General features: G+C 35.3%; 1 protein-coding gene across 3 annotated transcripts; it reads right to left on the bottom strand.

Moving 5' to 3' along the window:
- Window positions 1-16,147: 16,147 nt before the first annotated feature.
- On the bottom strand, window positions 16,148-46,052 carry CFAP300 (cilia and flagella associated protein 300). Of its 3 annotated transcripts, none has more exons than XM_079102011.1 (8): window positions 45,903-46,052; window positions 45,580-45,661; window positions 36,453-36,528; window positions 30,441-30,607; window positions 27,450-27,485; window positions 26,127-26,299; window positions 18,084-18,150; window positions 16,148-17,271 (listed from the first exon to the last, which is right to left on the bottom strand). In XM_079102011.1, exons 1-8 carry the CDS (start codon window positions 46,010-46,012, stop codon window positions 17,143-17,145), a joined length of 840 nt encoding a protein of 279 aa, XP_078958137.1. In that variant the 5' UTR covers window positions 46,013-46,052; the 3' UTR covers window positions 16,148-17,142. The 3 variants fall into 3 exon arrangements, with proteins under 3 accessions (XP_078958137.1, XP_078958139.1, XP_078958138.1); XM_079102013.1 differs by having other exon boundaries at window positions 45,969-46,038; XM_079102012.1 differs by lacking the exon at window positions 27,450-27,485.
- Window positions 46,053-59,783: the final 13,731 nt, after the last annotated feature.

Below are 59,783 nucleotides of genomic sequence, written 5' to 3'. Positions count from 1 at the left end.
TGGTCACCACCCCACAGTAGTCAAGAGACTTCCTCTCTGGGCCCTAAAAGAATGGGGCCATTGCCTTCATCATGGCATCTACCATTTTATTGTAATTACTTATATATGTGTCTGGTTCCCCACCATTTCTGAGTGCTTCTGCAACAGTGTCTCCCATCTCTATGTCCCCATGATGGCAATGCTTAACAAATAATATGTGCCAAAAAATGTGGAAAAGTAGAAGAGAAATTAAGGAGAAATCACAGAGCCCAAAAGTGAAGGAAGGTATGGGTTTGAATTTTAAGCAACTTCTTGCTACTATGATTCTAATTTTGAGACTTTAATCTCCACAGCCTAGACAGATGTTTACTATACCAGATATCTGAAAGACTTTACAATATTTACTAAACACTAATGAATTTTGCCTGAAATTTAAAAAAAAAAAAAAAAATGTTTTTCGGTGCTGGGAATTGAACCCAGGATCTCATACATGCTAGACAAAGCACTCTACAACTGAGTTACACACTCCCAGCCCTCAAATATTTTTGATGAAATAAAAGTAACAAGGTTGGAGTTGTAGCTCAGTGGTAGAGTGCTTGCCTAGCATGTGTGAGGCACTGGGTTAGATCCTCAGCACTGTATATAAATAAATAAGTAAGTAAAAGGTCCATCCACAACTAAAAAAAAAAAAAAATTTTTTTAAAGTAACAATTAATATTGTGCTAGACACTTTGCTAAGTGCTTTAAATGGAGTATCTCATTTAATACTCTTAAAAATTAAAAATCAAAATTTAAAACAAGCTGTTATAATGAGGAAACTGGGGTACAGATGTTGAATATTTGCCCCCAAATTGTACTGGTAGAATATGACAAAGTCGAGTTTGAACCTACATTTCTGATTCCAGAGCTCAAACACTCCATCCATAGTGTGTTTAATTTCATGCATTGCAAAATGGTTATCAATAAATGTATGCATATAGAAGGATAAGGGAGTATAGGAAACCTGTAATTCAAGGAGTAGAGTTTTATTTATTTCTGTAGATCAATGATGTTGGTTTAAGGTTATATAATCTTAAACATTAAGAACAAGGCTGGGTTGATCTCTGGGAAGTCAGAATGAATGAGTGAAGAGACAAAAATCTTTCTTCCAAATAAGATAGTGTTTAGAAAAAATTACTGGAAAATACAAATTTTGGGAGTTTTCATACTGCAGATATAGATGACCTCAGTTAATGAAGATCAACTTAAGAATTCATAATAAGAAGGCTGGAGTGGTAGCTCAGCGGTAGAGCACTTACCTAGCACATGTGAAGCACTGGGTTCGTCTCAGCACCCCAAAAAAATAAATAAATAAAGGTCCATCAACAACTAAAAAATATTTTAAAAAATAATTCATAGGAAGAAGGGGAAAAAGAGTCCTAGCAACTATAGCTCTGTCTCATGGAGCTCTAAGTATATTGGAGATGGTTTATAATCCCTCTGAATCTGTCCCTCTCTGTTTGTGAATTCCCCTATCATGATGAACCACAACAGGGACTCTGTCTTCCTTTTTGCTAAGACTGAAGAACCCTGCTTCCTTTCCTCTCTTTCTTGTGATTTGTTTATTCGTGGCTTTAAAAGTTCATGATGCTTATTCCCTTGTTTCTGGGTCTTCCTACTATTTGCTAACTACTTATCTGGCATTGGGTGAATGAAATTAATGTGAAACATTTGTTAAAAGCACTTTTAGAGTGCTGATTTTGTGCCAGACATTGGTAGGTAGTAATTGTTATAATGATTCCTATTTCACAGCATAATAATGAGGACTGAATAAGAAATTTGAACAAGTTTTAATTATTATCATACAGATAGATTAAGGATACCCAAGATTTAATTGATTTAGAATAATTACATGAAGAGAAACTATAAGGAACAACTTGCTGAAGAAATTTCCACTTGACCTGATAAGATTTGATTATTTAACTCAGGGACATTATTTCAGAATCCTCCACTTTTATGTTTATATTTTTATTTTTTTTTTAAATTTTTTGGTGGTACTGGGGATTGAAACCAGGGGTGCTTAACCACTAATCCACATCCCTTGTTCTTTTCTCTCTCTCTCTCTCTTTTTTTTTTTTTTTTTTTGAGACAGGGTATTGTAGGTTGCTTTGGGCCTTGCTAAGTTGCTGAGGCTGGCTTCAAACTTGTGATCCTCCTGCCTCAGCCTCTGAGTTACTGGAATCACAGGACTGCACCGCCACACATGGCTTAGAAGGTATTTTGTGTGTTTGTGAATTAATGTAGTCCTGAAGTTATTTATTCTTTCATTCTAACTCATATTCTAGATTCTCAAATATAAAATGTTTATAATTACAGCTTTCCTTGTTATGCTCGTTATACTTTAGATGCTAATCAATAATTATGAAATAGATTTCTATTTGAAAGGGATACACCTGCAAAGAGTTAGAGACAACTGTGAACAATAAATGCATGTGTTGATGACCAGGAGCCTTGCTGATTTTGAACACTGTTTTTCAGTCTGTAAACAGTTCCTGGCATAAGATGATCCAACTTACAATTTTTTGACTTTATGATATTGTAAAAGGGATGCATATTCAGTAGTAAGAATGCTTCAAATTCTGAATTTTCATCTTGCCTTATGTAGTATGATATTCTAGAGATGCTGTGCAGCAGCAGTGAGCTATGGTCCCCAGACAGCCCTGAACTCACTAGAAGAAACCATATACTCTATAGTGCACTATGTTGCTAAATGATGTTGTTCAGCAGATTAGATGTTTTCAGTATAGTTTTGGCTTATATTACTTTCAAATTTCAATGGATTTATTGGGATATAACTCCATCATAAGTCAAGGAACATCTGTAGTTGTGAGTAGAAGGGAATCCTAAATCTCATAATTCTACCTAATAAACTACATATTCTTTAAAAAGGGGTAAAAAAGCTCCTACGGCTGGGCATGGTGTCACACACCTGTAATCCCAGGAGCTCTGGAGACTGAGGCAGGAGGATCAAAGCCAGCCTCAACAGCAGTGAGGCGCTAAGAAACTTAGTGAGACCCTGTCTCAAAATAAAATGAAAAAAGGGCTGGGGATGTGCCTTGGTGGTTAAGCGCCTGAGTTCAATCCTTGGCACGCACACACTAAAACAAAAAAACAATAAAACTCGTAGAAATTACTGATCTTATAAATTAACAGATAGGACAGTTGGAAAAGGAATTTTTCACACAGACAGAAGTTTAAAGATAGACTGACCACAAAGCTACTGACCTAAAAGGGTATGTGTTAACTAAGAACCATGACTTTAGTATCTGTCACAATAATAAGTGATGTTATTCTGAGGTTTTTACCTTGGTTATAATAATCTATGATATGCCTAAGCAAATAAAAATAGACAAAGTTATTTCATTTTCAGTTTTAGAGAACAATTCAAAAGCAACTTACTTTTAAACATTATTGTATTTTTTTATACCTTCATTTTATTTATTTTTAGGTGGTACCGAGGAGCGAACCCAGTGCCTCCCACATGCTCGGCAAGCACTTTGCCATTGAGCTACAACCACAACTCCTTGAAGGTATTTTAAAAATGGATTTTATATGCAAGTAAATATTTTTAAAACTATAGCCATGTTCACTCGTGTTTAGTTATTCAGTATCAGTTGGTGTATGGCTTTTGGGTTAGAAAAAATGTGAACCACAGTATATGACAATAATATTCCTTCTTAAAGAAAAAAAACTATAGTGCCAGCATTTCACTTATAAATTGGCTTCCCTGACACTGATTTGTAGGTGAGTTAATTGGCTTCGTTCTATTCTTTTGTATGTTAGAGATGTTATAAGAAAGCCCACTTCCTTCAAATATATATTATTTTTATATTATTCCATCTCTGTGCATTTTGGTTAATAGACTTATAAAATATAAAGTCATATATACTGCAATAACAAACAATTTTCAATTATAGTTTTTATCTCTAAAATTCAGCTGCAGTTGTCCGTATGGGAGAAATTAAAAGTTTGGTCAAACAGTTGGGGGTGAGGAATTTTGTAGTACAGGCTCTTCAGGGTTAGGACAGAACTGAGTGGGGCATGTACCAAATAGGTTCCCAAATAACCTCTCCAGTGCTAATGTAGGTTATCAAATGCAGGCTTGTGCTTTCCATATTCAGGCTTGAACATAAAGGTTAGTAGATCTCACTATTTACTAAATTATACTAAAAATGAGAAGGTGTTTTCTGAAAACTAAAATGTTATTCTCTACCAGTGATTCTCAAGGTGTGGTACCCAAAACAACAGCAACAGCATCACTGAAAACTTGATATTGTTAATGTAAATTCTTGGGCTATAACCCAGATAAACTAACTCAAGGACTCTGTATGTTGGTGGACACATCAGTAATGTGGGTTTGAATGCGCTCTCTGGGTGACTTTGAAACATGTTAATATTTGAGAACTGCTACTTTAGATTCTGCATTCTGTTTGTTCTAATGTCATTTTTGTAAGCATTATGCAAAAAGTAAATACTTTTATTTTATTAATCCTTTAATTTCATTTATTCCAGAAATACCCATATCTGGTACATAATATGTATTTAGTTGACAATTGAAAATGTCTACTTGATAACATGTTTGTGTTATAAAGGATCTTTAAAAGTGATGTCTTGAATCTTATCTGAGAGTTGACAATCCTATTTTTAAAGATTCCTAATCAGTGATTTCAATTTATATGTATTTTTTTTGTTTTGTTTTGTTAAATTTTTTTAAAAGAAGGGGTCTCACTATGTTGCCCCAGATGGACCTGAATTCCTGACCTCAAGTGATCCTCCTGAATAACTGGAGACAATAGGTGGCTGGCACCCTGCTTGACTGTTGTTTCAACATCTGTGATTCCTGTTTTGACACAAGCATACCCTCAGCATGACATGTGACATAAAAATGTATTTGAAAACATTAAATTAAAAACTAAATTTCTTTTGAGAATTTAATGTACCAAATTCTCTGGAAGTCTTTTACTACCTAACTCATTTCCTAGTGTTCTATTAAATGGAAAACAGCTGGATATCATTTCTGTCTAATAACCTCTCATATGTTTGAATGTAATTCTTAAATCTTCCCTTAGTCTTTTTTTCTAAACAACCTTGGTTCCTTAACCTTTACTCAGTCTTATTTCTCAATTCTTTAATCATCTTCTTGCAGTCCTTTGAATCCTCTCCAAGTACTCCATGTTCTTCTTCAGCTTTTTTGTCACAATATATGCTATAGACAGTTCAAAACATCATTTATATTTATAGTTAATTAAAATGTGTCAAGATTTCCTATATGTAAAAAAGTGTCTAATTTATCATTCTTTAACAATATACTATGTTTCAAAAACTCAAAATTTTAATAGTATTTCAGAACTAAAGGCAAAGGAAAGAACTTGATCCATTTCCCTTCTTTACAGAAGACTTTGAGGTCTTGAAGGGTTCATCTGCATGGCACAATCTAGTAACCACTAGCCACAGTTGGTTAGGCACACTAGCCACATATCAAGGGCTCAAAAGCCACACATGTGGTTAGTAGCTATGGTATTAGATGACACATATATAGAATAGTCTTCTAATAGTCTCCAGAAATTTCTACTGGGCAGTGCTGGTTTAAATGACCTTCCCCATGGACACCATGGTGGACACCTATAATCCTAGCAACTCAGGAGGCTGAGGCAGGAGAATCACAATTTCTAGGTCAAACTTGGCAATTTAGTCAAGACCCTGTATCAAGAAAACTAAAAAAAAAAAAAAAAAAAAAAGAAAAAAAGAAAGAAAAGTCTGAGGATGAAGGCAAAATATAGATAATTTGTCTAATATACAAACATTTCTTATATACAAAGCACTTGTGCTAGGAATTAATCCTGACCCCAAGTAGATTTTTAAGAAATATATTAATTTAGGTAGGATTGCTGCCTAGATAGTTTAAAATGACAGGTGGTGTTGTCACGTTTTCCCTTTTGGCCCCCTGCTATTTAATGTATTTATATATGTAAGTGTTTTACTTAAATATTTCCAGTCCTGGCTTTGTCAGGGACATCAGATTCTTCTCAGCTCACACTTCCATTTCTGGCTGGTCTCCCAGGCTCCATCTAGCCTTTCCTGCTCCTATCAATCTTCTCTGATTCTATACCAACTTCCTTGAGTGCCACTTTCACCCTTACTCACCCACTCAAAGCTGTAGTGAATCCCTATGATGTATTATACACTAACATCAGCTATAATGAAGTTAACAACAATGACCTACATTTGTATGACATTTATGTTCTCAAAACTTCCACATTCACTACCCTGTTTTACTTAATTCCCAACCTTCTGTCTGGATTTCAAAGCCCTCAGTTAACTGTCACCTTTCTATTTCATAAGATTGTTTCTTGTTAAATATTTTAAGTAGATCTTGTTCTAAAATTTCTAAAACTAGGAACCTAGTAACTTCCTTGACTTTCCTAATTCAATCCATCAACAAATAATGTGGGTTTCGGGTCCAAAAATACATCTGGAATACATATTCTTCCCTCCATATATTAGTTTGCTAAGGCTGTCATAACAGACTGGGTGTCTTGAACACCAAAACTTTTTCTCATAGTCCTGGAGGTTTGAAAGTTCAAGATTAAGGCTCGTATATGACTGTCTTCTTCCAGTTTCTTCATGTGATCTTCCCTGTGTGTTTTGTGTCTTAACCTCTTGCTCTTATAAGAACATCAGTCAGACTGGATTTACCTATAATTACCTCTTTAAAGGCCCATCTCCAAATACAGTCACCTTCTTTTTATTTATTTATTTATTTTTTCAAATACAGTCACCTTCTAATGTACTAGAAGTTAGAACTTCAACATAAAAATTAGGGGAGAAGGACACAGTTCATCCCATAACACTGCATCTTCACTGAAACTATCCTGTCCACATTGCCCTCAGTTGACAGTAGGTCAAGGTGCTAGTTTCCCCACTTCCATGTCCTCTTGAATACATTTATCACATAAGAGCCACAGTGATCTTCTGAAGATGTCCAGATCTTCCTTAGAATTTTATGGTGGTTTCCCATTGCATTTATATTAAATTTCAAACTCCTTTCATTGACCTACAACAGGTATGTTATCTTTCTGTTTTTCCAGCTTCAATTTATGCTACTCTTTGGGGTTTTGGTCATAATCCTGAAAGACAATCCTGAATGCCATAATCCTAAATGCTGAAATCCCTAAAATCTAAAATTCATAAAGTCTAAAACCCAAATGATTAAAATCCTGAAAACATTTAAAAATTTTTTAAAAAAATTCTTTAAAAGACACTTATTTATATTTTAAAGAGAATTTATTTGAGAAACATATGAAACACTTCATAAGCTTCTTTTTAAAATTATTTATTTTGATTCATTGTAAACAAATGGGGTACAACTTGTTTCTCTATAAGCTTCTTTTTTAAAATATATTTTTCTAGTTGTTGGTGGACCTTTATTTTATTTATTTATTTATTTATTTATATGCAGTGCTGAGAATCTAACCTAGTGCCCCACACATGCTAGACAAGTGCTCTGCCACTGAGCTATAATCCCAGCCCATAAGCTTCTTTACATGGAAAAATAGGCTACAATAAAATAGGCATATGTATTTTTGCAAAGTTAAATGTATGTAGTTAGATGGTTAGATATACTAACCATGGTAGCACAAATGTAATAGTTATGAGCAGACAAATCATTTTCATAAGGAAATAGATCAAAAAGTAAAAAGTTTAAATGCATATCTCTACGGTTGGTAATTGTGTGCACCCAGCTTTATAACTGCAGTCATCTAGAATACCCTGATGGATAACCTAAATATTTTGATTGAAAACTGTTATGGGTTATCATCATATGTACTGTTGCCCAAAGAGCTGCAATCTTAAGAAATGTTATCTTTTACAAACGCAGGTGTACAAAAAGAGCAACTTTTCATTTATTGAAGAAGTTTTGACATTTTGACACACAAGTTATTCTGCCCAATACAATGTAACTATGCTGCATATAACTAAAAAATATCTCAATCCCTTTTCTAGCAATTTGGCTTCTAACCCCCCCTTTTTTTTTTTTTTTTTTTGGCGTTGTGGTTGTTTTTTGAGGGGAGTGGTATTAGGAATTGAACCCTGGAGCACCATACCACTGAACTACGTTACCAGCCCTTTTAAATTTTATTTTGAGACAAGGTCTTGCTAAATTGTCCAGGTTGGATGATTTAAATAAATAGATACATGTGAGGTTATTTTTTGTTGTTGTTCTCTTTTGATATACATGACAGTAGAGTATATTTTGGCATACTGTACATATAGAGTATAACATCAAATTAGGATCCTTTTCTTGTGGTTGTACATGATGTGGAGTTACATGGGTCATGTATTCATATATAAGGAGAGGAAAGTTACGTGCAGTTAATTCTACTGTCTCCTATCCCCACCCCCACCCGCTTTCCTTCATTCCCCTTTGTCCTATCCAATGGACTTCTATTCTTCCCCTCCCCTTGTTGTGGGTTAGTATCAGCATATTGGAGAGAACATTCAGCCTTTGGGTTTTTAGGATTGGCTTATTTCACTTAGCATGATTTTCTCCAGTTTGATTCATTTACTGCAAAATGCCATAAATGAAGTTATGCAAATATTCCATTGTGTATTTATACCACATTTTCTTTATCCATTCATTTGTTGAAGGATACCTAGGCTGGTTCCATAGCTTGGTTATTGTGAATTGAGCTGCTATAAGTATTGATGTGGCTATAAACATTGTGGACTATAGTATGCTGATTTTAAGTCCTTTGGATATAGACTGAGGAGTGGAAAAACTGGATCAAATGGTGGATCCATTTCAAGTTTTCTAAGGAATCTCCATATTGCTTTCCATAGTGGTTGCACCAATTTGCAGTTCTACCAGCAGTGTATGAGTGTACCTTTTTCTCCACATCCCTGCCAACCTTTATTGTTACTTGTCTTCTTGATGATAGCCATCCTGACTGGAGTGAGATGAAATCTTAGAGTAGTTTTAATTTGTATTTCTCTAGTTGTTAGAGATGTTGAACATTTTTTCATATATTTGTTGACCATATTTCTTCTTCTGTGAAGTGTGTTCAGTTCCTTTGTCCATTTATTGATTATTTGTTTTATAAATTTCTTGGAAGTAGCAATTATATATTTTGCTAACCACTGTGTCTAAGCAGTTCTGTTGCTGTATTCAAGACATATTTCCTACCTCTGCACTTGCATGGAACATCCTATGTAAAATCTTTCCTTCTATAAACAAATTCATGAATGTTACTTTTAAAATGTACCTCAATTCCTTTCTCAAGGACACCTTTCATTAAGAATCATCCTTGACTTTGATATGGCTCTCTTGATCTCCTCAGACCTTCAGTGGTATATTTTAGCTTTTTTTTTATATTTATTAGGTATTTTTAAACATGCATTTTATTTTCAATATATAAAGGGTAGCTGTTGATAAAAAAGTTTGGTTGAATAAAAGTTAAATTTATGTGGTTATAGATGGTTTCTACTTTACTATTTCCATTACAAACCTAATAAGTAGAAAAAAAAAATTGATAGGTTCTTAGTGTTTGCTAAAGCCCAGTGAGGTTATTTTTTTCTGAGAGAGAGACACAGAGAGAGAGAGAGAGAGAGAGAGAGAGAGAACACTATAAACAGAGAGGAAGTTTCAATCTTATTTAAACCTTGCTTAGCATGCCTATCCCAATAATATTTAATGTGTGAGCCAAGTCAGGAGATTGAAGACAACATTGGAGGAGATCAGGTATACCAGCTGCTATAGAGTTTACCAGATGAGATCTTGATAAATGTGACACTAAATGCAGCTTTCAGTGATAATTAACACAGTTTTTACCCAGAGATAACATACTTCCCTGTTATTCTTTCCTTTGTTTTTTCGTTTTTCTGTTTTCTTTCTCTCATTTTAAATTAAAGAAGTAGTAGAGCGTAGAGCAGCAGCTCTCAATCCTGGAGTTGCTCACCAGAATCAATACACATATTTAAGGAAATAAAACAATTCTCTACCTCATTAGAAAGTCAGAGCAATTAAAATAACAGATACCATTTTACATTTATCAAGTTAAAAATTAGATTTGACATGTACTAAGTGCTGGCTAGAAAATGGGGAAATAGGAATTATATCTGTGGTAAGAGCATAAATTGGTGCAATCACTTTGGAGAGCAATTTGTGAATATCTAGTGAGGCTAAATATATCCTATAACTCAACAATTTTACAAGGTATAAGCCTTGAGAACAATCTGTAGAAGACAAATATAATTATATTCATTTTGGCAATGTTCTACAACTAAAATATCTAATAATAAGGGGGTAGATAAATATGGTAAAGCCGTTTAAGATGGATGAATAAAAGCTATAAGAATCAACATGGATAAATTTGAAAAAATATTAAGGAAAAAAGGTTGAGCAGGGCATGTTGACTCATGCCTGTAATCCCAGTTACTCCAGAGGCTGAGGCAGAAGGAACACAAATCTGAGGCTAGCCTCAGCAACTTAGGAGACTGTGTCTCAAAATAAAAAAAATAAAAAGGTACAGGGGTATAGCTCAGTGGTAGAGCACAGGCCTAGCATGCATGAGGCCCTAGGTTTAATCTCTAGTACGACAAAAAACAATAAAACAAACAAATAAAATCCTTTGGATAGTGTTTGCATTTATGTAAAATTTAAAAACCCTTTAAATAGTATAATATATTGTTAAGGGAAACGTATAAGAACCAAAAATATGTATATGTAGGAGAAGAATACACACAGATTTCAGGTTATTGGTTACTTCTAGAAAGGGAAGGAGAGAAATATTTTGGGAGTAGAAGTTTTCCTTAAGAAAATCTAAGGTAAGAGCATTTTTTTTTTTAACATATTTTATACTTCAAGAGAGAAAAAGCAATGGCTGAGATCCACTGCAGAGCTGATTCAATCACCAGGGACCAAGGTAGACATACCAGTCATCTATATTTACAAAAAAACTTAACTCATTCTCAAGGAAACCAGGATTGAAAACCATTTATTTACTGGAGTGATACCAGTTGGGATTCAAATCCTGAATTCAGCACTTACTGCCCTGTGACATACAGCAAATTTATTCAGTTTCTTTTTAGCTTATTCATGTAAAGTGGAGATGTGATAGTAATCTTTTTTTGACAACTAGTGTATTTTCTGCTTCTGTAACTATAAATACATTCTCTGACTAATGAGGGGAACTACTTTATTTTTGTTATTTTCTTAATGTCAGAATGCTGCTCATCTTTCTCTGATAACTGCTCCCCATTTTGAATGTAGGGCTCTTGTTATATTCCATCTCTGAGTAGTATGTCTGAGTGCTATGAATCTCAGGTCTGGCCAATTCAAAGCTACCCTTTTAAGGCTGCAAGGATTGGTTAAGGAATAGGAGCGGCACCCCATGTGAGCCAATGGAACTTTTGTTAGACTCTTGGGACAGAGATAGATGTTATTTCCCAGTTTGTTACTGTCTTTGAACTTCACAGGTTATGTGCTGGGTATACTGATAGCTTTGCATTACATGAGAAGATGTGGCTTAAGAATGAAGTCAGTAGGCCTTGTGTGGTAGCGTATGCCTATAATCCCAGAGATTTGGCAGGCTGAGGCAGGAGGATTCCAAGTTCTAGGCTAGCCTCAGCAAGTCAGCAAGGCCCTAAGCAACTTAGCAAGATCCTGTCTCAAAAAATAAAAAGGGCTGGGGATATAGCTTAGTAGTAAAGTGTCCCTGGTTTCAATCTCTAGTATCAAAAAATAAACAAATAAATAAAAGAATCAACAGAGAGAAAATGGAAAATGCACTAAGAGAAAAAACAGGTCCTGTATTAAATCAGGAGAAAAGTCAGGCCAAAACAGTATTGAACTTCTCAGTAACATGAGCTAATAAATCTATTTTTTTTTTTTTTTTTTGCTTAAAAATAATTTGGATCAAGTTTTTTGTCACTTATAACCCCAAGGATTCTACTGATTTTGTCAGCCTCAAAAGGGTTGATGAGAGGATTACATAAAGTAAGACATGTTAAGCAGTAACATCAGTGAGTGGAACGAAGTAATGAAATAAAAATACTACTACTCTCATTCTACTTCTGGGACTATAAATACACCCTTTGATGAGGGATGCTAATTTGTTCATGTTATTAATGTTAGATAATGCTGCTAGTATAAAAATGGAGGGCTGGGGATATAGCTCAGCTGATAGGGTGTTTGCCTCACAAGCATAAGGCCCTGGGTTGAATCCCCAGCACTACAAAAAAAAAAAAAAAAAAAAAAGAAAGAAGTGGGTAATCTGATTTTGCTAAATATTTTAACCATACAGTTAATATAAAGGAGAAAGATGGAGTAACCCCTATGAAACTTAAGTAGGTTTCTTTGTAATGTACTCATGCATGTGGAACATTTTAATCTTTCTTGGTTTTTGTCTTTCTTCATAGTGACTTTCCATTCTTTTGTGCCTTCACCAACTTTCTCTAACAAGACCTCCAGATCCTCTTGGAAGAATTTCCTGACTACCTTGTATAGATATGATTCCTTTTGCTGAACTCTTTAGCAATTATGGTCTCTGCTAGGTATCTGATACTTACTAGCTATCTTAGATTATTAGTAATATTAACACTTGTGTCTTTTTTTCCCCCTCAAGTACTGGAAATTAAATCCAGTGATACTCTTGTCTCTGAGCTACATCCCCAACCCTCTTTACTTTGGTACTGGGGATTGAACTCAGGGGTGCTTTACCACTAAGTTACATCCCTATGCCTTTTAAATTTTTGAGACAAGTTCTCACTAAGTTGCTGAGGCTGGCCTTAAACTTGGGATCCTCCTGCCTCGGCCTCCCAAGTTGCTAGAATTACAAGTGTGTGCCATCACATCTTGTTACTGCCCAGGCTGGCCTCCAGTTTGTATTTCTCTTGCCTAAGCCCTCGGAGTTGCTGGTATTACAGGCCTGACTATGAGTATCACATGTCTTCAATAAGACTTCAAGTTTCTTGTAAGTAATTAGGTATTTCTGTGTTTGTTTGTCTCTCTTACTCTCTTTTGATACTGTGGTGCTGGGGATTGAACTCAGGGGAACTTTACCACTGAGCAAAATCCCTAGTCTATTTATTTATTTTTTTAAATATTTTCTAGATGTTGCTAAACTTTTATCAATTTTATTTATATGTGGTGCTGAGAATTGAACCCAGTGCCTCATACATGCTAGGCAAGTGCTCTACCACTGAGTCACAACCATGGCCCCCCAGTCTTTTTGTTTTAAGATGGGATCTTGCTAAATAGAGGGTCTAAGTGGTTCAGGCTGACCTCAGACTTGTGATCCTCCCTCCTGAGCCCTGCTGACAGTTTTCTTCAACAAGGTACCATTCAGTTTTTAGAACTTTCAGACCTATTTTTAAAGTTGTAAGGCCTAGAACTGGTTGAGAATAATTTGAAACAAGGATGACAGGTCTGTGAATCAGAACAGTTGTGGAAGACCCAGGAGGAGGGATTTCCCCTATCTGACCACAACTTCCTACCACAGTCCCCACTTCCCCATCCTTAGTACTTCAGATACCTATCACTTCATAATCCACCCTGCTGGTGAACCTTTGAGTCTTTTTTTTGTCTTCTTTCTACTGAGCATTTCATTGTCTCATACTTCATGAGGCTCAGAGAACCTTTCATTGTCATTAACTCAGACCAGTTATTTGGTGTTTTGACAACCACTATGATCTTCTATTTGGTCACTGGACTTTTCTTTACCCCAAATCATCACTGCCAGTCTAATCTTTCCAGAATATCACTTACATTATTACTACTCCTGCTCAAAAAGCTCTGATGACTTATATATATCACCTACTTAGAAGGTTTAAATTTTTCAGTTTTGTGCTTCAGTAAACATGCTCATCTCTTTTCCTGGTGGTATCCAGAACTCCTCCAGAGGATCCAGAGGATCCAGAGGATCCCTCAGTTTAATTACCTACTGACATGTGCTCATGTCCCCAAGCCACAATGTGTGTTTATGCTTTTGTTTTTGCTTATGGGACCTGTGTCCTAGAGTTTCTAGCCTTCAGCCTAAATCTCTTTTTAACATCTAAATTACAGTTCTGAGACCTTCTCCTTGAGTAACATTTGGAATTTCTGAAGAATGTTCTCAAGTCCCAGAAAACCACTTACATGACACTTGTCATGTCTATTGTCACATAGTCAGTTGTCTCATTCCAGACAACCCCTTCCACTCTCAGTTGATGAGAGCTTGCTTTTTCAAAGCCAGTTTCTACAGGCTGCTGCTGCTGCTATTCTCTAGGGACAATGTTGACTCGGGCATATTCCTGGCTGCAAATCTAATCCCACACTGTACAAGTTAAATTTAGACTACAATAGTTCACAAAATTTAACAACAGGTTGGGGGTAACTAGAGGGGCTACTGCATAGAAAACTTAAGATGAGTATCTAGATATAAAGGTTGCCAGATTCACTGGCCAAAGACCTGCAAGGAGGGTTCCATACTGATGCTTCCAGATCTCAGTTACCAATCTTTCTCCTTTCCTCACTCTCCATCTCCCAACAGTCTCACTTCAAGGGCCAGTTTCTCTTCCTCCAGTAAACTCTGTCAGCTGGAAAATGGACATTTATTGAGTGTCTTTCAAGTGCCAGTTACTGTGCTAGATCTTAGATACAAGGGATAAGAAAACAGACACAGGCCCTGTTTTCATGAGAAATAGATATTAAATTAGTAAAACTAATTTCTCAGGTAATTCCAAGTGTGCAAAAAGATGCAAAAATAAAACAAAACAACAAATGTACAAAAACAGTGTCCCCTGCCACCCCTCATTCTGGTGTCCAAGCTTAGGGTCTACATATTCTCTGGGGTTCAGGGACAGAGGATAAACCAATTTTCCCATCTCTTACACTCTAGTGATTGCAATCTGCAGAAAAGCATTCTGATCCCAAGAATGACAACTTTTTACATTATTATATAGTTTGGTTTCTTATTTTTTCATATTTCCTCAGTTGAGAATGAATACAATCAAAATTCATGAACACTTAAACTGTGTTTGGGACCACTATAAGCCCAATATATGCATTAGTTTATGTAATTTTCAAAATTACCTCTGAGGGAGCTTTATTATTTTCTCCATTCTACAGTAAAGGTAACTAAGGCACAGAAAGGTTAAGTAATCAATTCAAGGTCACACAGTAAGAGCAGATAGCCTAGCCCAAACTTTTTATCACCATCCCATTATGCCTTTCCATTTAGTAATTTGCATAATCACAGAAGGGTCATTAAAATGATTTCCCCCAAAGGTACATTCTACCTCCCCCTTTGGAGCTGAGAAAAGACTGTTGACAATTCCTCAGTATGTTTCCCATATTTTGCCTCTGGATTTTCATCCCATGGTCAGGCTTAGCTCACCCTGCCCCATTCTCACACTCTCTCTTCTTCAGTTGCAGAAAACCTACCAGTCCTTTCATAAAAGCCAGACTCAGTGACTTATTCCATCTCCGTATTCATGTACCAATAACTGTCTGTAGTCACACTTTTAGACATTACCTTCCCTACTTGATGTATAAGGACTGCATGGTTCCCTAAAGTACACTGCACAATGTCTTTCATAGCCTTGGTATTAAAAAAGAATTACTTATTGTTCAATTGATTGAGAGGGTTCTCAGGTCCTCGGAGACTATGTGTTTGGCAGCAAGCCTAGTAGCAAACACACATTTAGTTCTTCATTTTGTTTTTATATAATTTAACATTATGCATTGTATATATGTATTAAAATGTTATACATATACCCTGAAAGGTACAATTATGTACAATTACTATATATTAATTTAAAATTTAAGAAACTTATTTAAATAAAAGAAATCAGGAAAAAAACTCTGTGGATATTAGAGGTTAAATATTCCAATGCACAAATCTGAAATCTGAAAAGCTCTGAAATTTGAAACTCTGTGTCAAGTCAGCACTCAAAAAGTTTTAGATTTTGGAACATTTAGGATTTTGGATTTTTGGATTAGATGTACAATTAGCAAACATTCCAAAGCATGAAAAACTCTGAATTTTGAAATACTTTCAGTGCCATACCTAATTAAACATATTCAACCTGTATCAACATATCATTTAATAAACATTTAATGAGCCAAGTTATTCTTCTAGGTATTAAAGAACAAACTTTCTCTCTTTAGCTCTAAACCAAAGTTGCCAGCCTCTTTCCAGATTTAAATCCTTGTTCCTAAAACACAGAAACACATATTCCAAACTTGCTCTTCCTCAAAATCTCTGGAAGGCTTCCCATCACCTGTGGGACGTATGTCAATCACATGTCTAAGAAAAAGAAATCTAAGTTGTACATTCATTTGATGAAGTGTAATGAGAGAGAGAGTACCAAGACAATTAGTTTCTCATTCTTTTGCCAGTTTAATACATCAGGGCAACCTTCTCTGTTTACATGTACCTTTTTTATTAGCTGTTGGGGCAGCTGCAGTTTTAATTTATTGTGTAATAAAAGAGTTTATAATCATTTTCAGAACATTGTTATTATTATTATTTTTATTTATTTATTTTTTTGCAGTGCTGGGGATTGAACCCAGGGCCTTGTGCTTGCAAGGCAAGCACTCTACCAACTGAGCTATCTCCCCAGCCCCAGAACATTATTTTTTGAATTGAGGATTTTAAAGTGGAATAAATGAAGTAAAAGTATTACTATGCGTTTCCTAATTCTAGATATATAAACTCTTATGCAATGAAAAAATGTAACTAAATGAAATGTAAGTTAGAAAGGTAAACACTTTGTATTAATAATTGGTGGTGGAGATGTTTGGTGACCTGCTACAATCCCAATCCAGAATTAGTTCCTAAAATAAAATACATGGAAAATCTTCTCACTTGAATCTTAATGCAACAAATATGAACTAGATATTTAGTTTCTTATAACTTTCTATAAAAGTTTCACAAATGTTTTGCATAGGTTATATTAGGGATTCCTGTGTGAGTATGCCAGACAAATTCAGAGAAAGGCATCTTGGTGTGTGCTTTCTTCTATTCTAAGCAATTCAACATTTGACTTGAATTATTCTGCAAAGTAAATATTTATCTATAAATTAGTATTAAAATATAAAAATATTAAATTAAAAAACAGTAGACATACAATCTGAAAAACCATTTAAGACATTTCCCCCACACCGTAACAATGGTATAAAACATTAACATGACGCTTGATCGGATCCACAATAAAATAAGAAAATGTCTGTTCATGATTCTTTGTTGAAGGGTAACACACACCAGCAGAATCCTGAAAAAGATAAACCTGAATTATTTAGTATACAACTACACTTAAATGGTAATCAACATATTTGACTATTACATATTTTATGTTAAAGCAACATAAAATATATATCAAATCCTTGACAATAAATTGGTAGTTAACTAATATTTTAAACTGTTGACCACATAATCTACTCTGCTAGATGTATGTCTGTACTAAACATACACGCATAATTCTTGTTCTTAAGGAAACTATAGTCCGAAGGAGAATCTTATCATTTTTAAAAAGTGCTTTTAGTATGCTAATATTACAAACTATTCTGTTTAGCAGTTTTCTTCTATCTATATATATGTATATTTTCAATATACATATATATGTACCACATATTTCTTTTATCATGGTGCCCTAGCCCAGCATACAAACTGATAGGCAGCAAATATTTAATAAATATTTGCTAAGTGATTGAATGAAGATACTTAGAAATTGTTTTATGTGTAGTATCTTTTGTATATACTAAAATTCAAGTATCAGATTCTGTAATATAAAGACATTTGTGGTACTCATTTATTTGCAGTACTCTATTTGTGTTATACTCCATCTGAGTCAGATTTAGCTCTAAAATAAGTAGGGAATATTAGATATGGACAATAGGAAGCCTAGAAAAAAGTTCAAACTATTCTCCAAACAAAGTATATCTTCTATCAACTTTTGACAAAACACTAAATATCACCCTTTTTTCTTCTAATCATAAATGTCCTAATTGCTAACTCCAGTTTTAGCAAGTGTATTAAAAAGATGTAACTAAATTATTTGGTTGCAAATTTCCCCTCAATACTTACATAGGCTGTAACTTTAAAGACAGAAGAAGTAATTTGTATTTTCTTGGTTTGAGGATGCTTTCGGACACTAGAAAAGAAAAAAGGTACATTTAAAATATACAACAAGCTTAGTTAAAAATAAAATTTAATTAATATAAAAAAACATAGACAGCCTATAGTGGCAAAGGGCATCATAAGTATGTGGGCCAAAGTAAAAGGCCAAATCATGGGGTGGGTGGGATATACTGGCTGTTAAGAGTACAGGAAATCATGAGTGGGCTTGCAGGGCTCTGGATCCCAAGCAGGCAGCATGAAGTTTTGAGAAGCATACTCAGATCAAGAAATAGCCTTGAACTTTGATTCTGAGACATCCATGAAATCAAATTTAAATCTGTTCAAGGGAAAGGAAGAAAGAACAAAAACTTCATGCAAATATATACTTGGAGGGCCAGAGTTGTGGCTCAATGGTTATAGCACTTGCCTGGCATGTGTGAGGCCCTGGGTTTGAAACTCAGCACCACAAATAAATAAATAAAAGATCCACTGACAACTAAAAAAAATTAAAAAAATTAAAAAAATATATACTTGGATATATACTAGATGTATCTTGATTTCAGAAAAGTTAAAAATGTTAAAATGGTGATTTTTTAAAATCATTAGAGGCATATCTCCAATTGAAAGGACACAAGGGAATCAACTGGCTTGGATTAGACACTGCAACTAAGAGCTTACACAGAAACTTGAAAGTTTGGAAACAGACAAGTGTTCTGATTATGCAGGTACATATATTAGAAGGAAAACTTGACTGACTTTAGAGCTAATAAATACATCTTAAAGCCATTAAAATTATATGTATTGTAAATACATATATTTATAATACATATTATATGTATTTAATATGTATTATATATATTATACATACATGTATTTATAATACATGTAATACATATAATTTATATGCATTTACTATAATACATATAATTTTATAAAATAAGGATTGTCATACCATATTTTAAATAATGATCCCTTTTTGGTATTTAGGTGTTCTTTTTTTTTCACATAGAACATGAAAAAATACAATATCCAACTAAAGTGGTTTGAAAAGGATGGTATTTTAGGCTCCATCCAAGAATGGGACAAGGTCAACTAAATTGAAATAATAGAAAATCAAATTTTACAATTAGGTTTGTGGTCAATCTGAGACTCAGATGATGAAATGACTCTACCAGGTCACAGAGACAATTATTAGATAAACAGGATTTGTTAAAGTCAGATTGAAGTGTAGATAGCTGTAAGGGATAAATAACATACTAAAGAATTAAACAACGTAAATATAAATGCCAGTTGTGTACCACTGAGCTGTTATTTCACTTTGGACAAGATTAACCTCTCTGAAACTCAGTTTTCTCAGATATAAGCTGGGCATATTATGGTTTCTTTTGGGATAAGAGAATTAAGTGATACATATGAAGATAATATATATAAGATAATATATGTGAAAACTTTGTTAAATTATCTATTGCTAAATTACATCATATAAAAATAATGTTCTCTTCATAGCTCTCAGTTACTCTCCCTGAAGATTACCTGTGGCAATATGAAGAGAGGAAGCGAACTAAGGATTGAGGAAATAAACAATAGACATACATTAATATGTTATCTATGTACAAATATACACACATATTTAAAATGCCTTACAGTTTGCAAAATATTACTTAAAGATCACATAACTCAGGCATTATTTGCCAATTTTACATAGAGCATAAGTAGAAAATTTAAATGATATGTTTAAGAAAATCCAACTATAAGTGACATTTCTGGGAACAAAATTCAGATGACTTGGGATCCATTCCCTCTTCTATACATCTGCTATTTATCCCATATCTATCTCACCCTCTAAATACATATGCATCAAATATATTATTCATATGTAATACGTGTAGGTAAAATTTAAAGATCCCCTTTTCCCTACTTTATCAGGTGAGAATATTGCTTACTCTCTACTACATATGTAAAAATAATGGGAGAGAGAGAGAGAGAGGAAGAGCAGGAAGAAGGTAGACTGTGTGAAAGGGGCTTGTGTATGTGTGAATCTGCACAGACCTGCAAACAGCCAGCCCTAGGCATTTTAGGGTTCCTGGCTCCTAGGTGTTTTCTTCCTAGTAAACATTTCATTCATAGTTAAACCCAGGAGTCATATGATTAAATTGATTTCCAACTATTTCTACAAATTGGGTCATGGTCATTTTATTTTTCTAATGCCTAAGTTACCCTACAAGATGAAGATGGCACTTAAAATTTTGTGCTTATCCAAGGGATGACCATAACCATCAAAAATATTCATATATACCTACATACCCACTTAGCTCAAAATAAAGAACATATGTATGGTTATATCTAAATCTAAAACAATGTGGGAGTAAGTATATGGTATAATCATATATAAAAGTTTATTGTTATATGTATACTTAAGATTTATTTTACTATATGTAAATTATCTCCATAAATATATTATTTAAAAAATAAACTACCACTTGTACATTACTAGAAGTTGATTCCTAACAGAAATAAATCATATTATTTCATTTTATTCTTATACCTAAAAATTTCTAAATTCATTTGTTTAATTTTTTTAAAAACAAGTAAATTCAGTATCACCTGTCCTATATCTCTGAGGAAAAAAAGGGAAATGTAAAGTGATATTCATCAGTGCCTTAAACTGTTTTACTAATAATTAACATTATATCAGATCTTTGAGTCTCACTACTCCCTCCTTAGGTTATCATAAGGTTTTTTTTTTTTTTTCTATTCATGGTGCTAACAATCAAACCCAGGGCCTCATGCATACTAGCCAAGTTTAAAATGTATACTTGATATCTATATCTATACTATATCTAGATATGTATCTATAGATCATATTAATGGTTTGGAAAGAATTGTTTCTTATGAATATCATTTGTGATAATTTCTGAGAATTAGTCTCATACTGACTCTAAACTTTAGGGTATAAAGACTATTCTAGGTAACACTGCTCATTATAAAAAACAAGAAGCCCATTGCTTAACTAGCCATAATCTTCTCAGTTCAAATCTGGGATGGATATTTGGCTTGGGGAAACTCTCCAAAAACTTTGGCAAGAACATGTATGTAGGGGCTGGGGTTATGGCTTAGTGGCAGAGCACTCGCCTAGCATATGTGAGGAACTGGGTTTGATCCTCAGGACCACATAAAAATAAATAAATAAAATAAAGGTATTGTCTCTATCTAAAAAAGACTAAAAAAAAAAAAAAAAAAAGAACATGTATTAGATGTCTAAAGTAGGAAAGAGGCAAAATTCATAGCTATGAAATTATTTATATATATATATTTGAAACATAATAATTATTTGATTTTAAATAAAATGGTCCTTAAGTATTGATTTGAAGAAAATAATCTTCAAAAAAAAGGCATTTTTCAAAACATTTAAAAAGCGTATTTTATAGGACATATAATAATGGATGAGGAAGAAAATATTTAAAAATATTTTATTCTTTTGTTTGATCCAGAACTCCTAAAAATCACACTTCACAGTGTGCCCTTGACTTCCATAAACAAGAGATGGATTTTGCTAAAATACATTATTTAAAATGTTTATCTGCAAGGGCAGATTGGATGGTATAATGTAGTTGCTACATGTTTCATTAGAAAGCTAGCAGAGGTCTTTCTAATATATGTAAAACACCCCAAATTTAAGTAAATGGGGGGAAAACCCTTCTTTTTAAAATTAGCTTGTTCAGATGACTTGGTTGGATATGTGGCTCAGAATTCTGAGAAAGTACTGAAGATACTTCATGTTCCACCTTACATAATCCTTGAAAACTACTATATCCGCCCACTTGAATGACAGGCTTAATAAAATAACACGGCATTTGACCTAAATAAGGAAAGTTACAAGTAGTGCAGGTGAAAAACAAACCAACATACCTCTTAAGGGACTCAGATCAATTATCTAGTCAACTGCATTGTACTGGTACCTAAATCATCTTAAATAAGTAAATATTTAAACATAATTTTCTACTTAAGTGCTTTGGGAAGACAATTTCATTTCTCCTTGTTCAGCAAAATTTGTAAGTATGCTTAAATTTGCACCATTAGCTAGAATATTTAATGGTTCTCAAAAGTACTGTTCTACTGGGCCAGTCTCTTTCATAGTCTCCTCTAGAATGACAGACTTGTGATGTATCACCTTTAAACTGGGAACAGAATGCCCTTCTCTTTGTTGGTCTTCACAGACTTCCTTTCATCAAGACTTCTCTGATGGTTCGCACTCATACTATTTCCTCTTTTGAACCTCTGGGGTATTACTTACAGTATAAAAAGTAGCAAACATTTGCCTATAAATAACTGAACACTTGATTACATAATTTTACTTTAAAGATTTTAAACAATTCCTTTACTAAGGACTATTTTTTTTTTTTATTTTTTATTTTTTTTCTCTTTCACCACTTCTATTCAACATCGTTCTTGAGACTCTGGCCAGAGCAATTAGACAAACCAAAGAAATTAAAGGGATACGAATTGGAAAAGAAGAACTCAAACTATCCCTGTTCGCTGATGACATGATTATATATTTAGAGGAACCTGGAAATTCCACCAGAAAACTCTTAGAACTCATAAGTGAATTCAGTAAAGTAGCAGGTTACAAGATCAATGCTCATAAATCCAATGCATTTTTATACATAAGTGATGAATCTTCAGAAAGAGAAATTAGGAAAACTACCCCATTCACAATAGCTTCGAAAAAAATAAAATACTTGGGAATCAATCTCACAAAAGAGGTGAAAGACCTCTACAATGAGAACTACAGAACACTAAAGAAAGAAATTAAAGAAAACCTTAGAAGATGGAAAGATCTTCCATGTTCTTGGATAGGAATTAATATTGTCAAAATGGCCATACTACCTAAAGTGCTATACAAATTCAATGCAATTCCAATTAAAATCCCAATGACGTACCTTACAGAAATAGAGCAAGCAATTATGAAATTCATCTGGAAGAATAAGAAACCCAGAATAGCTAAAGCAATCCTTAGCAGGAAGAGTGAAACAGGGGGTATTGCAATACCAGATCTTCAACTCTACTACAAAGCAATAGTAACAAAAACGGCATGGTATTGGTACCAAAATAGAAAGGTAGATCAATGGTACAGAATAGAGGACACAGACACAAACCCAAATAAATACAATTTTCTCATACTAGACAAAGGTGCCAAAAATATGCAATGGAGAAAAGATAGCCTCTTCAACAAATGGTGCTGGGAGAATTGGAAATCCATATGCAACAGAATGAAACTAAACCCATATCTCTCACCATGCACAAAACTCAACTCAAAATGGATTAAGGACCTCGGGATCAGACCAGAGACCCTGCAGATTATAGAAGAAAAAGTAGGTCCAGATCTTCAACATGTCGGCTTAGGACCAGACTTCCTTAACAGGACTCCCATAGCACAAGAAATAAAAGCAAGAATCAATAACTGGGATAGATTCAAACTAAAAAGCTTTCTCTCAGCAAAGGAAACTATCAGCAATGCGAAGAAAGAGCCTACAGAGTGGGAGAATATCTTTGCCAATCATACTTCAGATAGAGCACTAATCTCCAGAATTTATAAAGAACTCAAAAAACTCTACACCAAGAATACAAATAATCCAATCAACAAATGGGCTAAGGAAATGAACAGACACTTCACAGAAGAAGATCTACAAGCAATCAACAAACATGGAAAAATGTTCAACATCTCTAGTAATAAGAGAAATGCAAATCAAAACCACCCTAAGATTCCATCTCACCCCAATTAGAATGGCGATTATCAAGAATACAAGCAACAACAGGTGTTGGCGAGGATGTGGGGAGAAAGGTACACTCATACATTGCTGGTGGGGCTGCAAATTAGTGCAGCCACTCTGGAAAGCAGTGTGGAGATTCCTTAGAAAACTTGGAATGGACCCACCATTTGACCCAGCTATCCCACTCCTTGGCCTATACCCAAACGACTTAAAATCAGCATACTACAGAGATACAGCCACATCAATGTTCATAGCTGCTCAATTCACAATAGCCAGACTGTGGAACCAACCTAGATGTCCTTCAACTGATGAATGGATAAAGAAACTGTGGTATATATATACAATGGAATATTACTCAGCCATAAAGAATGATAAAATTATGGCATTTGCAGGCAAATGGATGAAATTGGAGGATATCATGATAAGTGAGATAAGCCAATCTCAAAAAGCCAAAGGACGAATGATATCGCTAATCAGTGGATGATGACACATAATGGGGGAGGGAAGGGTTAGTGTTAGGGTTAGAGTTAGGGTTAGGGAGGGGGGCAAGTATGAAGGAAGGAAGGACTGTATAGAGGAAAAAGAGGGGTGGGAGGGGTGGGGGGAAGGGAAAAAATAACAGAATGAATCAAACAACATTACTCTATGTAAGAAAAAAAAAAGAAAAAAAAAAGGACTATTTTAATGTTCCTCTTGAAGCCTGTTTAGAACCTAGAATTCTGTGAATAATATTGATACTTGCTGATTGCCTGATTAAATGATTCCACACTTATTTTTCTTCTTGTAAGATGTCATGAATTTTGACAGCTCACTTTATGAGTGGTCAGCACTCATTTCCAGTCATACTTTTTCTTAGCACCCAAAAAATGTAGAAGAGAATCACTGTATAAGAATCCAGGGATGGGAATGTTGGTAAAAACAGCAATATCTGCAGGGTTGAGGACCTAAAATTATAACTGTTTCAAGTATCCAACAGACCCTTGGTCTCCAGAGCACATGGTAGTGAGGAATTCTATAAGCTCCTGTGTGGTTGATGAGGTACAATGTACTGCAATGGTAGTGGGTAGTTTTTGTGTGAGTATGTCAAGGACATACTGAGAAGTCTTCAATAGTATCAAAAGTAGTCTATAAGTTTCATATGAGCTATAAATGAGTAGGACAAAATATGTTTGATGTAGGTATGTGTACACGTTTTCTGAAATTGTGTTTCTAATGTATCTTTTCCAAAAATCTATGTAATAACACAACTTTCTCATTAAAATCAGATAGTTTATAGAAATATTTTTGTTTTTAATACCATATCAGAAATAAATAAGTAAAATAAATCATGCAGTTATTTAGATGTATGACACATGGAATGAATATATGAAGGTATTGAGTAAAGTTAATAGTTAAGAATCTGATAGAAGTTAATGCTGTTATTTTCCCAGTGAAGTAAAATTATATAAACTCTGGAACCCTCTACTTTCTCATTTGTATCCTACGTGGCTACAAAGATGATAATTGAAAAAACCCTAACAAAGAACATTTACTTTAGTTAAAATAAATGTAAGAAATTTATCAAGTTTTAATCCTCATTTGATGTGCAGAGAGAGAGAAAGAGAGAGAGAAAGAAACCCAGAAGAATACCTAAAATTAACTGTACAGCTTTGAGATTAATTTGAAAAGGTAAAGATTACACCTAGATAAAAATTCTTCTATTTCTTTAGAAAAAAGGTAATAATTATTACCTATTAGTCAAGCAAAGCCAAAAATCCTGAGGGATCTCTTGTGTACCTTTGAGATTTAAAAGGAGGTGAGGTGGTGGGGGAAACCTGGAAGATGGTTGTTGCTAAAAAGGGACAGAACGGGAGACTGGTCAAACTGAAGAAAGAAGCAAGAGGCAAATGAAGAACAGAGGACTGAGAACTAAAACAGAAGGAAATTTTTCTAACTTGGAAGAAAGGGAGGTAGTTACAAGAGTGGGTGAGGTAGTGCTATTTCTACACACTCTGGTGATTATATGATGCAGGTTAATCCTTCCATTGTTACTTTTCTTTCTTTTTTCTTCTTTGAGACAGAGGTCTTACTTCATTGTCCAGGCTATCCTTGATTCCCTGGATTCAAGTGATCCTCCTACCTTAGCCTCCCAAGTAGCTGGGACTACAGTAATGTACCACCATGTCTGGCTCCCACCAAGGTAAACAAACCATTTGCTATGTTAACTAGAGATTTATATATTGTGATCTAGCAACTTTACCTCACAAAATCCTTATAGATAAGTTTTGTTGTTTCCAGGTATGGATTAAGTACATCTTCATACTGACAAAGGGATCCACCAAGGCAAAGATGTTTAAAAAGACAAAATAGGAATTCTTCTCTATCTGGTTGCCTGAATATTTCATATTTTTCTGAGTCTTCCACTAGCAAAACCTAAGAGGATAAAATTAATATTACTGTAATATAGCCCAGGGTTATAATTTTTAAGTTTTTAAACATCTCAATTTACATATTTAAAAATAATCTTATTTAATTTTTGGTGCTGGGGCTGAAATCCAGGGCTTCATTCATGCTAGGCAAGCACTCTACCACTGAGCTACACACCCCTGGTTCAATCTTAAAACTTACTTTAAGAACCAGTCCTGAGGCATTTGGAGAGAATATATTTGTGATCTGCACTTATTTTGCCTTCCATTTTTTCATTAGGTCCTAATATTGGATGAAAGGGATAAATCAAATTGTAAAATATAGCATCTAAGTCCTCCTTTATTCTAATTTTCATTTTTAGTAATTATTTTAGTGCTGTAATATTTTTGGTGTTAAGTCACTTCAAATCTTATTATAGGAAGTAAATGACAGCACAAATGGGAAAGTTTCTCTATTCCATAAGGTCTTTCACCTTTGTTTCTATCCAGAGGCTAAACACAAATGGTCATTTTCTATGCATTCTCACATTATTTGTTTGCTTTTTTAGATGAGTTCTTGCTATGATACCCAGGATGGTTTTGAACTTGAGGGTTCATGTGATTCTCTGGCCTTAGTCTCCTGAATATCTGGGATTAGTGTTTGTATCACTCTTTTCTTTATCCCAGCAGGTACTCCATTTTGAGTCTGTCAGGCACTGAAACCTCATATCCACTTTTTCTTTTCCTAGTCTCCTCTAATAAGATCACTTTTTACATATAATATCTGTACATTGACTCTTGATCTCCTGAGACTTTCCTACCACTTTCAGAAAACAGTTTGACTAGGCCTGACATTATTTGTTTTTTTTTTTTAATATCATTGAGCAATACAGAAAAATGATACATTTACCAATTGTAGGTGAAGAATGTAAGCTATAAGAAGGTGAAGAATGTAAGCTATAACAGATGTTTTAATGAATTTAACCTACTTTTAAAAAGGATGTGAAATACCTAACAATAAAACATGGATACAGCTGGGTGTGGTGGCATATGTCTTAGGAGGCTGAAGCCAGAGGATCATAAGTTTGAGGTGAACCTGGGCAACTCAGTAAGACCCTCTTTCACAGTAAAATAAAATAAAGAAGGCTGGAGATAAAGTTCAGTGGTAGATTACTTGCCTTGCACACCTGGAGCCCTTGGTTCAATACCCAGTACTGCATTAAAACAAACAAAACAATAAAAAATTCAAACATAAATACAATAGGACTAAAATAATGAAAGATAAAAAACTGTTTTAGAAAAAGAAACCCCAAAAACAGTGGGAAGAGAACTCTAGATGGATAAAGCTTTAAAAATTGTACATAACACTTAACACTATGATAAAATGAAATATGATGAATTATATAAGAATAACTAGTAGCAAGAATTACATTTAATTTAGAGAACTGATTAAGCTTATTAACAATCTCTAAGGAAAACTTTTCACAAGGTCATTGTATAAGAGGTATTTAAATAATAATAAACTCTATGGTGTGTCCATATAGTTTATTTATGACTTGATGAAAGCCAAGGTTATGTATAATAAAAGGTAGAGGGAAGTAGTCCATAGTTTGTTGGTCTCTGGGTGTGCTACATGCAACACTTGTACTTTTCCACTTCCTAACTTCCTCCCTTCTTTCTTTTCTGTAAAGAAATGATGTAATAATAAAGCTTGTGTTTATAGCTACTTGAAGATTTGAGTACTAGGGTGAACAAAGCAATTAGGAAGTTAACTCCCTGTCCCCCAAACTATATTCTGATGATTGAATCTAGGGAATGTTGGTAAAACATTGCCACTGAGCTATATTCCAAACTCCTTTTATTTCATTTTGAGACAAGGTCTCACTAAGTTGTCCAGGCTGGCTTAGACCTCAAGTCATCCTGTCTTGGCTTCCCAAATTGTTGGGATTTTAGGCATGTAATAAATAAATGAACATGAGCACTCTCATATACTGAGCTGATTAGACTGCATACCTTTAAAATATGACAACTAAAAAATTTTGGAATGAATATCAAACAACATTCTATGACTGTTCTCCCCTCCATTTATATACAGCTCTCTGGCTATACAGCACTCAGATGGCAGGTATGCAATGGTTAACAACTCAGCCTTCTAAGCCAGAGTGAGGAAGGAGTTTATTACTAGTACTTATATTACAGTGTGCAAATAGAATATTATAGCAACACAATGTGTATGTGTGTGTGGGACTTTTTAATTCAGGCTAAAACTGGAAATTATTAAAATTTTCAGCCAGAAAGTAAATAATTAAAAAATCTTCCCTGTTGCCACAGAGTGGCAAAGAACCTAAGCAAAATATGTAGGCAATTAGCAAGAAAATACTGAGTTGTAGCACTTTATGAATAGGGGTGCTTGCTATTTCTGGCAATAAATATGACAGACAGCAGGCAGTTTTGCAGAGTATTACATTGGAAAACAAATCTTCCTTTAAAAAGTTCATTGATGAGGCTCTTTCTGTAGAAGTGATGGTGAATTATCTGAAATTAGAGGTAATGATTTTATGCCAGGACATCACAATGGAAGCGGGGAGGAGAGCTGAGATTAGCAGTACTCAAAAGGAAGGAACCCAAACCACCCATTTCCTGAACGGTAATTTCCAATTCTTAGTAAGAGTAGAAATTAATGTCAGATCCCCATTACATAGTATTTATATTATCTCATATTAGATATAAGTATACTTCATTTCAAGAAGTTTATTTACTTCTTAAAGAGTTGTTTAGGTGTATTCTAGTATAGATTAATGTATAGATTGGCTGGGTGCCTCCCTTTTCCCTACAGACAAGATTTCTATGTCCAGAATTATAAATCACCAGCTTCCCTAGTTCATTCCTATCTAAATTTGTAACACATTAAATTTATACATTCTCCCTTTTTTCATTTTTTTAAAAATATTTTTTTAGTTGTCACCAGACTTTATTATTTATTTATTTATATGTGGTGCTGAGAATCAAACCCAGTGTCTCACACATGCTAGGCAAGTGTTCTACCAATGAGCTACAACCCAGCCCCTAGTTGTTGTTAATATTATCAAGTTTACTAAGTTCCAGGTATAGTGCTAAGCACTTTAAATATATTATCTCACAGAATTCTGACACTATGCCTATTTTACAGATGAAATGGAAGCTTAGAGAGATTAAATATCACAGTTATTAAGTGACAGCCTGGTTTGAACTGATGTCTAGGTTCAACAATTATAACACTATATATATTATATTTTATAGTGTTAATACATTTCACTTTAATAGCATTTCATACTCTCTAAAAAGTACATTTCAGTATTTCCTCAATTCATTTTTTTCAATGCTTTCAAGAAGAAAGCATCTGTGTTGCAGATTGAATGATTAGACTAAGGTTATTATTTTGTAAATAATAAATCAGGAATTAGATAAATACATGAATTGATTAGTGTAACTCTTACTAAAACACAATTTAATTTAGCTTATCAAATGGCTTTGTTGATCTTAGCAATAAGATAGAAAGTAGTTTTTACTCCATGATTTTTTAATTTTTAATTTTATTTTTTGGCAGTATTGGGGGTAGAACTCAGGGGCTTTCTTTTACTGAGCTACAGCCCTATCCTTTCCTATTTTTTATTTTGAGACAGGGTCTTGCTAAATTGTCAAGGTTGGCCTCAAACCTACAATCCTCCTGCCTGAGCCTCCTGAGTCTCCCAAGTCTCTGGAATTTCAGGTATGCACCATTGCATCCGGCACTCCAGGAATATTTTTGATATTTGTTTGATATGTCAAGAGTCACATACTGAAGAAAAACAGCCAATGATTAAATACGACAAGTTTCTCTATTTCTTCATTGTTGACATGTCCAGATAACTTTTTTTTTTAATGAGGAATTGTGCTGTGAGTTATAAAGTATTTAGCAGCATCCCTACTCATCAGATGTCAGTAGCATCCAGCAGAGAGCTACTGAAAAATATACAAATAAGTAAGCTGACAGTAAAAGTGCTATCTAAGAAGAAATATACTAATCTAATGATTATTACTGATCATATTAACAAGAAGTACTTTATGGGTTTTAAGCAAACAAAAGTTTTTGACATTTTGCATTTCTTGAAATAAAATTTCACTGTGAAATTTTAAAATTCTATACTTACTTTTCGTAACTCATCAGAAATGAGAAATGGATCACAAAAAGAATCTAAACACTTAACAATATGACCACTGTCTCGTACAATATCTTCATCATATAATCGATTAAAAAATGACATTGAAAGCTGTGTGCAAGGAACGTTTATAGCTTCAATTTTTTTCACTTCAGTTCCTGGAAAAAATATTTTAAAAAGAAATATACAAATTAATTAGTATTCTCAGTTCTAAAAAAAAATCACTGTGCAGAGACATAAGAAATAACCAAATATGACATATTTTGATATATACACTGCATGAAGATGTTTTGGTCAATGATGGCTGCATATAATATGGTGGTCCATAAGATTCTAATGGAGCTAAAAAATTCCTATTGCATAGTGATGTTGAAGCTGTCTTTAACATCATAGTGCAATGCATAATTCAAGTGTTTGTGGTGATGCTGGTGCAAGTGAACTACTACACTGCCAGTCATATAAAAGAATAAGATATACAATTATGTACAGTACATAATACTTGATAAAGTCAATACATGATTATGTTCTAGTTTACATATTTACTATACTTTCTATCATTATTTTAGAGTGTATGCCTTCTACTTTTTTTTTTAATATTTTTTAAGATGTCGATAGACCTTTATTTTATTCATTTATTTATATGTGGTGCTAAGAATCGAACCCAGTGCCTTACACATTCTAGGCAAGCGCTTTACCACTGAGCCATAACTCCAGCCCCCTTCTACTTATTAAAAAAAAAAAAGTTACCATAAAATATGCTGTGTTAAGCCAGATGTAGCTTCATACATCTCATGTTTATTGCATCTCTTGATTATAGCAAGAGGCCACATTGAGTAACTGACCCATACCATCTTGGTTAGTGTAAATATACTTTTATGCTGTTCATATAACTAGTGATGAATTTCTCAGAATATATTTCATTGTCTAACAACATACAGCTGTATTTAAAAGACATATTAGTTTGGGGATTTTATTAAATTCTTATTTTGCAGTTTATTTGTTTTTATTTAATTATTAAAACTTTGTAACAAAATTTTACCATTTCAGAACTAGTGGAAATAAATTAGAGAATACTTGAAAACTCAACACATTTTTTATGTGGCATAGGGTTCTTATACTACTTTAAGTGCATATATCAGAACTGCCTATAAAAGCAGAGTAACTGCTGGGCATGGTGGCACATGCCTGTAATCCCAGCAGCTCAGGATGCTAAGGCAGGAGGATCACAAATTTGAGGCTAGCTTCAGCAACTTAGAGAGACCCTTTCTCAAAATAAAAAATAAAAAGGGCTGGAAATATGCTCAGTGGTTAAGAGACCCTGGGTTTAATCTCTGGTACAAACCACCCCCAAACCACAAAACAACAAAAAATCCCCCACAAAAAAACAAAAACAAAAAGCAAAGGAACTTCTTTATGTGATTTTAGATTTGCATCATGCTCAATGTTTTATAATCCATACCACAAAATTTTAATTAATGGGTCTTGAAAACATTTTCTCTTCATTTAAAATTTTCTCTTTTGTGATCTCATTTATAGTGCTTATTACAAAAAAGTTTCCAAGTCAGAGTAAATTACAAAGCAGACCTTAGTTAAATTATCACAAGTTCAGAATTATAGAAATTTGAAAATAATGGCATTTTGTCTATTTTTCTTTCGTAGTTTTGGTTTTTCTCCTTTCTACCTCTTCCCCTATCCCACACTTATTTCCTGAATGTACTTTCAGGAATGTTTCTTCAGTTACTAAAGGTTCTATTAAATTATAGAAAGGCATAGATTAAAATGAGTATTTTTATGGTTATAGCAAATAATTATTCCCCTCTCTTTTATGTACAAACATACACATTAACTCAGATATAAGAGGATTGTGTTCTTTTGTTCAAAGTTCTAAGGAGCTTATAGACCTAGGTGTGGTGGCCCTTGGTATATCCTCTTCCTGGATACATTCCTTAAACCTCTGACCTGAGAAGTAGCTTGTGCTTAAGAAGAGTAATTAATACTGGCAGTTGTTTGCACTTCCTATTTTGGCTGTCCACCTAGAGTCATGCTAGGACCTGTTGCTGTAGGTTATGAACCCTGAACTGGGCTAGTGTAGAGACAAGAAGGATGCCTGAAGCCAGGAACTATGTATACCTCAGTAATTTCAAAAGCTGTGTTGCTAAGAGAAGCTCCTTTTGTTTCAGAGGCAAAATCCTCTTGAGGATTAGATAAATTTAAAAGGAGAACATAGAAAATGATAGATTAGTTCTGAGTATTGTTGAAAGATCAAAGACAAGAGCAGTATATGGTAGGTCAGTTTCAAAAGATTGGGTGGTGGCCACAGGATGAGGGGCCTATGACACTGGGACACATGCCATTTTAATAAATCTACCCCAGCTCTGATTTGGGGAGTAGCAGGAGGGTTTGGTTGGTGAGAAATGGTAATTAAATTCAAATCACTTAACCTCAGGCATGAAAATAACATTTGCTATGAACTGAATTATATTCCTTCAAAATTTACATGTTGATCCTCATGATCCTCATGATTTACATGTTGATCCTCAGATAGAGCATTAATATTCAGGACATTGATATTCAGAACATTAATATTCAGAACTCAAAAAACTTAACACAAAAAATCAAATAACCCAATCAATAAATGGGCAAAAAAACTAAACAGACACTTCTTAAAAGAAGAAATACAATGGTCAACAAATACATGAAAAAAATGTTCAACATCTCTAGCAATTAGAGATATGCAACTCAAAATGCTGTTGAGATTTCATCTCACTCTAGTCAGAATGACAATAATAAATGTCGGTGAGGATGTGAGGAAAAAGAGATTCTCATATATTGTCAGTGGGACTGCAAATTAGCTCAACTACTCTGGAAAGCAGTATGGAGATTCCTTAAAAAACTAGGAATGAAACCCCCATATGACTTAGCTATCCCTGTCCTCATTAAAATCAGCATACTACAGTGACACTGTATTTACAAGATAATAACCTGAGGCAAATCCGATAAACATGGAAGTGACAGATAAGAGAGAGTATAGGGGATCAAGGTCTTAAATTTAGGAGCCTGGATGTGAATCTCAACTATATCCAGTCAGTATATAAAACTGCACAGATTACTTAACTTTGGCTCTCACTCATTTGTAAATTACAGATGTATAATGGTATCTCTCTCTGTGTTAAAAGAAGTAATGTGTATGATGCCATTAGCATCTGTTATATGTTATCTTAAAAAAGCCAAGTAGTCTAAACCATGGGACTATATTGCTGAGATGAAGGAGCACAAATAACAGGCAATGTGGGCAGTGCAGCTGGTAGTAAAGGAGGGTCCATCATCACAATCTAGAATTGGTTCACCTGCTAGAATAATACCTCTTATTTCAAAACATTCTTTTTTTTTTTTTTTTTTTTTTGCATATAAAGGCCTCCAGAGGAAAACTGGAGGGAAGATGGCCAATACAAAAGGAAAAGAACAAGAAAAGTTAAAGATTATAAAAAAACAAGCTAATGGAAGAGGACTAGCAATCTACCAGAATTGCTTCTGAAATGGAATGCTACTCTTCTGTCCTATTTTTCAGAGTACTTCTAATTGATCCTGTTAGGCACATGTGGAATTTTAGAACTTATCTTTTTGCAATGCCTTGTTAAAAAATTAGAAAAAGTTGGTACTGTTTTGTGAAGTGTATACTAATATAGGGGAAGGCTGAACACTTACTTTAGTAAACCTCATTTTTTTCAAATGAATTGACTGAAGTTACTATGTTTCATAAACCCTGTGACACATGGCTCTGATTATTCCCTTCTGAAAAATTTAAAGCATTAAATATACTTGCTTAGATATTCAGTTCAATTTTGTAAGTAGTCTAAAGATCGTTCTGTACCAGTTTTCTGCTCTATAAATTTTGCAGTAATCTTTAGCCAAAGCAATAAAATTTGACCTGCTAAATCTAACATCATGAACAATTTGTAATCTTCTTCTTAAAATAATACTTTAAGAAAAATTACTTTTGTGTGACCACTACTAGAATTTCATGAAAATGCAGTAGAATAATTTACCAGAAGTCCCCCATCCCAAAACAAAACAACTAATTTAAAATCAGTTTGCATATTCTTGAGCACAATCACAATGCCAGATTCTCCTAAATGTAATGATGCTTTTACTTCAAACTTAAATTTAAAATGTAGCATTCAAAATAAGCCAAACTCAGAAAGCTAACAGTTGTATGTTTTCTCTCATATGTGGATGCTAGAGAGGAAAAAGGGAAAAGAAAGGTGGGGATGGGGATCTCATGAAAATTGAAGGGAGACTGACAGAGAAGAAAGGGAACAGGGTGAGAGAGGAGGGAAGGGACAGGGGAAATATTGGGGAATGACACTGGCCAAATTATGCTGTTAAATTGTGTGCATGTACAAATGTGTAACACAAATCCCACCATTAAGTACAACTATAATGCACCAATAAAAATATGAAAAAAAAAATTTAAATGATTAAAAAGACAAAATAACTAGAAGAGATTTTGAATGTCTTTGTCACAAAGAAATGGTAAGTATTTGAGGTGATGGGTATGCTAATTACCTTGATTTGATCATCATATAATGTATAAATGTATACATTGATTTATTCCATAAATATAATTGTGTCAATTAAAAATAAAAAACTTTAAAAAACATAAGAATCAAGAAACTATAGTGTTCATTTTTTGTTTCCAAAACAAAATTAACTCTGATTTCTTTCTTGACCTGTGTTATTTAAGAGATTTAAATGAGTGTTGTTAAGTAGTTAAATGTTTGGGTAACTTTCTTTAAATTTCATAGTTGTATTTTAATGTATCATGAAAATATTATCGATATAAAGTTATTTTGAGATTTTAAGACACTTCTCCATGACTTAATATATTATTTTTTAAAAATGTTCTATGGTAGCTGATTCCTCTTCAGATATTCATGCCCCCACCACAATTGAGATTTTTGCATAAGCATCCCCATATTAGGAGAAACTTTCTTGATCCTTTCCCTCTGGGTAGAATTGACCCCTCCCCACCTCCTGCTCCCATTTCTATAGTAGAACATGTAATACATTATTACACACACATTTACTTTAACAATTCGACAAGTACCCTGAATACAGGTTTTCTCTTACCCACATTAATGTTTCCTGCATCTAGCAGAGTACATAGGAGGTACACAATACTTTTTAAAAATAGATACTTTTTAAAGTTAATAAAAAGAAAAATTACTCTTAGGTGCTCAGCCAGGACAATATCAGTAGATTACTGGAGAGAGATGCAGGGCAGGTCTGGCACAACCAGTCAAACTTGATTTTTTTTTTTGTACCAGGGATTGAACCCAGGGGTGCTCTACTACTGAGCTATATCTCCAGCCCTTTTTATTTTATATTTTGAGACAGGTTCTTGCTAAGTTGCTTAGGATCTCACTAAGTTGCTGAGGCTGGCTTTGAAGATCCTTCTGCCTCAGGTTGGGGTTGTGGCTCAGTGATAGAGTGCCTGCCTAGCATGTGTGAGGCCCTGAGTTCGATGCTCAGCACCACATAAAAATAAATAAAATAAAGCTATTGTGTCCACTTACAACTAAAAAAAAATTTTTGAAAAAACGATCCTTCTGCCTCAGTCTCACAAATTGCTGGGATTACAAGAGTATATCACTGCGTCCAGCTCAAACTTGATCTTGATGTTATCAAACAGATGAGTTACCATTCTCAATTTGTATTTAATTCACTTCTTTATTTACTTACTTATTTATGATACTGGGGATTGACCCAGAGGTACTCCACCAAGAGCCACAAACTCAGCCCTTTTTATTTTTTATTTAGAGACAGGGTCTTGCTAAATTGCTGAACTTGCACTCCTCCTACCTCAGCCTCCCAAGTAGCTGGGATTACAGGGGTGTACCACCAGACTCAGCTCACAATTTGTATTCTAATAATGAAAATTTGGGGGGCAAAATTTTGTTATAATAGCAAAACGGTCACGTGGAAAGATGAAATTTTATTTACCTAATGTAATCCATTGTCCAGAAGAATCTGAAAGTAACTGCAAATTTGGAATAACATTTGGGTCTTTGAAAAAAGCCTAAAATATAAGTTGGAGAAGAACATGTTAGATACTTTATTATAAATCATAATAAAATCAACTTCTAAAATTACTTAAGTAAAGCTAAACTAGAAAGGACACTTTCGTATTGGGAAAGTTTATTACATTCAAATTGGAACAGCATGAACAACAATGTGTATCCAAGTACAGATAAATTTTGTGACTTAATAAAAAGAAATTGGTTTTCAGTAAAAATTTAGAGAATATATACTGTCTTATTTTCTGAATTAATCTTCTTAATAGCCACTCATGTACTGGATCTAAATCTAAAACTAACCACCAATCTAATTCTATCCAAGGAGTGCATAGCAAAGTGACAGGTTTGACTTGCTATAAATGAAAACTTTCTATGTGACAAAAGGTAATGTAACAGTCAATCAAAAATTTAAGTTCCAAGTACTAGTAGGTGACTTTGATTGAAAAGGCAGAAGAAAAATGAAAAGCATCTCAGGCCATCTACAAAACTTTAGGCTTCAGGTCACACTCTGGGAATGATCCAAAATCACATGCAGAATTGCCCGGATAAGGAAACTGCTAACGTTGCTACAGCAGCCCTATTAAGCACTAGGGAAAGCTGTTACCACTTCTATTTCCTACATAAGTACTATGTAAGTCTAACTCTGCTTATTTCCAATATCAGGTGTATTTATGGTGGTTTGGCCAAAGACACTATAACCACTTATTTCTAACCAAGCCACTGCTGTGCCAGGACTACCCAGCCTAAAAGATGGATGCCTCTGCCACTGCCTTTGTCAGTGAAATGAATGCAGAGTGCATCTTAAGTTGTTCATTTCAAAATCACAGTCGTGAAATGATCAGTCTGGTTGGTAACCTAGGTACCATGCTTAATGTTCATCTCCCCAATCCTCCTTTCCCGTGCTGGAGATGAAACTCAAGGTATCACACATGCCAAGTACTCACTCTATCACTGAACTATGTACCTAACCCAGGTCTTGTGTTCTAAATGTAAGGGAGATCCTTGCATTTCTTTTGGTGGGGGCAGTTCCACTTGGATTTCCAAAAAACAAAGGGTAGAAATTACCCCAAGTCACATGGGTGTTCAAAAAGTGCTGGGCAGCCAGAAAATATGTCAGTGATGAGCAATTAATTAATCAAAAACTGAGAGAAAATATTTGCAACAAATATGATAACAAAGAAGGGGAGCTGATTCTCAATGGTTAAAAAAAGCTCAAAATTTACAAGAAAAATTGACAACCTGATTTAAAGCTGGTCAAAGATAAGAAACAGGTGTGTAAAAAATGCAAACAGTTAATAATTATGAAAAGATGCCCAACTTCAGGAGCAGTAAAAAAAATGAAATCAGAAACCAGAGGATAATATTTTAACTCCACCATATTGCCCAAAAAAAGACTGGTTAACTTTTTTTTTTCCCCCAGTGCTGGGGACTGAACCTTGGGCCTTGTGCATGCTGGGCAAGTTCTCAACCTCTGAGTCATATCCCCAGTCCTGAGACTGGTAACTTTTGGCAAGAGTAGCAGAAAATATGCATTCTCATAAACTGCTTAAGTGTAAATCTTTATAACCTTTTGGGAAAATAATGTTATTATCTTGAACAATAAAAATATGAATAAATTATGATCCTGCAAACTCTACTCTTGGGTTTTGAAACTACCAGCTGGTAGTATTTATGTATAAATCTTTTTTTCTGAAGTATTATTTGTAGTGTCAAAATCTGGAAACAACTTCAATGTCCATCGATAGAAGCATGGGTGAATAAAATATACCAGGCAGAATTCAGCTACTGGAAAAAAGCACTAAAACAGAATGTAAGCTCCCTAAGTAGTAGGACTTGCTTTTCTTATTCATTGCTGGATCTGTGGCACTTAGAATGGTCTGACATACAGTAGTTACTCAATAAACTTTTCCTGAATGGTGATTATTGACTTTGAAGGAAAAAACATAAATATTTAAAATCCCCCAAATAATAAGAGGTAGTTAAGAGCAATGTATATGATAAAGCCTTTACACATCTATATGCAAATAAAGAAAAATACGGAAGAATATATCAAAACTTTTAGAGAGGTGGTTATAGGCTTATGGAAGAAGGTTAAGGGGAGGGGGTAATTTTAGATTGGGATAGAGAAAGATGATTTTTTTCCTATAAATGTTTCTTTATTGTTTAAGTTGTTACAAAAGTTACAATAAATATTTCCCTATTTTCAACATCCCCTTCAAGCAATCGTTTTTCTTCAATAGCTTTTTTTAATAAAAATATTTTTAGCTGCAGATGGACACAGTACCTTTATTTTTTTATGCAGTGCCAAGAATCTCTGAACCCAGTGCCTCATATATGCCAGGCAAGCATTATACCACTAAGCCACAATTCCAGCCCCTTAAATAGCTTCTTCTTTTTTTTTTGCGGTGCTGGGGATTGAACCCAGGACACTCTACCAACTGAACTACATCCCCAGCCCAACCTAAATAGCTTCTTGAAGGAGCAATCTAAGCTGTCTTACTTTTCTATCAACTACTTATTCCTCTTATCTTGCTCCTGATTTCCTTCATTTAAATTAAAAGTACCCTTGACTTCCTAATTCCAAAATTCAATGGATATAAAGCCTGCTCTCATGGAGTTTATAGTCAAAAAAAAGAAGATAGTAATATTCCCTGAGTATTACACAGGAGTGCTATCCATATACATAGTAGGCAGTCCTAATCTAAGGGTGTTGGAAAGAAAGATTGGCCAAAAAAACATTTAGGTTTAGAACTGAAAGGTGAAGAGGAGTTAGCTGGGAAAGAGGTATTCTGGTAAATGTTTTACAACTGACATCCCTTCCTCTTCCTAAAGTCCTGATTTGTAACATTAGCCAATTTTCATTGTGGATTTCAAGCTGCCAACAGTTTAACAATCAGCAAACAAAGATTACTAAAAATTTTGCAATCTAGCTCTCCTGAGCTGGTTCCAGCATGCTACTAGAAAGACCATATTTTAAGGTGGGGAAAATGTCAAGTTTAAAGGCTCTAAAGTAAGAAAGTATGGGACATTCCATTTGAGGAAAATGAAGAGGTTTAGTGTAGCCATAATAGGGGCAGCAAAGGTCAGATGAGAGCAGGAGTTAAACAGAACCTTGTAGTCAAGTGAAGAATTTTAATCTTGACCTAAAAACAATCTAAATCTTGGTCAAAATTTTGATCTAAAGGCAGGGGGAAGATACAAAAAAATTGCAATCATAGGAAAGAGTGATTAAATCATATTTTTAAAAGTTCATTATAGTTTCAATATGGAGAATGAATTGAAGGGCTGTTAAGGGACTGTTCAGGAGTGAGATTACTGCTGGTAGAAGCATTGATGTTCACAGTAGTCAAGGTGCTAGCTAGTGAGAAGTGGATGGATTCCATATTAGGGGGAAGGAGGAAGAGAGAGAAAACAAAGAGTCTTGAGATAATTTTGTGAAAAATTAGAATGAATGCCATGCTATCAGGAAGACAATGATGAGCAGTCAGGCACAGTGTTGCAGGGCCAGTAATCCCCTACTTGGGAAGCTGAGGTAGAAGGATCACAAGTTTGAGGCCAGCCTGGGGAATTTAGGGAGAACCTGTCTAAAAATAAAAATGGTGTGGGTATAGTTCAGTGGTAGAATATATATCTAGCATGTGTGAGGACCTGGGTTCAATCCCCAGTACCATTAGGGAGAAAAGGAGAGAAAGGCAGAGAGAAGGAATAAGGAGAGAGAGGGGGTGGGGGGAGAAGGGGAGAGAGGGAGAAAGAGAATATGATGAAGAGAGTCAGGTATGTGAGGTGAGAATTATTTATGCCTACATGAAGCTAAGCAAGACAACGTTTCTATTCTCATGGAATTTACATTCTACTGATGGGGAGTAAAAAATAAACATATTAAAAAAAAAAAAAAAGGGCAAAAGAAAAAAAAAAGGCCAACATACCGTAATTCCAACAACCCATGAGGTTGAGGCAGGAGGATCACAAGTTCAAGGCACCCTTAGCAACTTAGCAAGATCCCACTCAAAAATAAATAAATAAAAAGATTTGGGATATAGGTCAATGGTAAAGTACCCCTGGGTTCAATCCTCAGTACTAACATTTTTTTGAAATTAAAAAAAAAAAAAGAATGTATTATATGTGCTTATTTTAAAAAAATCCTTAAAATTATTCCTTAAAAAGTATCACTTTTTGAAGTCTTTCAAATTAAAAAGTATTTGTTCAACTATTTTAATTTATATAATAGTACTTTTGCAGAAGACGTACAGCTGAAATTAACCTCAATAATCATTGATTTTGAATACTTTATAGGCCTTCTCAAAGAACTATTTTAAAAGAGGGAAATCTAATTCAGATTTGATAATCATTCCTGGGAGTTACTAATTTAAGACCACATTTTAGATGTGATAAATTGAATAAGACCAACTGCTCTGTAAGAAGTCAACCTAGAGGCAATGTAAATAAATTTTTATAAAGTCCCCTTAAAAAAAGCAATGCAAGTTTTGTTAATGAGATTACAATTATGCATCTAAAAATGATTTTGAAAAAATATTCTTCTAATATGTGTAAATGGTATTTTTTTGAGGGGGAGGGTACTGGGGATTGAACTCGGGGACACTTGACCACTGAGCCACATCCCAGCCCTGTCTTGTATTTTATTTAGAGACAGGGTCTCACTGAGTTGCTTAGCACTTCACTTTTGCTGAGGCTGGCTTTGAACTTGCAATCCTCCTGTCTGAGCCTCCTGAGCCGCTGGGATTACAGGTGTGCGCCACTGCGCCCCGCAGGTATTTTTGATGTTACAGAATTTCCAGTGAGGCATTAGAAAGGATTCTCTATATGGTAACTTCCAGAGAATTGATGAAATTTGGAAAAATATTAGATGATTTGGAAATGAGTAACAATAAAGAAAAATAAGGAATAAAGAAATTAATAACAAAGATATCAATGTTAATGCATTTTAAATAAATTTGTTTCAGAACATGTAATGTAGATAGATATTTGATTACATTACCTATCTGGCTGGTTTCTAATCCAATATCAATTCTCTTTTCCGTAAGGAATTCTGATTTTATTTGGATAGAAATGTACTCAGTTATATCTGTGTTTCTTTGCCTCCCTGGGATTTGGTCACTACCTAAGTCATGATATGTAAGCACAAGTGTTGTGCAGCCATTTTGGAAAGCTCTGCAAATTAAAAGGCTTCTTTGCCAGTTGATATGCAAAATTCCCCTCATAATATCTAGTACAATAGGAAGGATACCAATGTTATATATTGAGGCTACAGTTCTCGCGAGACCCCAAATTAGACGTTGTATTCAACTGTCTAGAAAACTGCCAATTGGATGCACCTCTTGTTGAGCATGCCTAACACTAAACTTAAAGTTTTAAATTTATTCTTCTATATTTTCTATGCATTTAATAGCATCAGTGAGCTTCTCCAGCCACAAGAAAGAAACTTGGGATTCATCCTATATGTTCCTCTTTCCCTTACTCACAAGAACTTATTAGTCCTTAAGCCCCTTTCTCCTGAACAGCTCACCTGACCATTCAAGTATTAGTCTTAACTCAGGACATTACCACACATTGATCTGGAGGACAATGGTTCATTTTGTTTCCCTCTTTGTCTATTCTTCTGTACAGATTAGGAATTGAAGAGATGTTTGCTAGATAAATGTTTTGTTCCTTGAGTCCATTTACTGCCTTACAAATGAACTTGAAACATAAGCTGAAAGGGAAAATTCAAAATTTGAAAGTCCAGTTTAAGCAATACTTTTGGTTCACTTACAAGTCTGGGCAGTAGAAGAATATGGAATTTGAAATAAAAATCCCTTTGCTGGGCATTCTTGCACAAATTACTTAACGTTTCTGACTCGTAGTTTTCTCAGTCATATTGTTGTAAAGATTAGTGATAAATGTGTTAAAAATGATGGAAGATAAATCTGGTACACAGGCATCACTATTGCTATATAAAAATACTCTGTAATGTATGAGTGACAAATGTTCATAACAATAATAGCACAATGTGCCAGGCATTTTGCTAAACACGTCAAATACTGTTTCATTTAATCGTCAATCATATTATTCAATATTATTTCTATATTCAAAATACTTATTAAACACTTACTACACATGAAGCACTATGACTATTTTGCAGAAAGGCAAATGGAGGTTTTTCAAGGAAGGTTATTAAGTAATTTGCCCAATGTCACATAGCTTATGAGTGGCAGAGTTGGAATTTGAACCCAGTCAGCTAATTAAAAGACCAAATCAAGGAAGATTCAAGTTTTATAGAGCCTTGGGTTTAAATAATTTTAAGAGCTCTAAAAATACAAAAACCATTTTATTTTTGGAATATTTTAAAAAAGTTTAACCATGAACACACTGCTAGAGTCTCTCAGAATATTTCAAGTGAAGAGGTTGGTCAACGAGGGATCCTAAAGAGTCACACAGGACTGCACAGGCCTATAGTCCTAGGTACAAGGGAGGCTGAGATAGGAGAAGCACGAGCGCCCAGGAATTTGAGGCCAGCCTAGGCAAACCAGTAAGACCCTGTTTAGGGGGTCGAAAAAAAAAAAGCATTAGCTTCAGGGTATATTCCCTGTGGGTATACTCTTAGACACAGTGTTTTACTTTCATCCAAGTTATATGAATAAAAGTGACTATATATTTGTTTGAATTGAAATCTAGGCATAACACTGCCCACTTCATAGGAATAAAAATAAGGATAAACAAACATGAAGAATTTTGAAATTAGAAAAAAATTGCCTGGAATTATGGAAATATGTTGCATTTTATGGGTGAATCTGTTGAAGAACTCAATTAAACAACCAAAAAAAATTATTCTATACCTTCTTCAACAAAATTTTCCCTGACATCAAAGCCCTTTTGTTGGGTGATATTTTTCTATGGGTCAAGGACATCTTCTATGCCCTCTATCAATACAATTATTTGATTTGTTACAGAAATTTTTTTAATTACATTTCTAGTTTCCCAAACTGTATATGCCTTTTAATCTGGGATCAGGTCTACCTTTTTATCACACAGTAAGTATTAAACAAACTATATATATATATACACACACCAGGGGAGCTATACTACTGAGCTACATCCCCAAACTTTTAAATCTTTTGTTATTTTTGAGATAAGGTCTTGCTAAGTTGCTGAGGCTGGCCTTGAACCTGTGACCTTCCTGCCTCAGTCTCCCAAATCACAGGTGTGCACCATTACCTCAGGCTCAACAAATTTTTTTTTTCATATTTTTTATTGGTGCATGATAGCTGTACATAGTGGTGTAATTTCAATATTTCTTGGATAAATGAGTCAAATAAATTTCTATAGCACTTTTAAATTCAGGAATTAAAATTCTGATCTTTTTCTAAAAAAAAAAAACAACCAAAAAACAAAGTTGAGTGCCAATAGTGGTTTAATTGAAAACTATAAAAAGCTATAAAAGCCTAACTATGAATATTTAAGAAATATCATTAATAGTAGCATTATATTATAATGGCATTAAAACACTATCTTAGGGAAAGGGAAATAGGCAACCGATTTACCCTGTTAGGGTAAATGTTTGTCCTTCCTGAAACTTCAGAAAGAGTTGGAAATAGGGTTGTTGCAGATATTATTAGTCAAGATAAGATTATACTAGAGTAGGGTGGGCTCTTAACACAGTATGACTGGTGTTCTTAGAAGAGAGGAGACACTGACACAAGAGGGGAGGGCATGTGACTTTGACATAAGTGGAGTTTAAAGGCTGTGTTGTAAACCAGAGAATGCTAGTACTAGGATTACTAGTACCACCAGAAGCTAGGAAGAGGCAAGGAAGCACTCCTGTAGAGGTTTCAGAAGAACAATAATTCTATCATGCCTTGATCTCTGACTTCTAGCCTCTAGAACTGGGAGACAATCTGACCTAATGTTCCCTTTTGTTCACTATACTTAAAACACAGTAGGAAATGATTTGATTTTGTTTGTTGGCAGTCTTGCCAAGAGTTCATAAGAACCCTAAAAGTTGGGCCTTGGTCCTCCTTGTATCCCAGCACTTGAGGAAATTCCTAGCACATGGCAGGCCCTTAGAAAGTGTGTGATCAAGTGAATAAACTATGCCAACTATAAACGACTTAAAGTTGTTTAAAAGACATGTACAGTAAAGAATAGGGTAATTTCACAAACCCTACCAATATTTTCCAATTGACTGAGGAGTGGAAAAAAAGATTGAAATTATGGGACTAAATTTTAACAAGAACATCAGAACTTATATAGTTTGCAGTTTTTTTTTGCTTGTTTGTTTTTGGTACTGAGGATTGAACCCAAGGGTTTTACCACTGAGCTCCATCCCCAGCCCTTGTTGCTGGCTTGTATTTATAGTCCTAGCTATTTGAGAGGTTGAAGTGGGAGGCCAGCCTAGGCAACATAGACAACCACCTCAGGAGAAAAAAAATGATGGTAAAGGGCTGAGGATGTGGCTCTGTGGTACAGCATTTGCCTGGCATGGCAACACCCTGGGTTGGATCCACAGTACCACAAAAAATGAAAACAAAACAAAACAAAACAAAACAAAAAACAAACAAAAAAAAAACCCCACAAAAATAGATGTATAATCAAAGTAGTCACCTCTAGCTAAAAGCTTATTCCAGTCACCATGCTGTTGCTCAAAACTTTTTTGGGGAAATTCCTCATTTGGAACTGCTGTTAGGGCCTGAAACCTAGTTCTCAGGGTGGTTATGAGCAAAAGTAATTCGGAGCTAAGCCTAGTAAAAAGTCAATGATAAAACTGAGTAAAAACATTAAAAATGAGGTGTGCCTATTAAAAAACAAATTTTCCAGAATTGGAAAGTTCTTTCAGGCAGGATACTGAAGATAGGAAAAGATTAAGTTAAATGAAAAATAAATTTATGATAGTGGGAAATGTAAAAATCCCTCTAAAAAATGTCATTGGCACCTTTTATTACTCCCCAACTCCAAGAAATGACGTCACTAAGGAATGGCGTGTTCACAAGAATCCATGCTGACGTGCGGTAAGTTAAAATTCAGCACAGACCCAAGAACTCTCCCAACCCCATACCAACCATAACGAAATCATCCTTCCGATAGGCTTGAAAGGTCTGGTCAAACCCGAACGCCTGAGCCTTGATTCTGCCCAGCATGGACCTGGAGCAGAAGGGGGAAAAAGAGTGAGCTTGGAACTGGCATTCTCTCAGAGCGCAAAATACACCGGTCCTACCCACGGTATCCGCCCTCCCTTGGGTTACAGCTGCTTCTGAGTTTCTTTCACTCAGAAGGGAGCCGACCCGGCATAGGCATCCTCGACGCCGGCCCGCGTCCAGCCCGCGCCTCCTCCACAGCCGCGAAGGCCAGGGAGCTCTTTTCTCCTTGTTCCTCGGTCCCTCACCACTGGCGGAGCCGGCTGGTGGTATCTGGGGAGCTCAGAGATGGGAAGGTTTTCTGAGGCAGGAACCTGAAGTAGTAGCCGCCTAAGTCCCCCGGTTCCCCAGCCGCCATCGTGCTCGTGGCTGCGTGAAAGGGGCCGTTTCCATAGAGACGCGGCGGCCGTCGGGGCGGGGCTACGACGCAGGGGCGGGGCCACGAGTCTACCCGGAGCGGAGGCGAGTCCGCCGTCGGGGCCTAGAGAGGAGGAAGAGCGTCTCGGTTTTCCAAGAAGTCTACCGCAGGCTTGCGATCCGCACCCTTCTTCGACCCCAGATGTAGCGGTTGTGGGAACTGGGGGTCGAGGATAGCGGAACACTGCCGATAGATGTTTGTTGACATTAACTCTTAATAGTAATGACTCAGCATGGGTTAATGCCCCTGTCTCAAACATTACAATCTCAGATTTACAATTATCCAAGTTTGATGACTCAAAGTTTCTGAAAAAAAAAAAAAAAGTTTTTCAGAATCCATTAGATTTATCTATTTTGGAAGACATGTGTCTGTGTGACTACTGGGAAATTACTGTTTTTTACTACCTCGCTCTTTTTTTTCTTTAAAAATTACATCTGAAAGGCTAAAATGTGTTTCTGTATATGCACTGCACTACAACATCCTGATTAATAAGAATCACGTATTTGTTTTCTATTGAAATTGACTTGTATAGTGCTTGTTTGTTGTTTGCTTGCTGTTTTGGTCTAATAGTGGTTCATCGGGACAACTCTTTTTTACCTCATTACCAACTACAACCGCCCCCCTTCCTTAACAACTGATCTTGAGGGGCTGGAAGCATAGTTCAGTTAGAGCACTCGCCTAGCATGTACAAGGCCCTGGATTCGGTCCCCAGCACCTAGAGGAAATCAACCTTATCTTGATTATTTCTTAGCAGCAGCAAGAGAGAGAGAGGGAGGGGAGGAAAAAGAAACAGATTCGTTCTTTTTTGTTCTTTAACATTCCAACCCATTATTATACCACAGTTTATCCTTTTGAGTTATTTCCAGGTTGAGGTTATTAGGAAAGCAGCTATGAACTTTCCTATGTATGCCTCTCTCTTTTTTTGTGTGCCCCTACTCCTCAGTATGTCTTTTAATGACTTGTGTACTTCTTTTGCAAATATATCCAGGATTGGAATTGCTCAGTTATACAATATAAACATGTATTACTAGACACTGACAAATTTTTTTCCCCCAAAATAATCAATTTACACTCCAAATGGCAGTGCATGAGATTTCCAGTGGTTCAACATTCTTGCCAGTCTTAAAGTGTTAGCTGTTCTGGAGAGGTTGTATGAATCTCCCATTGTGATTTTTAGTTTGCTTTTCCTTAAGAGCTAATGTTTTGAACAACATTTTATATGCTTATTGGCCATTTGGATATCTTCTTTGGTGAAGTGCCTCCTCAAGTGTTTTGTCCAGGCTGTCAGTCTTTCTCTTATTAATTTTTATGAAGTTTTTAATAGTCTGGATGTGAGTTCATTGCCAAATATACATATATATATATGTATATATATATATAGCAAATATTTTCTCTACCTGTAATTTGTGTATAGCTTTGATGCTTAGAAATTCTTAATTTTAATGAAATATAATTTATTACTTTTTCCTTTTATATGTCAAGTTTAATTTCTGCCTAAACAAAGCCTAAACTATCTATCTTCATAGATAGTTTCACATTTATGTCCACAGTCCATCTAAAAAGAATTTCCTTTAAACTCAAGGTTAATGTTTTCCATATGGGTTTCTAGTTAGCCCAACCTATATATTGATAAGATCATTTCTAAACCACTGAATTGCATGAATTTTCCATTTATATTTTATTTTGTTTTTTTCTGGTACTGGAGATTGAACCCAGAGGCCCTCTACTTCTTAGCTACATACCAAACCCTTTTTATTTTTTATTTTGAGATAGGGTATCACTAAATTGCCGAGGCTAGTCTCAAACTTGGAATCTTGCTTCAGCCTCACAAGTAGGTAGGATTACAGGTGTAAGCCACTGGGCCCAGCTTTATTATTGTTTAAATAAATCAATTGAATTTTATGGGTGGTTTGTTCATCTGACTGACTTTGCATTAATACTACATTGTCTTAAGTACTGTAGCTTTATAAAACGATCTAATATCTGAGGATATGAAGCATCTAGCTTTGTTATTTTTCTTTTTCAAGATTGCATATTATGTAGAGAAGACTGTGTTCTATTCTGAGTCATTCTATGATGTGTGGAACAGCAGTTTTTAGACTGTGCCTAAATCATTGTTACTCCACTTTGTAAAGCAGTAGTTTGCTGTAAGTTACTCCCTTTTAAGTGTTAAGTGCTCAGGTAGAATGACGTCACACCTTCTTTGTACAAGTAAACATCTGTCTGGCACAACCATAGGTATAAACTGATAAATAAATTTACTGTGCTAATAAGAATGACCATCCGTGAATTTATCAAATGAATCAGAAGGACATGGATGCATGGGTGTATCAAACTCATATTACAAAAACCAGGCCCACAAGCTTATTGAACATACCAGACCATCAAATGATACAACCCCCTCACTTGAGACCCATAAAAGGAGGGGCACCTTGAGATGGACATGGCAGTATCCTCACCCTGTCACCTGGTTACTTATCATGAGCCTTGCCCAGAAAAATCACCATAGCAATGAACCTCCAAATCTCTGTACTTGGGTTTTAGTGGAGTGTGATTTCTTCTGCTCATTATGACCATTCAAATCCCACTCCAAGCTGGCATTTCAAGCTGACTGTCATCAGTCTGGACCTTGGCTTAGAATAAGTTTCTGTGCTTTGACAGCTCTGTGCCCTGAACAAGTTCTTTGACTGGTTCATAATCTTATCTGACCACCTATAGTGATTCTTTGCATTCATATCTGTTCTCTGCCTTTGCTGTTAGGTCAGCCTCCTGAACCCCTGTGGCCTGGCCACCTTAACCCTTTCTTAGTCTTTGTGTAACCTATATATAATCGTGTATAGAATGTGATTTGTGGATGTGTGACTTGAGTGTTACAGATATTAGAAACTAAGATTGGAGTATAAGAACCCGTCATTGCCCTGCACATGACTATCAAATAACCCACAAGTATTCAGTGAACTACCACTGATGGAAATGGGATAGCCTGTGAATTTATTGTTAGTTAGTAAATTCTGTTATTGTGGAAAGACAGAAACATGTTTAATGTATGTTAATGACATAACACACTCACAATCATGTTATTACCTTTGCATTTCCATATAATCTTAAACTGGATTTATCATTTTCCATTAAAGAAATTGGATAGAAGTTTGATAGGAATTGCATTGACTCTGGAGATAAATTTTGGGGAGGACTCAACATTGTAACAATATTGAATCTTCCAATCTATTATAAATAAGGTATTTCTCCATTTATCTCTTTAATTTCTCTCAAAGGTGACTTGAGTATTCAGGTGAAGAGTCTTGGCATCTTTCTGATTCTATTTTGTGTTACTTTAACAAAACATCTGAGGTTGTGTATAAGTAAAGAGGCCTATTTGGCTCATGATTCTGGTGGCTGGAAGATCCAAACAGCATGACACTAGAGTCCTGTTGAGGGCCAGCCCCGTTGACTGCATCAAAACATAGTGGAGAAGCAGCATGGGAAGTGAACATGTGGGTGCAGAAGACCATGTGGGGTGGACTTGTTGTATAATAAACCACACTTGTGAGAAATAATAACTCATGAGGCCCAACCCACTCTGCAGTACCAGCATTAATTCATTCATGTGGTTGGAGCCCCCATTATCTAGTTACTTTCCACTAGGCACTGTGCCTTAAGGTTCCACCACCTCAGCACTGAGGCACTGTGGATCAGGTTTTCAGCACATGAATCATTAGGGCATAAACTGTGTCCAAACCATAACAACAACCTCCATTAGATCAATGGTCTCAACCAGGTTTGAGTTTGCTTTCTTAGAGGACATTAAGCAATGTCTGGAAATATGTTTACCTGTCCAGAATGGTGTGGGGAAGTGCTATTGGCATCTTGGGGGTAGCGACCAGAGATCCTGTTAAATAAACATTCCATAATACATAGAACAGGCCCCCATGACAAGATCTGGCCCAAGTCTTATGGTGTGCTTATAGTCCCAGCTATTTTGGAGGGTGACCCCTAAAATTTGAGGCAGCCTGGGCAACATAGCAAGACCTTATTTCAAAAAAGAGAAAAAAAAGGAAAAAAAGAAAAGGAAAAGAAATCTGCTTCAAAATATTTATAGTAACAAGGTTGAAGATATATTCCTATGCATTTGTTGAGTTTTGGAAGTGCTATTGTAAAGGATACTTTTACATTTTTTTATTTCTACTTGTTCATTCTAATGTATATATATATGTGCATACACACATTTTATGTATAAAATTTAGAAATTTATAAAATTTATTCTATATGCTGATCTTTTATCCATACAGCTTACTAAGTCTCTTGTTTCTCATGGGTTATTGATAGATACTTTTGGAATTTCTGTATACATAATTATGGTATCTGATCCTAAGAACAAGTTTTACTTCTTTTCAATATTTGTGCCTCCTCTACCCTCACCTCCTTTATCTTGTGTACTGGCTATGACTTCCAGAGTGTTAAATATAAGTGGTAGTAGGGGACTTTCTTGCCTTGTTTATAACCTCATAACAACAAAAAAATTGTGTTTGTATGTGTGTGTACGTTTTACCCACCAAATAGGGCATAAGCTGTAGATAATTTAATTGGTACCAATTATTAAATTGAGAAAATTTCCTTCAATTTTTTTGAGATTTTAAAAATTATGAACAGGTATTGGAGCTTATTTATGTGTCTACTAGATCGGTTATATGATTTCTCTTCATTATCCTCTTGAGGTGGTAAATTGCTTTGGGTTTTTATTAAACCAATTTTACATTTGTGGGTTATGCTCCACTATGTTATAAAATATTCTTCTAAAAAATTTTAGTTGTAGATGGACACAATACATTTATTTATTTATTTATTTAATGTGGTGCTGAGGATTGAACCCAGTGCCTCAGATGTGCGAGGCAAGTGTTCCACAACTGAGCTACAACCCCAGACCCTATATTCTCCTGTTTATAGAGAACAGTATTATCAAATTTAAGATGTTCAAGTCTTTGGACCTAGTGGCACATACCTGTAATCCAAGCTGCTTGGGAGTCTGGTGCAGGAGAATGGTAAGTTTGAGGTCCTCCTGGGCAATTTAGGAAAACCTTCTTTCAAATAAAATAAGAAAAAGGGCTAGGGATTTAACTCAGTTGTAGAGCATCTACCTGCAATGTACAATGCCGTGGGTTCAATCACCAATACTGGAAAAAAAAAAGTTTAAGTCTATATTCATGAGATATTGGCTTGTGATTTTTCTTGCTATTATATTCTTTTTAGTTTTTTTTTTTTTTTTTTGCGGTGCTGGGGATTGAACCCAGGCACTCTACCAACTGAGCTATATCCCCAGCCCTCTTGTTAGGTTTTGATACTATTAGTTTGTTGGCCTTCTAAAATGAGTTGGAATTTTTTTTTCTACTGCTAGACTTTGTGTGATATTAATAGTTTGTAGATTTGGTCACCTTTTTCATCTCTGTGACCAAAAGACTTGACAAGAACAATGTAGAGGAGGAAAAGTTTATTTTAGCTCACAGTTTCAGAGGTTTCAGTCCATAGATCACTGACTCCATTGTTCTGGACCCAAGGTGAGGTAGACTATCACAACAGAAGGGCATGAAAGCAGCTCAGGACACAGCAGATAGGAAGCAGAGAGAGAGAGAACCCTCCGCTCACCAGGAACAAAATATAAACATCAAAGGCAAGCCCCCTCCCGCCCCCCCCACCTACCTCCTCCAGCCACATCTTACCTGCCATATAATTACTGCCCAATTATTCCACTGATTAGGTTACAACTCTCAAAATCTAATCACTGCATGTGTGAAAATTCTTGCATTTTCTCACATGTGAGCTTTTGGTGGACACCTTATGTCTAAACCATAAAAACATACTTTCTAAATGTTTGAAAGAATGTACCAGTGTAGCTATCTAGTACTGGAGTTTTCTTTATGGGACAATTTTAAATGGAGTCAGTTTCTCCTTATAGATAGAGAAGTACTATAGTTTGAATCTCGAATGTTTCCAGAATGTCTCTGTGTTAAGGGCTTGGTCCCAAAAATGGCACTCTTGGGAGGTAGAATGGCCTAGTGGGAAGACAATAGGTCTTTGGAAATATGTCACTGAAGGGAATAATGAGACCTGACCCTTTTCTCTTCTTTTTGCTTCCTGGACATGAGGTTAGTGATTTTGATTTTCCATGTATTCCCACCATGATGTGCTGCCTCACCACAGACTTAAAACAATGGGGCCATCCAATTATGGACTGTAACCTCCAAAACTGTGAGCTAAAATAAACCTTTCCTCTTTATAAGTTGATGACCTCAGATATTTTGTTACTTTAATGGAAAATTGATTAACACAAGGACATTTTCTTATATTTGATACATTATGTTTTTAAAGTGGTTGGACAACTCACCTAGTTTTGATTTCATTAGCCTAAAAGTATTCCTAAGTGTTTTCTACTTTTTTTTAACTGTTTTACGGTTTGTGGGATATTTAGTGGTATTATTTTCTTTCTTTTCTTTTTTTGTAGTGGTAGGGATTAAGCCAGAACATGCTATGCAGGTGCTCTACCACTGAGCTATACCTTAGCCCTGTGCTCTTTTTTTTTTTTGTAATTAAAATAGCATTTCTTTTATAAAATTATGATTAAATTAAAACCTTATTATTATTTGGCAAAAAATTTGTCACACTGTAGGGTTGCTGTAGTAGAAACTTGCTACTAAAAATGTGGTCTGAGGACCAGCAACATTGACATCATTTGGGAACTCATAAAACTGCAGAATCTCTAGTTCTACTCCTTGTGAGTCATGACTTTTTTTTTTTTTTTAAAGACATGGTCTTGCTATATTGCCCAGGCTGGTCTTGAGCTTGTGGGCTCAAGCTATCCTCTCCTTATGCCTCAGACTCTAAAGTAGCTGAGACTAGTCATGTTGGACCACACCCTGCTGACCTCATGAATCAGAACCAATAGTTTATCAAGACTCTGTAGGTGATTCATATGTACTTTAAATGAGAAGCACTTGACATCTCGACAGTATACATTCACTAAACATATCATCCCTTTTTATTCTTCTTTTAAGCTGTTCTACCCCTCCATCTACCTAGTTGCTCAATTTAGAAACCTGGGGCTCTTCTTTGACCACACCTTGTCTCATTCCTCTTCTCTCCTTTCCTTATCAAATCCATCACTGTATTAGTCAGCTTTTCTTCACTATTGACAAACTACTTATGAAGAAAAAGGGGTTTGTTTAACTTATAGTTTTGGAGACTGAAAGTCCGAAGAGCCTGGTGCAGGCTCTGGCAAAGGCCCTATGACTGATGCAGAGTGCTTGCAGGAGGAAAGCTCACATCTCAAACAGGTAGCCGGAGAGGGATTCAAGAGTCAGGCTCAGACTTTTGTAACAACTCAATCTCACTAGAACTCACTCTAGGAGGCCAGAGTTCCCTTTTAGGGGAAGCACCCTCAAGGATCCAAGAACCTCCAACTAGAACTCACCTCTTGAAGATTCTATACTATCTCCTACTGCTGCACTGGATACCCAGCTTCCAACATGTGAAACTTTGGAAAACATCTAAACTATATAAAAACCAAAGACACCATTATGTTTTATAATCTCCTAAATGTAAATTCAGTGTATTCAAGTCTCTCCTGGTTCTGCTGTTGCTATGATAGTCCAAGGGAACACTATTGTTTTGCTTGGATGACTGTAAGTGAATCTGGTCTCTCTTCCATTCTTCTATCATCCATTGTGAACACGAGAGCTAGACTGTTTTATAACATGATAAATTTGATTATAAAATTAAACTATTGCAAATTACTCATTTGGTTTACATTACACAAAAGATAAAAGACAAAATCCTTATGGCTTGTACTGTTATCCTTTCCGTCTTCATTTCCTGTCTTCTCCCCAGGTTTGGTTCTCCAAGGATCACTAGTCTGGAAAAAATGAACCTTTCTTGCTCAGGGCCTTGGCAAAGGGTATTTTCTCTGCCTGAAATACCTCCCTTCCCCACCACTGTTAATCTATCTACTTCTTGTGTATCCTTCAAGTTTCAGGTTACAACTCACTTCTCTGGAGATCTTTTCTATCAATCAACATTAACTTTTCTTTTTTTTCTCTCATAACAATGTATTGTTCTTTATAGTGCTTATAACAAATTGCAAGCTGGGCGTGGTGTCACATCCCTGGAATCCCAGCAACTATAGAGGTTGAGACAGGAGGATCACAAGTTTGAAGCCAGCTTTAGCACCCTTGTATGACCCTGCCTGGGGATCTGGCTCAGAGGTACAATTTGCCTGGGTTCAATCCCCAGTACCCAAACCAAAACAAACACACACACACAAAACAACAAAACCTCCAATTACTTAAATACTTGTTGCTTCTATATTTAATGTCTCTCCCTTACTAGCCAGTAAAATAAAAGAACAAAGACTGAGCATTCTGTTCAGCATTCTTTGTGGCTAACACCTGGAAGGGGATCCTAAAAAGTTCTTGAGTAAATGAATCAATAATTCCAATTTTACTATATGTGTGAAAAATATAAATTGTTTGATAAATTTGACAGTTATATTTTTGTTGTAAGCATTAAATTTAGCTATAAGTACACTTGTTGCCTGAATATATTTAATTTAAAACAAATTGAGGTCTTAGGGGTTATTTTTAAATAGATAACATTTTATAAATTTAACCTCTAGGTAATCTATTAGTAAAATAAATTTATAAATTTTAATTTTAATAAGTGGAATTTATAGATAATTTATTATATATGAATTTACTTTTATAGGCTTTAACTATAGTCAAAGCATAGATTTTATGGTTAAGCAGATCTGCCTTTCACTGTACCATTTACTAATTTTGTGAAGGTAACTTGATCAGTTATCTTCTTTGGTTCTGTTTCCTCATCTGGATTGTTGCACGAATTAATTGTGGAAGCATGTATGTGCTTATTGTAGTGCCTGATATGTGCTGCTAAGTGAGCGTCATTTTTTTTTTTTTGCTTATTAACTTTGATTCTGTTTAGTATAACAGCAGCCTCTGGTTCATGGTGGAATATGTTGGTAAAGGAAAGGGTTAAACCTAACCAGTTTTTGCTTCTGGAAGACAAATAGTATGGGAGTGTGAGGCAAGGGGGAATGGGGTGTGGGTGGAGTTTTGGCCCCAGGAAGATGTAAACAAGTAGGGGCTGGAACCTGTCTCTCTGTTCTGTGACAGGAATCTTGTCTTTGAGGTTAATTTGAAGCTTTTTAGGGCTGTCAAGAAGAGCAGTTTCTCTGCCTTCCTTATGGCTGGGTACAACTCATGTTTGTTTGGTTCCTACAAAAATACTTTTTATTGCAGAATTCTGTTTTTGGTTTACATTGGTTTAAATAAAGTTTATGAAATGTTAAAAGTAAGGTACCCCAATTTCCTACTCACCTCAATCTACCATGCCTCCATACACTTCAGAGTAGGGATGTGTGGGGTATGTGTCTAAAGCACACAGCAAGGGGCTATAATCACCTGAGATAGAGGAAAATACTAAGGAGACAAAGCAGAGGGTCTAGTGTTAGGGAAATTAGTGTGCAGAATTAAGGCTCTAATGGGAGAGAGGATAGCTCTTGATTATTATTTTTATGTTTTTTGTTATGGGTAAATCTGTACTTAATCCAAGAATTAATTGATTGGGAGTGCTTGAAAAAAAGGAATGTATTTGTCAGCTCTTCATTACTAAAAAGAAAGAACTGAGATAATTAACTAATAAAAAGAAAAGTTTTATTTTGGCTTAGGTTTGGAGGTTCCATCCAAGTAGCCCCATTGCTTTGGGCCTCTGATGAGGCAGCACATTATAATGGGAGCCTGTGGGGGAGCAAAACTATTCACCTCATCAGCCAGGAGGCAAAGAGAAGAATCAGGAAGAGTAAGAGACTGGCATCCCACAATACCCTTTGAGAGGACAGGTCTCCATTGACCTATGGACTTCCCAATAGGCCTAGTCTCCTAAAGGTTCTACCACCTCCCAATAGTGCCACCCTGATGTCCAGTCATTAACACGGGAGCTTTGAGGGGCATTTATCCAAACCAGGGATGGTTGAACTGTTTCATACTGTTGTGTATTAAAATTGAATTTGGTTAAAGACCTGCCATGTTAACAGTGACTAGCACTTCACTACACAGCTGTGTTCTCTCACCTTTTTCTGCCTTTCCTCATCTTCTAAGAAGCCATGTTTTTTTTTTTTTTAATATTTTTTTAGTTGTAGATGGACACAACATCTTTGTTTATTCACTTATTTTCATGTGGTGCTGAGGATCTAACCCAGTGCCTCTCACATGTGAGGCAATTGCTTTACCACTGAGCCATAGCCCCAGCCCAGAAGCCATGTTTTATTTCTCACTTGGAACTATAACCATACTTGTAATGCTCAGTCAGGGACTGTTTCTTAATGCCTTTTATTTTTCTGTGGTACTAAGGATTGAACCTAGGGGCATCCATGCTAGGCAAGCACTACCACTGAGTTACATGCCTACCTCGCCCTTTTTTTGCTCTTTCCACATTTTTTTTACTCTTTCCACATTTTTTTAAATTGGTATAGTTGTACATAATGATGACATTTATTGTTACACATTCATACATGCATACAAGATAACAATATAATTTGGCCAATATCACTCCCCAGCACTTAGCCCCTCACTCCCCTCCTTCTATCTCCTAGTCCCTTTCCTCTACTGATCTGCCTTTACTTTTCATGAGATCCCTACCCCACCCCCACCTTTCTTTTCCTTTTTTCTTTCTAACTTCCACATATGAGAGAAAACATGCCCCTTGACTTTCTGAGTGTGGTGTGTTTTACTTAACATTAGTATCTCAAGTTCCATCCTTTTTCCTGTAAATAACATAATTTCATTTTTCTTTATGCCTACATTAAACTCCATTGTTTATATAGACCACATTTTCTTTATGCATTCATCTGTTGATGGACACCTAGGCTGGTTCCATTGTTTGACTATTATGAATCGTGCTGCTGTTAACATGGGTATGCTCCTATCACTACGGTATTCTGAGTTTAATTCTTTAGGGTAAATTCTGTGGGTTCTCTAATCACATTCTTAATTGTTTTCTTTGCTATGTAGAAGCTTTTTAATTTGATGCTATCCCATTTATTAACTCTTGCCATTATTTCCTGAGCTTTAGGGGTCCTAGTGAGAAAGTCATTGCCTGTGCCTGTATGTTGAAGTGTTGACCCTACATAGTTTCTTCTAGCAGTTGCCTAGTTTCTAACATGCCCAGCCCCCTTTTAAATTTTATTGAGACAGAGTCTTGCTAAGTTGCTCAGACTGGCTTCAAACTTGCCATCCTCCTACCTTACCCCCCAAGTAGTTGGGATTACAGGTGTGTGTGACCATGCCTGGCCCCTAGTGTCTCTCCTGGGTGTAATATTTATCTAGCTTCTCAGTTGAGGAGGCACAGCCACATTCAGGCCACAGGTGAGTCTTTTTGCATTTGGGTGTTGCAACATCAGAGAGCTGCAGGGAAGAGGGTGGGGGCAGCTCTCCATCAGACAGGTGTCTTTGCAGATTCCAGATAACAAATTCTTGAGATTTTTTTTAATCTTTATTTTTTCCAGAGAGGAATGATGGGCTTTTGCTGATTTTTAAAGAGATAATTATGATTTGTAACAAACAGCTCCCCAGAAAGCACAATGATTTTACTAAACGAACTCTTCACGTTCTGTAGACATACACTTGGATAATTATCAGTACAGAGGACACGATGAGGGTCCTAGAGATGTGCAAATGTTTATTTTTTTTGACTTATAAAATTACACAGTTTTCATGTCTATGTATTTCTTAGTCTTGTAACTCACTATGAATGTTTTAAAATTATTTGGTTTGAATAAGATGCAAAGCTTATGAAGCTCAACTTGTTTCACTTGTATTGTAATTTTTTCTTATCCATAGTTCCCTCCCTTTCCCAACATACACATCTGTAAACTTTCAGGTATGTCCAGGTTTCTGTTCTCCAAATAAACTTAACTCCTCTCTTTTAGCCAGCCAATTGAGATGAATTTTGAGGATTCACAAGTTGATACATAGAACATGCTTAGACCAATCTCCAGAACATAAAGGCACTCAAATATTAACCATTATACTATTTTTTGGGTACACATTATTTGCAAAGGGGACTTATGTACTGGAAAGTAATAGTGACAAAGCAGACTTCTGAAAATTTACAAACTAGAAAGAGAGACAGGACGTGTACATTATAGTGTAGCTCAATGGTGGAATGGGTGCTTAGCATAAGCCCTGGGTTTAATCTTGGCACCACACTTACACACAAAAATCCAAAACCAACCAACAAATAAGCAACAACAGAAATACAACTGGGTCAGGTCCTGTGGTATGAAAATCTTCAAATCCTTATCAGCTCATTAGGGATCAGGTCTCTACCTCTTCAACCTCATCTTGCACCACTCCTTTTTGTACTCTCATTCTATTGAATTCTTTAATTTCTTAGAATAAATGCTCCATGGAGAAAGGACTCTTCTTCTGTATTTGTTTAGTGATGGAGTCTAGCACTTAAGATGATGGCTGGCACATAACAAGGAATCAAATGTATATACTTGTTGAATAAATGTCAACTTCAGTATTTCCTGCTCTTCTTACTTGAATAGATCTCCTTATCCCCACTATCTCCCTTTACTCAGCTACTCTCTATTTAACCTTTTGGTCTTAATTTATCACTTTTTTAGAGAAATATTCCCTGAAAACCTTGTTTGAATGAAATTTTCCTCCTACATGCTCTTTTACTACTAGAAACTTTTAACTTTCTATTATTCATTTAAAGCAAAGGAGAGGATCATATCTGTTTTGTTGACTTTATAACTTTAGATTCTGGTTTACTGTGTGAATCATTGACATGAAAAATAGCTGTAGTAGAAGGTGGAAAAAGATAAATACCATAGTGTCACAAGAAAAATATAGATAAACTGCTTGAAACTTAAAGGAAAAAAGTATTTTTACAATGACAAGAATTGGAATATTAATGGAGATGAGAGCATTTGAGCTTCGCTTAAAGGATGGGTAGGATTTGGAGGTGGTGAGAAATGTTTTTTTGACAAAATAAAGAGCCTGAGCAACTACAAAGAAGTGGTATAGGTGCTGTGGAAATCCACCAGTAACCCCTTTCAAAACTAAAGCAGAATCATTTTCTGTGGATGGCTTATGGCTGAGTCCATCTCAAGGGATAGTCTCCATGGCAGCCAGAATGCAATGATTGGACAATGATGCCCTCTTGTCTCAATTTGGGACATTTAGAATTGACTGGAATCTCTGTTGTAACTGCCTCAGATTCCAACATCTCCCTCTACTTAATCCTATTTCCTTATGGGAAGAATGTCTTGATAAACCTCTTGTGTCCGGATCTCTGTTTCAAAGTCTGTTTCCTGAGGAATCCAATCTATGACAAGCAGATAATGTGAAATTTGTATAAAAGGAGCAATCTGTCTAGAGAAGTATGATTCAAAAATAAACAAAAACCAATTAAAACTCTTCAGTAAAATTCTAGTTTGGAAGCATCCACATGTAAATCAGGTGAAAGGAGAATTTCTAGTAATTGAAATGGAGGTGAGTGCTATAATCTTTGTATGCTCCTGTATCTCATGTCAAGGTGACTCTGAGAGGGCTTTTTCAGAATACAGTGTGAAAATTAGGAGGAAAACCAAAGTCAATGAAACAGGACAGAAAAAAACAAAAAACAAGCCATTGAG

The sequence above is a fragment of the Sciurus vulgaris genome, assembly GCF_902686455.1.
Source record: "Sciurus vulgaris genome assembly, chromosome: 11".
NCBI lineage: Eukaryota > Metazoa > Chordata > Mammalia > Rodentia > Sciuridae > Sciurus > Sciurus vulgaris.
This window is presented reverse-complemented; position numbering and strand designations above follow the sequence as displayed.

Excerpts from the sequence above, each read along its gene's own strand:
- CFAP300 (XM_079102011.1), bottom strand. The coding sequence starts at position 46,012 with ATGGCGGCTGGGGAACCGGGGGACTTAGGCGGCTACTACTTCAGGTTC. Across the intron at positions 45,662-45,902 it reads ACCAGCCGGCTCCGCCAGTG|GTCCATGCTGGGCAGAATCA; the intron begins GTGAGGGACCGA and ends CTTCTGCTCCAG. Across the intron at positions 27,486-30,440 it reads TTTCTGATGAGTTACGAAAA|TACTGGGTATTGAACCAAGG; the intron begins GTAAGTATAGAA and ends GTTTTAATGCAG.